We start from the raw sequence: 68142 nt of genomic DNA, 5'->3' as shown, positions 1-68142 counted from the left end.
ACTAAACAAAGGGACAGAGAGAGCAAAATTGTAAAATTTGCCTGGGGCACAATATGCATATCCTGCTTCCTTATGAACTCTTATCGATCTAAGGCTAATGCTTCACCAATTGCCCTTAAGTGGGGCAATTCATTAAGCAGTCAATGTCTGCTTTCCTGCCCCCTGGCTTGCAGCATTTCTCATTTCTACTTAAAGGTACATACAGCATTCTTTAATTCATTCTATTTCTTTAATATAATTCATTTCACTTTCACAAACCTTAATACATATTCTTCACAACTGGGCAGCTCAACACTCCCTTTGGGAAGTCTGGCCCCCGCTCAAGTCAAGCGGTGCAGCCCATCCCACACTTCGACTGCAACTCCAGATAGCGGTTCCAGCCCCGGCCAGCTTCAGGTGCCGTTGACACCCAAAACCCTTCAAGCGGCTCAGGAGATCCTAATGCTCTCAGTGCTGCCCACACTGGCTCCAGTGGTACCCCGGTCCCGGGGAAAACCACGTTGGGACTAGAGAGGCAGACTCAGGGGAGCCCTCTTCGGTCTCCACACAGGGAGCACCGATCGAGCGACTTGAGGCGTAACTCGCCGGTAGATTGGTGCAGACCCTCTGAACAGGGTAGATTGGATTTAAATCATGATTTAAATCACTAGTCAACTCGATTTAATCATGGATTTCTACATAAAAGTGCATTCTTATTGGTTGTTATAACCTTAATACATATTCTTCACAACTCAGAGATAGATGTAGGTTTCATTTTTAGAAGGTACACACTATTCATTTTTAAAGTGATTTATTTTGAAAACTTTTCAGATTAGTTTTACAGCTATATTGGAAAATGAATGATTGTTTGGTTATTTCATTTACCAAAGGTAATTGAAGCAGATATTTATGAAGTTCACCTCCCAATGACTGTCTCCAGTTCAACAGGTTAATCATTAATATTTGGAGGATTTTCTTGCCATGCTGTATTAGGAGGAGAACCTCACCAGACAGACATTTAAATTGTTTTGTTTTAACTAAAACAACAATGTTATGTATTCTGGATTTTTTCTTCAACAGCAAATATATAATATTTTAACAAAACAAGCATATGAATTTTTGAATTTAGTTCAAAACATTCAAGATTTTTTAAAATCAGGTTTATTTTTCTTAAAATTGTTTTTTACTAAAATAGTTAAATGAAATATTTTTTAAAAAATTAAAATTAAAATTGACTGCCAGATCAACATGAGAAACTTAAAATATTAGCTGCTAACTCAGCCGTCTTCACCTTCATTTTCCTGTTTGTTCATAATCTGGAAAAGAAAAACAAGCTTTCCTGCTTTTTCAGGTCCCAAACGATTTCTCAATTTGGAATGAATTAGTCCAAAGGAAGAAAATATTCTTTCTACACCGGCAGAAGAAGCTACTGCTGTTAAAAGTGAGATTAGCACTTCAACAGTCTCTGAATCCTAGTGGTTACGTGACTTTCACCAGTTCACTGGTGTGACTTTATTTAAAACATCATCAGCAAACATATATTTCTTGAATTGTTCTTATTCCCAAACTGGGTCTCTTTTATGGCCTGCTGCCATTATAGGTTTTCCCTTCTACTGAGAGAATGGTATGGTAGATCTCAAATCAATGTATTTATTTAAAAACAATTTTGCTGTTAACAAGCACGTTATCTCTGGAGACACAAATCCACAGTTTGAGAACTTCAAAACTAAGCATCTCTGATGGTATCTTCTAGACTGAGCACTGAGTCCCATTGGGTAGGTAGAAAGATTAACCTAAATAATCTATACAGAAGCCCCTGGAACTCCATAAAATTAGGTTCCTAATCCATGAACTATTGGAACTCATTTACAAAACTTTTCTTAAACAAGACATGAATATGTTTTCTCATACTATAGAATTAGAATTTATAATCCCAATTTCATGATGAGATATCTTTGCACTAAAATGTATCTTAATTAAAACTATCTTTAGAGATGGGCTTTTTCCTCAAAAAGCATTTTATAAAAAAATCCAATTTAAATTAAAAAAATCTGGTTTTTTTATTAATATTTTTTATATCATTGATTTTTATCCACCCTGCTTCTGAGGCATGCGCCACCCGGCAAGAACTCCTGGACTGTCTCCGACCATCTCCAAGGGCTTGGGACTGATCGAGGATCAGAGACCACAGATCACCGGGCCATCATCGCCCATCTCCAAGCAGTAGGTCACCCTACTCAGGAAGATCCTCCTGGCAACTGGCCCATATTAGCTCCCGGTTCCATTCGACGTACCAGTCTAGTAGCGTGAAGCATAGATCGCTGGGTGTCCGACGCAGATCCATCAAACACTGTCGGTCCCAGAGATCCTGACCAAGATGCCCGTCTTGTTCGGACACATCAGCTTCAGGACGCAGCCATCGGCACCGGTTGGACATTAGCCACCGCTCTGCCCGATCCTGGTCGCCCGGTACCGACCGTTCCGTTTATACATCTGGCATGGAGTGAGGTTCCCTGAAAGCGGGACAAGCTCCGGTACTTGTGGTGCCGGGCGTACATCATCGGCACCGAAACTTGTTCCATGGCCCCACGCACAGTGGCTGGCGCCATGGTACCCGTGGAACCCTTGAGGGTTCACCCAATCTTCCCAGGCTGCCTGGTCAGCATTGGGAGCCTCGGAGAGGCCAGCGGCGTTGGTATCCTGTCCCTCTTCAGTGCCTGAGGCTTCGGGGGGTAAGACCCCACAGGTCCAGGAGGACCCAGGGGAGCAAGCTGCTGGGCCACCAATGGACATGGAGGTTCCCATGGCACCAGCATCATCCTTGTCGTCACCAGACGAGGCTGTCACAGGGTCCCCTCACCCGTTCCTCAGGATGACACCGAAGCGCACCAGAAACTTGTGACAAGAGTCGCGTCCAACCTGGGGCTTCAGGCAGAGGAACTGGAAGAGCCCTCGGACTCTGTTTGATGTTCTCTGGTCCTTGGCCCCGCCAGGGTGGCTCTACCCCTTCATGAAGGGGTTTCCAAAGTCACTAATGCCCTGTGGCAGACCCCCTCTTCCCTGGCCCCTATCTCTAAGAGGGCTGAATGCAAGTACTTTGTGCCAACTAAGGAAATGCCACCGGTTTTGCTCTCAGCAAGGTCTGGGAAGGGTTCCCTCTCTGATGCCTTCCTCCTGCCAGGGTCAGGGAGTCTGATGTACGCGTTCCCTCCAATTCCACTCATCGGTGAGGTCCTGGCAAAGGTCAAGAGAGACAAGGTGCAGGTTATCATGATCGCCCTGGCATAGCCTCGCCAGCACTGGTTCGGCACACTCATGAACCTGTCAGCGGCCCCTCCCTGGCCCCTGCCCAACCGACCGGACCTGCTATCACAGGACCACAGTCAGCTCTTACACCCCAACCTCACGTCCCTCCACCTCTCAGCGTGGATGCTGCGTGGCTGAACCTGGAGGAGCGGACCTGTTCGGAAGGAGTCCAATAGGTTCTCCTGGGGAGTAGGAAGCCCTCAACTATACTGACTTACCTGGCCAAGTGGACGAGGTTTTCCCGCTGGGCGTCCGAACGTGGCATCTCTCCCTTGCATTCCTCCATACAGGCTGTCCTAGACTACCTGCTCCATTTGAGGAACCAGGGCCTGGCTCACTCTTCCATTAGAGTGCATCTTGTGGCCATCTCCACTTTCCACCTGCCAATCCAAGGGCACACGGTGTTTTCCCATGACATGATGGTCAGATTCTTGAGAGGGCTTGAGAGACTCTTCCCACAGGTATGGACTCCTGTCCTGCAGTGGGATCTTAACTTGGTCCTCTCTAGACTCACTGGTCCGCCCTTTGAACCACTGGGTTCCTGCTCCCTTTCCCACCTATGATGGATGATCACGTTCTTGATGGCGGTGACATTGGCAAGACGGGTCTCTGAAATTAAAGCCTTGACCTCAGAATCGCTGTACACAGTCTTCTACAAGGACAAGGTTCAGCTGCAGCCCCACCCGGCCTTCCTGCCGAAGGTGGTCTACATCTTCTTCCCAGTGTCTGTCCCAAACCGCACAAGACCAGTGAAGAGAGGTGTCTTCATGCCCTGGATGACCGGAGGGCCTTGGCTTTCTACTTAGAACATACCAAACCTTTCTGAAAATTGACTCAACTTTTCATCGCTGCAGTGGATAGGATGAAGGGTCACCCGATGTCCTCGCGGAGGATTTCCAATTGGATCATCTCGTGCATAAGGACCTGTTGCGACCTGGCGGGGGTTCCGTCACCGCCAATTGTCAGAGCTCACTCAACGAGAGCCCAGGCATCTTCGGCGGCCTTCCTGGCACACATCCCTATCCAGGATATATGTAGAGCCACAACGTGGTCCTCTGTTCTCACATTTACCTCTCATTATGCCATCACTCAGCAGGCCAGAGACGATGCAATCTACATGTTCGTGAACTCCTACCCGCCTCCATGGGGTACTGCTTTGGAGTCACCTAATATGGAATGGACGTGAGCAAGCACTCGAAGAAAAGACAGTTACCTTTCCGTACTGGTGCTCTTCGAGATGTGTTGCTCATGTCCATTCCACAACCCGCCCTCCTTCCCCATTGTCGGCAAGAAGGGGGGAGCCGGCGGCACCCCTTATACCGCGACTTGTGGGCACCACTCCAGAGGGTGCCAGAGCCAGTCCCTTACGGATACTGCTGAGGGGAAAACTTCCAGCACTGGTGCATCTGGCGTGCACACACACCTAATATGGAATGGACATGAGCAACACATCTCTAAGAACACCAGTTACAGAAAAGGTAACTTTAGTTTTCTTAAAAAATTTGAAGAAACACAAATTCATATCTATCTTAGAAATTTGTGATTTTTTTTAAATTAGAAAATCAAAATCTGCCAAAACCGTTTTTCTTCTCTTGTTTTTTTCCCCCCAACAAAGCAGATTTTTGGGGGTGCAGGTGGAAAGTCCTAAGTATATTATGTCTACAACCTTTATCATCCAACTTGTGATCTCATCAATAAATGTTATAATGCTTGTTTAACAAGACCTGTTTCCATCCTTTGTTTACCAGGATCAGTGTCAGACTAACCAGCCTAAAGCTTCCATTTACCCTTTAAAAATATTGGCACATTAGTTTTTTCAGTCCTCTGGAACTTACTTTAATTCTTTAAACAATTTTCTTTACAAATCTAAAATTGCTAAATATCATCAATGGTTCAGAGAGCTCCTTCACCAATTCTTTTAAAACTCTTGGGTATAATCTGTCTTGCTTATTTAAAAATGTTTATAGTAGTTGCTGTTTAACATCTGTGGGAATAGAAGCCATTGTATATCAGTGTAAACTGAATGTCATACAGCTTCCTTCCAAATACAGACCAGAAAGTTGTAGTGAACGCTTCAGCCTTTTCTGCATCATTCTTGACAATTTTACCATCCCTATATGGTAGGATATCTTTTATTCCTGATATATTATTAAAATTCCTCATTGTCTTTAACCCTGCTGGCCATGTGTGGTGTGGAGGTTTTTTTTTTTCTTTTTTTCTTTTTTCCCCACTGATAGCTTCCCTTTAGCTTTCCTTATCATTTGTGTACATTTCATAATCACTCATTTATAGCCATTACTGCCAATCTCGCCTGTTTTCCATTTGCCATATGCTTTATTTTTATCACAGCTTTCACTTCCCTTCTGAAGCAGTATTTTTTAACTGAGGAATCTCTTTCAGAGTTGAGGAATGGTTTGGACCATCTAGCAAAGTTTTGTCTTGTTTAAAATTTCCCACCAATTAATTTTCCACTATTCCATTCTCCGCCCTGTTTGTCAGGATGGGCCAGGCCTAGTGAATCCAAACCACCTCTCCTCACCCTCTGGTTATGCAAATCCACCCTCTCCCACCCCCTCCCCCAGCCTTTTGAAGCCATGCCCTGAGGAAGGGACCAGCATCTACTGATTATGAGGTTTATACCACTGCAATGTACCATGGCTTGAAACTCTCTTTAGGTTCCAATGGTCTATCACCCAGTGTCTTAATTTCTGCTCTAAACCTTTACTAGCAGTAACTAAAATGCTGATAGGAAGAGTAAAATGCTAACAGCAGATTCTGAAATGTGTTCCTTTCTTAATGAAACGTGAGGCACCTTTTCTCTCGCAAGTGTAAAGACATTTATTGTTGAAATAAGAAGAGCGGGAGTACTTGTGGCACCTTAGAGACTAACAAATTTATTAGAGCATAAGCTTTCGTGGACTACAGCCCAGACTAACACGGCTGCTTCTCTGAAACCTGTCATTGTTGAAATAGGCTTCTGGAGCAAAAATCCCCCCTAAAGCTGAATTGGGGGGTGAGGGGGAGGAGGGCTGGTGCCCCTTTGGTATGTGGCTGGAGTCCTTGAGCTGCGGGGATGGTGCCCCATTGTTGTGAGGCTGGAGCCCTCAGTAAGGAAGTCAGTTCCTGGATTACCAAACCGGGGTAGGGCTCGGTCCTGTTGAGGGAAGTATGTGGGCAGCCCTTGACCACAGCACGGAGTGTCTCTGGAGTAAAAGGGATTCCGCATGTGTGTGTGTGTGTGAAAGGGACATTGCTGCCTCCAGGAGGGACCACTGTGCTTTGCTGTGAACATGCTAATAGCTGTGTGACTGACACCTTCCAGGAGCTGGTGCATGCCCCAGCCTGCGGGATGTCTGCCTCTTTGTGCCTGTGTAGTTGTAGGAGTCATTAGTCACTTGGACCCAAGTTAAAGGAAGTCTTAAACTTCTGAAAGGATTTATCCGACAGCTGCCTCTTGCTGCAGAAAAAGATCAAGGGTAGAATTTCCCCAAACTATTATTATTTAGATGTTTAGGGTTTTTAGATACACAGAAGCCTAAGTTCCATTCCTAAGTCACTTAGGCACTATTCAGAAGGTTTCAAAGTAGCAGCCGTGTTAGCCTGTATCTGCAAAAAGAACAGGAGTACTTGTGGCACCTTAGAGACTAACAAATTTATTTCAGCATAAGCTTTCGTGGGCTACAGCCCACTTCTTCAGATGCATAGAGTGAAACACACAGACAGAAGATATTTATCCATACAGAGAACATGAAAAGGTGGAAGTACGTATACCAATTGTAAGAGGCCAATCAATTGAGATGAGCTATCAGTAGCAGCAGAAGAAAAAACTTTGAAGTGATAATCGAGATGACTCATAGAAGGTGTGAGGAGAACTTAACATGGGGGAAAAAAATTCAATTAGTGTAATGATCCAACCATTCCCAGTCTCTGTTTAGACCTAAGTTAATTGTGTCTAATTTGCATATTAATTCGAGTTCCGCAGTCTCTCTTTGGAGTCTGTTTTTGATGTTTTTTTGGTGCAATACTGACATCTTCAAGTCTCAGGGTAGCAGCCGTGTTAGTCTGTATCCGCAAAAAGAACAGAAGTACTTGTGGCACCTTAGAGACTAACAAATTTATTAGAGCATAAGCTTTCGTGGACTACAGCCGAAGAAGTGGGCTGTAGTCCACGAAAGCTTACCTTCAAGTCTGTCATTGAGTGATTAGAGAGGTTGAAGTGTTCTCCCACTGGTTTTTGAATGTTATGATTCCTGATGTCTGATTTGTGTCCATTTATTCTTTTGCGTAGAGACTGTCCGGTTTGGCCAATGTACATGGCAGAGGGGCATTGCTGGCACACGATGGCATATATCATGTTGGTAGATGTGCAGGTGAATGAGCCCCTGATGGTATGGCTGATGTGATTAGGTCCTATGATGGTGTCACTTGAATAGATATGTGGACAGAGCTGGCATTGGGCTTTGTTGCAAGGATAGGTTCCTGGGTTAGTGGTTTTGTTGTATGGTGTGCGGTTGCTGGTGAGTATTTGCTTACGGTTGGGAGGCTGTTGCCTCACATCAGCATTCAGAGAGAATTTCTCAGCCAGTGGGTCACGACCCCCAAGGGGATCACAAAAAGCAATTGGGGGAGTGGGAGGTGCTGAAAACTTTATTGCTGGCTGAAGCAAACAAACTCTCACTCCCTGCACCCCCTCCCTCTTTAAGGTCGAGTACTTTGTCTACCTCTCCAAGCACCCACTCCCCCTCAGTTCTATAGGCTGATCACTGTTGGCATTGATCCATTTTTACTCTTACTTTTCTACTCAATGTAAAGGGGTGGGGGGAGTTGTGACAATTGGAGGGAGGGGTCATCAGCCCTCACCGGCCTAAGACAGAGGCTCAGGTGTGTAGTGAACGAGGCAGCAGTGGGAGCCAGGTGGGTCTCCTGGTGCAGGTAACAGAGCTGGGCCGAGCGGAACCACTTCTAGCCTTGTCTCGGTCCTAGACTTTCTTTAACTCCCCCTCCTGTCTGTCCTTGGGGCAGTCACTGGCCTTCCTGGTTGGAAAGTGCCAAAACCAGTGGGAGAACACTTCAACCTCTCTAATCACTCAGTGACAGACTTGAATTGCCTAGGGAGGTTGTGGAATCTCCATCGCTGGAGATATTGAAGAGTAGGTTAGATAAATGTCTATCAGGGATGGTCTAGACAGTATTTGGTCCTGCCATGCAGGCAGGGGACTGGACTCGATGACCTCTCGAGGTCCCTTCCAGTCCTTGAATCTATGTTCCTCTCAAGCCGTGCTGTGAAGGGCGGATTCACACCCAGGGTTGCCCACAGGGTGACGACACAGCAAGTGTGAAAAATTGGGGTGGGGGTAATAGGAGCCGCTATAAGAAAAAGACCCCCAAAGCGGGACTGTCCCTATCAAATGGGGGCATCTGGTCAGCCTAGTTGCCCCAAGGGCCAGCGAGCGAGCGCAGCTCGAGGGCTCAGCGGGCCCCGGCTCAGCGGACGCCTTTGCAAGGTTGGCCTTTGTCTCCGAGTCCCCGGGGCTGGGGAAAGGCGCCTGCGTGCGAGGCGCTGAGACCGCGGGGACGGGCGCGCCGGGCAGAGACCCCGCCCTGGTCCAGGCGGGGGGCGGGTCGGGGCGCGGTCCCCGGGGGCAGCCGCAGCGAGGCTGCAGAACCAGCCCTGTGCGGAGCCGAGCCGAGCCGAGCCCGCGGCGCGATGCCCGGGCGCAGCCTGATCCGGGCCCTGCCGGCCGGCCGCCGGGCGGAGCGAGCACCGGGCGGAGGGCGGCGCGCAGGTAAATACGGCGGGGGCCGGCCGGGTCCTGCGCGGGGACAGGGGAGCGATGCCCGCGGCCCGCACCGCATCATCCCCTCCGCGGCCCGGCGCCGGGGCAGGTAAGCGCGGCCCGCCCCCCTGGCACCTGTGCAGCCCAGGGCCGGAGCCACCCCCCTGGGGTCGCGGCGAGCAGGAGGGGCCGGGGCGAGGGGCCCCCCCGGTCCCCGGCCTTGCACGCACTCCCCTCCCCCACTCCTGGCACCGGGCGCTGCGGGGGGTGCGGGCACTGCCGTCTGTCCCTTGCCCCCCCCCCCCCCGGCTCAGTCGTGGCAGGCTGGGTCTGGGAGAACTGCTCCACCCCGAGCCGGACAGGTGGCAAGAGATCTCCCAGCAGCAGTGAGCGGCCAGCTTCCCCCTTGCCTCCCCCAGCTGGCCAGGCCAGGAGGGGAACGGGGAGCCAGTCCCCTTGGGGGCAGGGACTGCCTGTGCCCCCCCAGTCCCTGGATCTGAGCACAACAGTCTCTGCCCAGCTGGCCTGTCTGCCTGGGCCGCAGCCGGGAGCAGGAGGGGCCGGCTTGTTCGCTGGCTGGGCTTTGCCCCGGTGCTGGGAGGAGGGTGCCGTCCGTTCCCCTGAATATTGGAGTTCCCAGAGGATTTGGGGCTAGCGGTCAAGCTCCACTGGTGGTGCCTTGGGATAGAGGGAGCTGGCTACCCCTAAAAGATGCAGAATGGGAGAGAAAAACCCCATTCCCCTTCCCCCAGAGGGCAGTGCAGCCAGTGAGGGCAGAGTAACTGGGGCCTGGGGCGGGGAGTGATTGGGGCAGATGAAAGAAAACTGGAGGATGGTGTTACTGATGGGCTGGAGCGAGTGGGGCAGTGGGTAATAGGGGGTGGTGGTGGGGAGGAGCTGAGGCCAGAGGAGCAGGAGGCCGGAATTAAGGGACCAATAGCTGGAGCCAGTGGGTCTATGAAGGTTGGGGCCTGGGTGAACTAGCACCCAGGTGGAACAAGTGGATTTAGGGTTGCAGCAGCTGGGATCAATGGGTGGAGAGGAGCCATGGTCAGGAAGCTACCAGGTCCAGGGCTCCTGGGAGGAGCTGGGGTCGCTCTGAGAGCCAGGGGAGGGGAGTTAGGCTGGGGGGAGCATGGAGGGTTGTTGGGAACTGAGACCCCTCTGGGGCAGAGAGCTTGGGGACAGGTAGTTTGGTCCTGGGAGGTTAAGGAGGCTTCAGGGAGCTGGGAGCCTGACAGGCAAGTGGGACAGCCTGGCCCTGTATAGAGGGAGAAGCTGGTCTCTGGTTGAAGAGTGGGCAGAAGATGTTACACGATTCCCTGAGTGGGTGGCCGACACTGCCGTTACTGGGGCTGTCTGGTTCTAAATGCAGGCACCGCTTCTGTCGGAGCTGAAAGAACCGGCTCTGTTCGCCAAAGCTGTAGCAGGCTCCTCGACCTGTGGATGTGGGCCAGCCGCTACTAGAGGGGGACGGAGCCCCATGGAGTGGGTGTGGGTTGCACACCAGAGGAGGGCACACAGCAGGAGCTGGGACAGTGAGGGGATGTTTATACTGCAATCACAGGGTACGAATGCAGTATAGACCTACCTCGAGTCTGGTCCTGCACTCACCACCTCAGCAGCATGGTGGAGAAAGGGGCAGCCCTGTCTCCAAGGCCTGGCCAGTGATGATCATCTAGGGAACGTGGCACAGGGCCCCTCCCTGCCTGACTGTACTTGTTTAGGTTTATACAGTCCCTCAGTACGAGGAGCCCACGCACTCCTGACGCTCTGGAAATGTGTGATAAAAGTGGACTAGTCCAGTAGCCACTATTGACCAGTTATTTGCATCAGTAACCCAATACCTGGGAGGTTTCAAAGTAGCAGCTGTGTTAATCTGTATCCGCAAAAAGAACAGGAGTACTTGTGGCACCTTAGAGACTAACACATTTATTTCAGCTACAGCCCACTTCTTCAGATGCATAGAGTGAAACACACAGACAGAAGGTATTTATCCATATAGAGGACATGAAAAGGTGGAAGTACGCATACCAATTGTAAGAGGCCAATCAATTGGGATGAGCTATCAGTAGCAGCAGAAGAAAAATCTTTGAAGTGATAATCGAGATGACCCATAGAAGGTGTGAGGAGAACTTAACACGGGGAAAAAAAATTCAATTAGTGTAATGATCCAACCATTCCCAGTCTCTGTTTAGACCTAAGTTAATTGTGTCTAATTTGCATATTAATTCGAGTTCAGCAGTCTCTCTTTGGAGTCTGTTTTTGAAGTTTTTTTGTTGCAAAACTGACACCTTCAAGTCTGTCACTGAGTGATTAGAGAGGCTGAGTGTTCTCCCACTGGTTTTTGAATGTTATGATTCCTGATGTCAGATTTGTGTCCATTTATTCTTTTGCGTAGAGACTGTCCGGTTTGGCCAATGTACATGGCAGAGGGGCATTGCTGGCACATGATGGCATATATCACGTTGGTAGATGTGCAGGTGAACGAGCCCCTGATGGTGTGGCTGATGTGGTTAGGTCCTATGATGGTGTCACTTGAATAGATATGTGGACAGAGCTGTCATCAGGCTTTGTTGCAAGGATAGGTTCCTGGGTTAGTGTTTTTGCTGTATGGTGTGTGGTTGCTGGTGAGTATTTGCTTCAGGTTTGGGGGCTGTCTGTAAGCGAGGACAGGTCTGTCTCCCAAGATCTGTGAGAGTGAGGGATTGTCTTTCAGGCTAGGTTGTAGATCTCTGATGATGCGCTGGAGAGGTTTGAGTGGGGGGCTGAAGGTGGCGGCTAGTGGTGTTCTGTTATTTTCTTTGTTGGGCCTGTCCTGTAGTAGGTGGCTTCTGGGTATTCTTCTGGCTCTGTCAATCTATTTTTTCACTTCAGCAGGTGGGTATTGTAGTGTAAGCAGAGTCAGGATAAGCTCTGCCCTGACATCTGGTGGTGAATTATGGTGAGGGTTGAAAAGAACTTCAGGGGCTGACCTTGTTTGCATAGGCACACCTACCCGCCTAGCCTGGGACAACAACTGAAAGTGGTTACTTTGGCTGGTGCGGGATCCCCAGTTTCTCTGTTGTTGGAGCAGGAAGAATAAAGTGTTGTTACCCTGATTCGGTGAAGCAAGGCCAGTGGAACTGTTGTATGACAGAAAGTCTCACCAGTAATTAAGTAGCACTTGCTAGACAAGGGGCATGGGTTACAAAACCCAGTGAATTGAGAGAGGATGGGGTTATTTGTACCTGATGGTATGGGCCCTCTTTGAGGGCTTGAAACACCAATTGCACTACCTCCTCTCTCCACTGTTGAATGTCAGAGCTAACTTTGATGCATTAGGAGTCTAGTTACATAGGGTGCTGAGCTGAATTCACTTTGGGCACTTAACACAGTACTCAGTGATCGCAGCTCTTAATAACGTTAGCACTTTTGTAATTTCAGCTCGTAGTAGAGGAGCCCCAGTGCTGGTGCACCATTGGCCCAAAGTGAATTCAGCTCAGCACCCTATTTAACTAGACCCCTAAATCTTGGGAGACAGACCTGTCCTCGCTTACAGACAGCCTCCCAACCAAATACTCACCAGCAACCGCACACCATACAACAAAAACACTAACCCAGGAACCTATCCTTGCAACAAAGCCCAATGCCAGCTCTGTCCACATATCTATTCAAGTGACACCATCATAGGACCTCTAAGGTGACACAAGGACTCCTTGTGGCACCTTAGAGACTAACAAATTTATTAGAGCATAAGCTTTCGTGGACTACAGCCCACTTCTTCGGATGCATTTCGTGGGCTGTAGTCCACGAAAGCTTATGCTCTAATAAATTTGTTAGTCTCTAAGGTGCCACAAGTCCTCCTGTTCTTCTTTTTGCGGATACAGACTAACACGGCTGCTACTCTGAAACAAGGACTCCTGTTCTTTTTCCAGTACCTGGGAATGACCCAAGATCTTTGTGACCTGCAGTTCCAAGCGGCTCAGGAACAATGGTCTTTGCAGCGTGCTCAGAAGGTCGATAGACTAGGGCTCTTTGCTGTGCTAGCCAATGCCCTGATTCTGGGCCATGTGCTAACTTCTTTACATAATGTGTTTAGCATCAAAGGGGGTGGAGCCCAGGCACAGGAATTCCCCTGGTGAAGGCGGGGGAGTCCACTGATGTTAAAGGGGGGCTTCTCATTGCCCTCAGGTTAGGGGCATGTTGGGAGAGGAGTGTTGGAGGAGGGAAGGGGAATTGCCAGAGCACTGCACTCTGGCTGTCCTGGTCTGCTGGATGGCTCCATAGGCAGTAACCATAAGTTAGGGCAGCCCCTGGACTGCTCTAGTTTGCAGCTGTAACAAACCGCGGCCCAAAGACACGCCCAGAATCACGAAGGTGCTAAAGCGGCACCTGGCCACCTTTGTGCTCCTCCCCTCCTTGCCAGTTCCAAACCACATCTGAGGTGGCAGAAACACTTTAAGAGCTTAATGTGCTCACGTTGGGGGGGACCCAGTAATTTCCATCCCAGAATACTGAAAGAGCTGGCACATGACATTTAAATCCAGTAGCAAGGATGTTAATAAAACGATCAAACTGGGGGTGGTACCATGTGACTGGCAAATCACTAATGTAATACTTAAGAAAGGGGGCAGGGGAGTGATCTGGGCAATGATAGACCTGTCAGGGTATGTCTACACAGCAAAAGAAACCCTGCAGCTGGCCTGTGCCAGCCGACTCGGGCTCACGGAGCTTGGGCTGCTTCATCGTTGTGTAGACTTCCAGGGCTCTGGGACCCTCCCTCCTTGCAGGATCCCAGAGCCTGAGCTCCAGCCTGAGGCTGGACATCTACGCTGCAGTGAAACCACCCCACAGCCTGAGCCCCGTGAACCCGAGTTGGCTGGCACGGGCCAGCTGCAGGTGTCCAGTTGTGGAGAAACACACTTAGTCTGACCTCAATAGGTACATAAGGCTTTAAAATAAACTGAGAAGGAAAGAATAATTAAATACATGGAAGTAAATGGGAAAAGGAAGGTAATGCAGCATGCGCTTACCAAAGGAAGACAGTGCCAAGCTAACCCAATGTCTTTCTGTGATAATTGATATTTTAGGTGAGGGAAATGCCATAGATCTACTATCAGTAAAGCATTTGATACAGTACTACATTATCAGGGAAGCAGGAGAAGATGGGAGTTGGTACAAGAATTGTAAGGTGGTAAGGAACTGGCTAAAGGAGAGGACCACGGGTTGTGCTGAAAAGTGAATGATGGACTGGCAGAAGGCTACTCAAGGATCAGTCTTGAATATTTTTATTAAGGACCTTGGCACAAGAAGTAGGACGAGTGCAAACGAAATTTGCTGATGACACAAAGTTGAGGGGCACCATCAGTACAGAGGGGGATCAGACTAGGTACACAAGAAGAACCGAATGACCTAGAGGACTGGGGTAAGGGCAGTGGGATGAAATTTCATAGTACAAGGTTCAAGATCATGCAGCTAGGGACTAATAACAAGAATTTCTGCTACAAGTTGGAGGCTCCTCAGTTGGAAGTGATGAAGAGGAAAGAGACCTGGGTACGTGGGTTGATCGTAGGATGACTATAAGCCGCCAATGTGACGTGACTGTGAAAAAGCAAATGTGACCCTTGGATGGATCAGGTGAGGCATTTCCTGTAAAGCTATTGAAGTATTAATGCCATTGTACAAGGCACTGGTAAGACCTCCTCTGGAATACTGCATACGCTTCTGGTCACCCATGTTAAAACCCAACCCCCCCCCCCCCCCCACACACACACACACCAACTGGAACAGATGCAGAGAAGGGCTACTAGGTTAATCAGGGGAATGGAGAGCCTGTCTTAGTAGAAAGAAGAACAGGAGGACTTGTGGCACCTTAGAGACTAACAAATTTATTAGAGCATAAGCTTTCGTGGACTACAGCCCACTTCTTCGGATGCAGTCCACGAAAGCTTATGCTCTAATAAATTTGTTAGTCTCTAAGGTGCCACAAGTCCTCCTGTTCTTCTTTTTGCGGATACAGACTAACACGGCTGCTACTCTGAAACCTGTCTTAGTAGAGGAAATTAAGAGCTTGGCTTTTTTAGCCTTGCAAAAAGAAGGCTGAGAGGGATCTGAATGCGCTCTATAATTACATCGGGGAGGAAGAGGGGAGTGGAAGTGGGTAAACTTTATGGAGGGTGAAGAGCTATTTAAGCTAAAGCACAATGTTGGCACAAGAACAAATGGGGATAAACTGGCTATGAACCAATTTAGGTCTGAAATTAGAAGAAGCTATGTGGGCAAAAAAACCTAACTAGTTTTAAGATAGAGCTTGACAAATTTATGAGTGGGATTGTATGATGGGGTTACGTGTGGTATGGGGGCAGGACTCAGCAGCCATGGAGGTCTCTTCCAGTTCATGTCTTATGTTCCTAAAATCTTGTGCGTCAGGACTTCAGCTGGTCACCTGTAGGGACCAGAAAGGAATGTACTTCCGGTGTTTTGGGTGGGAAAGATCCTTCCTCTGAAGCATCAGAGATGGCCAAAGCTGGAGATGGGACCCTAGATGGGATGGGCCAGTGCTCTCAGGTGGTTCTGTAAATCCTCTCTCAGGACTTGGCTATTGAGTCTTGCTCACATGCTAAGGGTCTAACTGATCACCATATTTGGGATCGGGAAGGAATTTCCCCCAGGTCAGATTAGCAGTGACCTTGGGGCATTTTCATCTTCCTCAGCAGCATTGGGTGTGGGTCAGTTGCTAGAGTGATCTCAGCATATCTCACTAAATTGATTCTCTGCCCTTGCCTGGGGCATTGGTTCACCCTTGGTCCCTCCTCTTCTCTGCCTGTGGCATGTCACAGTCTAGTCTTCTGGGGTCTGTATTATGTTGGTCTAATTCTGGTTGTTGGGTTTGGTGTGGGGGTGGCTGGAAGGGTTGGTGGCCCGTGCTATACAGGTGGTCAGATGAGATGATCTGGGGGTCCATTCTAACCTTAAACCTGTGATTCTGTCTACCTGGAATGTTGATACATTTTCTGCTTAGACACAGCGGGGCCTAATTCATCCCTTATCCGTTCTCCCTGCACCCAGCCACCATCTGTAGATTGTCTTCTCCTTTCCTGAATTGTGCTTTGCCCAGGAAGATCTCTGAGATCCTTGTGTAACAGAGCCCAGTTGTCGGCAGGTGGGATCGAACTGGGGTTTCTGGAGCTTAGTGCATAAGCCTCTACTGCGAGAGCTAAAAGCCATATGGCTGTCGAGCAGACTCATTAATCTCTCTCTGTGGTCTCTGTGCCACTCGATGGGACAGACCCCACCCCCAGGAGGTGTGTGGGTTACACACGTCAAAGCACATAGCACAACTCCTCCCCTAGGACCCGGCTAGCCAGAGGCCCTCAGCATCTGTTCGGGAGCTGATCCTGCTCGTTGCTGTAAATCACCGATTCCAAGGCTGGTTGTTTTACTCAGCTGCAGTTTTAAAAAAATGGAGGAACAAACATACACTAAACATTCAGCACGGGAGAAACTGCCTGACCCCGTATATTGAAACAGCATTTTTTAAAATGTAATTTCATAATTTTTTAAAAAGCCACAATAACATTTCTGTTTGTTCCTTTTGGACCATATGTCTCTGCACGTGGGTCCCCAGCAGAGGTGGAACCTTTAGATGCACAGCACAGACCTCTGAGCATGAACAGACTTCGCTTCTGGGGGACCAGCCACTAACAAGGGATGAGGCAGACACTTTGCCAGTGGGTTTCACAGCTGCTGGCTAACAGCAGAGGAATGAAATCCTGGGTTCAGTTACAGGTTCTGGGGGGGAGTGTCCTGTAATGATTGAGGCCCTTTCTGCCCCATCCCCTCTGCTCCTCCTCTTCCCCTCCAGCCCCTGCCCCTCTGCTCCTCCTCTTCCCCTCCAGCCCCTGCCCCTTTGCTCCTCCACCCTTTGTATTGGAGCCAGGCTGCTGCCCTGTCCTGAGCCTGTCCCCACAGCAGCTGGGAGGAGGGATTAGAGGGAAAGTCCTCCTGAGCCCCCACTGTCCTGGGATGGAGCATGCTCTATGGGATCAGAATATGATCAGTCTGGTCAGCACGTAGGAGGCGGGAGGGAACGGTGCATGCTCAGTGCAGTTGGTCTCTGATACTAATGCTGCCAGTCTCTACTGAGCATTGTTGTGTGAACCGAAATCTTAAAGGCTTAAAATGGGACCAAATTTGGGCAGGTTTTCAAGGGGACGCCAAAAGGCACATCCCTGACTATAGGGTAACCTCCCTGCCAAATGTCAGGCCCTGCTTCAGAGCCTGGAGGGGCTAGAGTTTCGCAGTGAAATAGTTGTAGGGGTTTTTGTGCACATAGGCAAAACAGTGTATTTTTTTTGCCTTTTAACCTTGTGCTCAGAAACAGCTGAACAGGTTCTGATAACCTCTAAAAAGAGTCAGGCTGAGGTAGACATCCAGCACTGGGAATTTCAGCCCAAGCCCTTAATGTTTGGCAAAGTGATATGCAACTGAAAATGGTCTTATCATTGAAAGGGTCAGTCAGCCTTCACTAGAGGTGATCCTACCAGCTCTGCCTAAAATACCCATTTCAAAGAAGTGATGGGCTCCCGTGTAAATGCTTTGTGGGTACACATATGGACTCAATTCTGTGGCCTGTTAACAAAGGACAGGTGCACTCCTGGGTGAGCAGGAATCCTCCTGGGAAGGGACTTTCTGATGGAACACCGGTACATCTTAATAGATCATTGCTTCTTCCCTACTTCTCCTGGATTCCCTGGCTGCAGTGTGCAGCCGTAACACACAATTCCCCATAACCGGTGAGGTTCCTCCAGGAACAGCCAAGGCGGGCCTGAGTCTGGGAACGTAGGGGCTCGGCTGGAAACCTTCTTGAGCCCTTGCCACCCGCCTGCCCCCTGCTGGTAATTGTTGGGAGTTTGGAGAGAAGTATCCTTGGTCATGTGATGTGTGTGTTACGCAATTGAGAGCCAGGCTAGTGCTTGCTAGACCTGAGTTAGTTAAAGTGTGGCCGTGGGGAGCAGGGAGGGAGAGGGGCTGCCTCGTGTTTGGGCCACGTGTGTGGGGGAGAGAGGAGCTGGTTCATGCTTTCTTTATTCCTCGCTAGGTTTTTGACGTGGAGACTTCTGCGCGACACGCTGCTCTGACCCTCCCTGTCCTTCTGCCGTCCCTGCTGCGGGCGGGGCTGTCTGTCTGAGATGGCGGGCCGGCTGCCTCGCTCTGCGGACCTAACCCGCTTCTGCCAGAAACTCAACCGGGTGAAAACTCTGGAGGATGACATGATGGAGACGACCTTCAACAGATGCCTCTCCACCGTTGACCTGACGCTGCTGGGCATAGGGGGAATGGTTGGCTCTGGCCTGTATGTCCTCACGGGCACAGTAGCCAAGGAGATCGCTGGCCCTGCTGTCGTCGTCTCTTTCATCATTGCTGGCTTTGCCTCTCTGCTGGCAGCTCTCTGTTATGCCGAGTTTGGTGCCCGGGTGCCTAAGACAGGCTCCGCGTACATGTTCACCTACGTCTCCATGGGCGAGATCTGGGCCTTCCTGATTGGCTGGAATGTGCTCCTGGAGTACATGATCGGGGGCGCTGCGGTGGCAAGGGCATGGAGTGCCTATCTGGATTCCATATTTAGTCATAAAATAAAAAATTTCACCGAGACCCACGTTGGCACATGGCAGGTACCGTTCCTGGCACATTACCCAGACTTCCTGGCAGCAGGTGTTCTGCTGATAGCCACAGCATTCATCTCCTTTGGGGCCAAAGTATCTTCCTGGCTTAACCACGTGTTTTCGGCCATCAGCTTGGGTGTGATCCTCTTCATCCTCGTTATGGGATTCATTCTCGCAGAACCCAAGAACTGGAGTGCCCAGGAAGGCGGCTTTGCTCCGTATGGACTGTCGGGCATCATGGCAGGCACGGCCACCTGCTTCTATGCCTTTGTAGGCTTTGACGTCATAGCAGCCTCCAGTGAAGAAGCCAGAAACCCCCAGAAGGCGGTTCCCAGAGCAATAGCCATCTCCTTGGGCCTGGCCGCGGGGGCCTATATACTGGTGTCCATGGTGCTGACGCTGATGGTGCCCTGGCACACTCTGGATCCCGACTCCGCCTTGGCAGATGCGTTTTACAGAAGAGGTTACTCGTGGGCAGGGTTTATAGTAGCTGCTGGTTCCATTTGTGGTAAGTATGGACAGGCTGAAACCTCAGGTCCAGACTCCCAGTGCCCCAGTGGGCTAACAGCTAGGCCTGCGTCCTCTGGCAGGGTACGTGAAAGAAATGACCTCTCGGGTTATGCACTGCATGTTTCCAGGGCCTGAGTCATAGCTGCCAGGCTACTGTTAGTGCTCAGAGTCCTGGGTCCATTTCCAGGTTTGCCACTGACTCGCAGCATGACCTTGGCCAAGTCACTTAACTGCTCTGCTCCGTTTCCCCGGCTGTACTATGGGGATAGTAAATGCTGGGTGCTAACTCCATCTCCTTGGAGGCTGCCTCCCCTCTGAGTTGCTCCCATTGTCTGGGGTGCCTGTTGGTCTGTCCCGGGGCTGAGGGACCCTGGGAATGAAGCAGAGTCCTGGATGGAGTTCCTACTCCCAGGCACTCTCTCCCGATGGCAAAGTATTCTCTTGGGCTGCAGGGTCCTGGATCTACCATGTGCCTGCTCCCTGGAAATCCACTGAGGAGCGATGGCCTCCACTGGAGTGAGCAGATGAGCCTGATCGTGGCCTCCTCATGGGAGAGATCCCCACACTCACTGGCAGGTGCACATGAGCTCAGGAACTGCACTGCTGCCTTGTCTCTGAGCCAGCTCTGGTCCCTGGGGTGGTGTGGGCAGGTTCGGGTGCGTGACTCTGACCCTGTGGCCTCTCTCTCTTTCTTTATCCTTCCCTCCCCCCCCCAGCGATGAACACGGTTCTGCTGAGCAACCTCTTCTCCCTCCCCAGAATTGTTTACGCCATGGCGGAGGATGGGCTTTTTTTCCGGGTGTTCTCCAGAGTGCACCCCCGCACGCAGGTGCCCGTGATCGGGATTGTGGTGTTTGGGGTGCTCATGGCTCTGATGGCCCTCATCTTCGACCTGGAGGCCCTGGTGCAGTTCCTGTCCATTGGCACTCTGCAAGCTTACACCTTCGTTGCAGCTAGCATCATTGTGCTGCGCTTTCAGCAGGAGAAGTCGGCCGCTCCCCCGCAGCCTGCCGGGAGCCAGCCCAGTCCTGGGCCCAACGAGGGGGCTGGCCCCAGCGAGCTAAAGGAATACGAATCCTTCTCGGACAAGCTGCAGCTGGTGGGCACAGACACAGCCAAAGTGCACCGGGAGCCAGGGCAGCTGAAGGCAACTTTCGAGCCCTACCTGGAGTTCCTCAGCGACTTCTACCCTGGGGAGGTGGTCACCATTGCCGTGGTTACCTTGATGGTGTCTGCCATATGCCTGTGCTCCATCTTGGTATTTGGCAACACCCATCTTCACCTGCCCACCTGGAGCTACTCCCTGCTGCTGCTGCTCTTCAGCCTGGGATTTCTGCTCAGCTTGCTTCTCATTTGGGTCCATGAGCAACAGGAGAGCACCAAGACCTTTCAGGTAGCCACCTGCCCCCTTCATTCTCATGGGTTGCTGTGGCCTGGGGGAGGTTGGAATGGCCCTGGCACAATAATGTCTGCAGTAGAGGAAGGCTGGGCTTGTGGCTAAAGTGCAGGCTTTTCTTTTATTGGACCAACTTCTACTGGCGAGAGAGACCAGCTTTTGAGTTACACAGATCTCTTCATCATCTATGACACCTTCGTCTCCATCTGTGGCACTCTGAATGTCCAAAATTAATATTATGTAGTTAACTCAAGCGATTAACTCAAAACAAATTAACTCGATTAAAAAAATTAATCGTGATTAATCACACCAGTAAACAATAATAGAATACCAATTTAAATTGTTTGATGCTTTTCTACATTGTCAAATATATTGATTTCAATGACAAGTCAGAACACAAAGTGTACAATCCTCACTTTGTATTTTTATTAAATATTTGCATTGTAAAAAAAGATAAACACAAGATAGTATTTTTCAATTCACCTCCTACAAGTACAGTAGTGCAATCTCTTTATCATGAAAGTGCAACTTACAAATGTAGATTTTTTTTAATAACTGCACTCAAAAATAAAACAACGTAAAACTTTAGAGCCCACAAGTCCACTCAGTCCTACTTCTTGTTCAGCCAATTGCTCAGACAAATGAGCTTGTTTACATTTACAGGAGATAATGCTGCACAATTCTTATTTACGTCACCTGAAAGTAAGAACAGGCATTCGTGTGGCACAATTGTAGCCAATGTTGCAAGGTATTTACGTGCCAGATATGCTAAACATTTGCATGCCCCTTAGTGCAATCTACAAGTTGAAGCAAGATCTTTTGTTTATCTCTTTCCAGTGCAAATATTTGTAATAAAAAATAACAAAGTGAGCAGAGTACAGTTTGTATTCTGTGTAATTGAAATCAATATATTTGAAAACGTAGAAAAACATTCAAAATGTTTATAATACATTTAAATTGGTATTCTGTTGTTTCACAGTGTGATTAAAACTGCAATTGCAATTAATATTTTTAATCATTTGACAGCCCTAATATTAACCATTTGCATCAATCCTCTCTGTTATTTCCTAATGATTCCTATGCATCAGTGTGGTCTAACTACCTACCTAGTGCCTGGTAACCTAAAGACCAAACCCACCCTGAACTCCCTTCTTCAGAAGTCTTGCCCTGTCCCTTTCATGGTCTCCTGCTTACCCTCTCTGAATAAGAGTGCAAAATTATGACCGAAAGTTATATTCCTCTAGGCCTGTACTATCATAAATAAAACCCGGCCTTTAGCATAACTACTACTATTAGGCCTCCTACAACAAATCCTTAATATAGCAAATCTGGTAACCCAATTGCTTATGTTCACCTGCTTGCCCCCCAGGTCTGTTTCAACCTAGTAAGCAAAACATCAAGACAACGAGGCATTAAGTATCAATGTTTTGATACTCAAAACATTAAGGTCAATCATATACCCCTATATCATTATACTCACTGCAAGCAGGGGAAAGGTCATAGGTCAATATCATTTGAAGAATTGTTCTCAGCAGTTGTCCACCCTTCCCTGGCCTTTGAATGTGTGAGCTCAGCCTTAGTGGTGACTGTCGTAGGCATGTTCTCTCCTTATCACTGGCTGCTCTTCCTTGCAGATACCACTTGTGCCGCTCACTCCTGCGCTGAGTATTCTCCTGAACATCTATCTCATGCTGAAGCTGAGCTACATGACGTGGCTTCGATTCTCCGTCTGGCTGATCCTAGGTGAGTTCAGGCGGGGGCCAATCAGTGATGTTACCTCCCCTGAGAAGCAGGCCCATTCTAAGCTGAGGAGCTGGTGCCATCCATGGTGATGCTGGGCTGGGTCGTACAGTCCCTCTAACAAAGCCTGGAGAACGATGTTTGAATGACTAGGGAGTCGGACGCAGTCAAAGATATCCTTGGGGGAAAGCTGAGCAGTTGATATGCCCCCGATGCTGCCAAGCCGCTCGCTAAAGAACTTCTCCGACAACTGGCAGCTCTCACCAACTAGCCAAAGGCTGTTGAGGAGATGAGGAAGGGACAAAAGCAAGTGCAGAGCTGATCTCCCAAAAGAAATGTATGACCCTGGCAATCGCCAAACCACCAGCCTAACTTGCTTCGCTCAGAACAGAGCGGCACAAAGGGTAAGAGAGCATCAGTAGCTGCCCAGGGGACGTCGGAGCCAAGGGAGCGATCGGCTGTTAGAGCAGAGAATCCAGAATCTACTGCTGTTTATTATAAAAAGCCTTGGCGGAGTGGAATGCAGCTTGGCTAGGGAGTTGTAGGCCAAGGGTTTGATAAAATGCATCTCGCTGTCAGTGGGAAAATGAATTAAAATTGTCTTGGGTTAAAAAAATAAAAATCAGTGAAATGGCCCTGGCTGGTCTGGGGAAGTAAGGAGGGAAATCGGGCCAGCGGCCTGTTGAGGCTTTGGTTTTAACTCTCCGGCAGGGGGTGTGGATACTACGATGGTCACGGCCGTGATAAAGAGATGGGAAGTGATACTGTCACATGGTCTGAAACTGGTGGAAGGCTCATAGACCATGGGCCATGGCGAATGCCAGCTGGTTGAGTGGGCGGGTGGGAGCTGGTGGGGGGCCTGCTTTCATTTCCCTCCCTTTCCTAGTCAGAGCCTCCATCGCATGGGTGTCTCCCTCCCACCCTGGCTGAGTAGACACTGCTCAGTTCTGCTCCTCTCCTCCAAGCTCCTTTGCCTTGCTGCTAAAGCAAACTCTCTCTCTCTCTCTCTCTCTCTGCTGCAACAGGCCTCCTGGTGTACTTCGGTTACGGCATCTGGCACAGCAAAGAGAACCTGCGTGAGCCCATGTCCCGCAATGTGAGCGCCCGCTACGTGGTGTTCCCTAGCAGCAGCCTGGAGGAGACGGTGCAGGCGGTTCAACCCAACCCCCAGCCCTTGACGGAGCTGCCGGACATGGTGACTGAGGAAGCCAAGCGATGATGCGGCAATGGCGTAGCAGCCTCCCTGCGTGAAAAAGGACACCCCCCACCCCCACTTTCCTCTGCCGAAACAGCTGCCAGGGCTGGGTCTTCCCTGAGCAAACTCTGGGCTCTGGAGACAGGACGGTGATACACACGCTTCCCCATCCGCACTCACAGCAAAAGCACTAGGGAGGTGATGGCTGCCTCCTTTCCCATACCCTGGCACACAGGGATCTGGCTTTTATCTCCCTACCTCTAGCTCGTAGTAACGTGTAAGCCGTGTCTTCCCCAACTGCTCCACCCGAATCCCCTGCCAAACCCAGCACAACCCTCATAGCAACAGAGGAAAAAGAACGAGGAGTACCTGTGGCACCCTAGAGACTAACAAATTTATTTGAGCATAAGCTTTTGTGGGCTAAAACTCACTTTGTCGGATGCATGCAGTGAAAAATACAGTAAGAAGATAGATATACACACACACAGAGAACATGAAAAAATGGGTGTTTCCATACCAACTATAATGAGACTAATCAATTAAGATGGGCTATTATCAGCAGGAGAAAAAAAACTTTTGTAGTGATAATCAGGATGGCCCATTTCCAACAGTTGACAAGAAGGTGTGAGTAACAGTAGGGGAAAAAATTAGCATGGGGAAATAGGTTTTACTTTGTGTAATGACCCATCCACTCCCAGTCTTTATTCAGGCCTAATTTAATGGTGTCCAGTTTGCAAATTAATTCCAATTCAGCGGTTTCTTGTTGGAGTCTGTTTTTGAAACTTTTTTTTGAAGAATTGCCACTTTTAGGTCTGTAATTGAGTGATCAGAGAGGTTGAAATGTTCTCCCACTGGCTTTTGAATGTTGTAATTCTTGACGTCTGATTTGTGTCCATTTATTCTTTTGCGTAGAGACTGTCCGGTTTGGCCACTATACATGGCAGAGGGGCATTGCTGGCACATGATGGCATATATCACATTGGTAGATGTGCAGGTGAATGAGCCCCTGATGGTGTGGCTGATGTGATTAGGTTCTATGATGGTGTCACTTGAATAGATATGTGGACAGAGCTGTCATCGGGCTTTGTTGCAAGGATACGTTCCTGGGTTAATGTTTTTGTTGTGTGGTGTGTGGTTGCTGGTGAGTATTTGTTTCAGGCTAGGGGACTGTCTGTAAGCAAGGACTGGCCTGTCTCCCAAGATCTGTGAGAGTGAGGGATCATCCTTCAGGACAGGTTGTAGATCCTTGATGATGCGCTGGAAAGGTTTCAGTTGGGGGCTGAAGGTGACGGCTAGTGGTGTTCTGTTATTTTCTTTGTTGGGTCTGTCCTGAAGTAGGTGACTTCCTGGGTATTCTTCTGGTTCTGTCAATCTGTTTCTTCACTTCAGCAGGTGGGTATTGTAGTTTTAAGAACGCTTGATAGAGATCCTGTAGGTGTTTGTTTCTGTCTGAGGGATTGGAGCAAATGCGGTTGTATCTTAGGGCTTGGCTGTAGACAATGGATCGTGTGATGTGGTCTGGATGAAAGATGGAGGCATGTAGGTATGTATAGCGGTCAGTAGGTTTTAGCCCACGAAAGCTTATGCCCAAATAAATGTGTTAGTCTCTAAGGTGCCACAAGTACTCCTGTTCTTTTTGCTGATACAGACTAACACGGCTACCCCTCTGAAACATAGCAACAGAGTGATCACGTTTCTTTTCTACAGCTCCACTGCTCTGTGCCCTGCCTGTCCTGAAATGTTAGGGGGCAGCAGAGCCAATGTGGCCATTCCCACCAGAGCCCACTGTCTTTTCCCATGGCCCAGGGTGTATGATGAAGGGTCTCTGGCAAACAGGTGAGAGGTGCCACCCAGGTCGTGCAGGGCTGGGAGTCAGGACTTTATCCTGGCTCTCACATGGACTCCTGGCCTCGGCTGAGTCCCTTTTCCCTAAACCTCATCCCCACCAGTAACATGAGGGTGATGGTTAATTAGATGATGTGTGTAAAGCACTTGGAATGTGCAAAGCGCTGTAAGTGCCCAGTGTCAAGGCATTTCTACGCTAGCTTTCCTGGCGTTCTTGGCACAGACCATCGGGTGCTGATCAGGCAGCTGCTGGCATTCCCTGCCCTGGCCCTGGTCAGCAAGAAGCTGCATGTTCAAGAACCCAGTTCAGTGGGGTCACCCCCAGGGCACATTCGTGTGGTTCCATTATTCTAAAAGGCACAGAAATGAGTGTGGGGCTGGGGGGCGGCCCAGGCCTTTGTACTGAGTGGGGCTGGCAAAGGTGAGGCGCTCGGGTTGTAAATCCATGGCCGCAGAGGGAGTAGAAATCCCCCCGCCCTTCGTTAGCTATTCCCATGCGAATGGTTTCTAGACAATCAATCACTTTCCTAGTGCAGTGAAATAGTGCATTACCCTGGCTGGGCCCCCGCTCACTCCTCCCAAGCGGCTGGGCTGCCTGACCACCAGCCTGACCCTCATGTCCCCCCAGCCTCCCAGGCGTGTCATTTTGCAGCGCTCATCCCTGTACGACACACAGGACAGCGAGGCCCGGCAGCTAGCGCACTCTGACAGTGAGAGGCAGGACCGGTGCAAGCTGTGCTGAACTAGGCCCCCTCTATGTGACCGCTGCCTGTTCAAACCTACAGCAGCCCTCCTGAGGCTGCCTCTCAATCCCATCCCACCGCTGAGACCAGGCCCCACCAGGGGCTCAGGCTCTTGTGCCCCTAGCCCTTCGCAGTTTCCTTGTGGCCCTACAGGCTGCTCTCATGGCACACCGGGATGGGGGCAGGCCCTCGCGTCCCCTATGCCCTGGCAGGCTCTAGCCTCTAGGCTGTCCCTGCTCTGTTGCCAGCTTTCCTGGAAATCGGGCTGCGGCCTCCCCTCGCAAAGCCAGCTTTTGGGCCCCCCTCTGCCTGGTGTCAGGGTGAGGCCTTGCCCTGCAGATCAGTTCATCTCTGAGGCGCCTTTGCCCATTTTCTCCTCTTGGCTTTGAGCTACTGCGCCCAGCTCTGACGTTAGGCCAGGGCCCCGGGGGAGCGTGAAAGTGGCTGTTGTTTACTGTACATCTCCCCCACCCTCCGCAGCTGCATACCGGGAGTGGGCCTGTCAGCTGTCCCCCGCCCTCCAGGCTCTGCTGTGGCCCCCGTGAGGTGCAGGTAGGCCTTGGGCCAGCTGTGAGTACGGCATCGGTACTGGGTGAGCTGCCGGCTCAGGCCTAGTTACTGGTATTTATTAGGAGGAAATGTGCAGAGACAACGCGAGCACCACGGAAAGCACAATGGCCAGGCCCTGCAGCAAAGACCCCCCAGCCTTGTGGAGCACTGGGAGGGGTTTGTATAAGCAGGGACTCTGGGCTTACGGTCTGACAGCCTGGCTGTTTGCCCGCTGCAGCTGAGGGCTGCGCCTGGAGCCCACCGGAGGCAGCTGTGCAGGTTGGGCAGGAGATTGTGAATTGGCTGCGACTGCCTGAGGTGATGTATTTAGCACACGTTGTTCTGGGTCCTGACTGCTCTATGCTGTTGGTGCCGTCTTGCCCTGCACTGGCACTTGTGTTGTGTGAAATGTACCACCCGGGGGGCTGCTATTGCCCATGGAGTTGTGTGTCCCTGCTGTGCTGTGCTCGGTGCCGCTGTGTAACAGCTTGTAATAAAGGTGCTGACACTAGCCCTACTTATAAATTATGGTCTTGCAATTGCTCTGCCTGGGCGGGAGTCTGTCCACGCTGCTCTGTAGTCCGTCTATCTGAAAGTGGAGTCAGCCTGGTGCAAGTCGGAGGCCAGCCCTGCTGGCCCTACAGAAAAGCCCCTTCTGAGGCACCCCTACTGCGCCAGCAGGGATTAGGGTACAGCTCTTCCAAATCTCCAACAGCTTTGCTGCATTGTCCCCAAGTCCTGCAAAGCCTGCACCCAGGCAGAAGCACCAGGGCTGGAAGGCTGGCTGCTGGCTCTGGGTGTTGGCCAACTCCATATGGAGATGAGTTTGAGACTTCCCTTTGAGGAGCAAGTCTACACAGCAGCAGGGGTATAGTGTCTGCGCTCCTGTGTCACCAGCCCCAGCCTTTAATAGGCCCCAGGGCTGGATTAACACACAGGCACTATAGATCCATGCCTAGGGCCCCAGCTGCTGGAGTCATGTGATGAGGTCAGAACCCTTAAAAATGGTCAGTCTCTGGCTGTAGTGGTTGCATAGAAAAGGTGGAAGACCCAAACTCAATGTAATCAGTGCACTGACCCCTCCTGAGGAGTTACCCTGATTCACTGCCTTGCACTGCCCCATCTGCCCCAGGCCACCAAGGGACTCTGGGAGTAGCTGGAGGAAAGAAGGGGGCTGGCCCGCCCACACACACAGATACTCCCCAGCTGCTGGGGCACGCACTGGAGGGGTCCCTGCTGCCACAGCTGCCTGTCTGAAAAGGGGAGGGGGGGACCATGCCACTGCCACTTCAGGCAGTGAAGGCATGATGGGGAGCAGTTGTGTTGGACCAGGCCTAAGGCTCTGCTACGCCTCAGCCCATCCCTCCAGCTTTCTTTGCCATAGCTCTCTCCCCTCCCCCTTGTTCTCCTGCCTGTCACGTTGTCAGGGTACCCCCCCTCCCCCATAGTCCACGCCCGGAGTGCCCAGGCAGGTCTCAGAGCTCCAGCTGTCACATGTCTCTGGGCAATGACCCTTGGTCCCCCTCCCTCCCTCCCTTACAGTGGGATGTCCCCAGCAAGCCAGCGTGCACTTGTGCGTTGTCCGGTCTCCGAGGGCTCTGCACCGTGTATTGCCAGTAGTTATAAGTTACAGCGCAGCTCTTTCTAAGTAGACACTTCTATTTTTAAGGTAAAAACAATAAAAGTTCCTATGCAGATGCTTAAAGATTACAAGAGGACCCCCCATTTGGAGGGTTGCAGTCTGTCATAGGGCAGTCTTACCTGGGGAGTCCTCCAACATCAGAGTGTGGCCCAATTAGTGCACCGGCCTCAGTTTCCCTCCTTCAGAGTCCCCAGTAACTCCACCAGAGCTCTCTTGCCTCAGTTAATATCCCTCGTTGGGACTGGTTTATTACAGTCAGTTCAAATAATCCACAACGTAAGTCCCCAAATATAGCCCAGTGCACGTAGTACTTAAAATACCACATCTAGTCCCTCAGTGCCCCACATACGAGACCCTGACATCTGCCACAGCCAGGCTCTTCAATCCTTTCCTGTCCTTTTGCCAGGACAGCTACCACAGCCCTTCCAACAGGTGTGCAACTCTGGTCTTCCCAGCAGGAACCTCCACAACCTCTGCTGGGAGATCCTCCTCACCTGGGGAGCAACCCTCATTCACCATGACCCTCTGGCTCCAGCTCTCCAGTTTGACATCAACTGGCAGGCCCTGCCACTGCTCTCCTGCCTTCAGCCCTCTCTGGCCCTTGGCTTTGGCCTCCCGGGCTTACAAGTCTGGCTTAGGAAGGTCAACGAGCATTCCTCCCTGCTGCTTTCCGGCCTTCAGCCTTTCCCCAGAATCACCTACAGCTCCCACCTGCCCCTTTTCTTCTCTTAAAATCCAAGTTGGAGGCAGCTGATCAGTCACCGGAGCACTGGCTCTTTTTCTCTTAAATGGCCAGTGCCATCTTTTGACAATACCAAAAGATGGGAACGTCTGTTAGAGGCGTCGGGTAGCAGGAAATGAAAGCCAAGAGCCAGACATGAATTGCAGATGAATTATTTATTTCTAAACATTCCGAGGCTGGCATTTTAAAGTAGGATGCAGTAACGTAACCCTTAGCATCCCCCTGCCAGGCTCCTCTCAGACAAAGTGCACATCTGCCTTCAAAGCCCCAGAGTAGGCTGAAGGGAAACCTGTGTTGTCATCTGCCCAGAGACTGCTTGGGGAAGGAGAGCGAACTCCAGCCAGATGTCTGCTTTTAAAAAGGCCAGTTCCTGCCTTTGGTACCAGAAGCTGTTAAACGCCGGCCCGTCATTTGCAGTTCTTTACCTGCGACACATGCCCCCCCCTCAGAGGAGCAAGGCAAGGCTGCATTTGAGATGGAGCAGCAAATACTGCTCACTAAGCCGGACTGATCCACTCAGACATACGCCTGCCTGCAGCCAGCCCCGCACCCCCTGCCCTGCCCACGCCAGGCCTGCCTACAGCCAGCCCTGCACGCACCAGCCCCTGTCTCCAGCCAATCCCGCATCCGCTGCCCCCGACAGCCCCTGCCTGCAGCCAGCCCCGCACCCCCTACCCCCACCAACCCCTGTCTCCAGCCAGCCCCTGCCTGCAGCCAGCCCCTGCTGCACCCCCTGCCCTGCCTCCAGTCCCGCACCCCCTCTCCTGCCCGCAGCCGGCCCCTGTCTCCAGCCAGCCCTACACCCCCTAGCCTGCCCTCAGCCAGCCTTGCACCCCTTGCCCTACCCGCAGCCAGCCCCACACCCCCTGCCCTGCCCGCACCAGCCCCTGCCTGCAGCCAGCCCCGCATGCTCTGCCCTACCTGCAGCCAGCCCCTGCTGCACCCCCTACCCTTCCTCCAGCCCCGCACCCCCTCTCCTGCCTGCACCAGCCCCTGACTGCAGCCAGCCCCGCACCCCCTGCCCCCACCAGCCCCTGTCTCCAGCCAGCCCCACACCCTCTGCTCTGCCCGCACCAGCCCCTGCCTACAGCCAGCCCTGCACCTCCTGCACCCACCAGCCCCTGTCTCCAGCCAGCCCTGCACCCCCTGCCCTGCCCATGCCAGGCCTGCCTACAGCCAGCCCTGCACGCACCAGCCCCTGTCTCCAGCCAATCCCGCACCCGCTGCCCCCGACAGCCCCTGCCTGCAGCCAGCCCCGCACCCTCTACCCCCACCAACCCCTGTCTCCAGCCAGCCCCTGCTGCACCCCCTGCCCTGCCTCCAGTCCCGCACCCCCTCTCCTGCCCGCAGCCGGCCCCTGTCTCCAGCCAGCCCTGCACCCCCTAGCCTGCCCTCAGCCAGCCTTGCACCCCTTGCCCTACCCGCAGCCAGCCCCACACCCCCTGTCCTGCCTGCACCAGCCCCTGCCTGCAGCCAGCCCCTGCTGCACCCCCTGCCCTTCCTCCAGCCCCGCACCCCTCTCCTGCCCGCAGCCAGCCCCTGCCTGCAGCCAGCCCCGCAGCCCCTGCCGGCAGCCAGCCCCTGCTGCACCCCCTGCCCTGCTTCCAGCCCCACACCCCGTCTCCTGCCCGCAGCCAGCCCTGCACCACTTGCCATACCCGCAGCCAGGCCCACACTCCTTGCCCTGCGTCCAGGCAGACCCTACCTCCAGTCAGCCCCTGCCCTGCCCCTGCCCTGCCTCCAGCAAGCAATATATGTAATATATAATTTTGATTTTATTTATATAGTTATGGAAAGTAAATAATACATGGAAGAAATGAAAGGGGTTTTTTATGTGGTTTTTTTTTTTTACTCATCCCTATCGGGGCCCCGCCTAAAATGTTCAAATTGGGCCCCACACTTCCTAAAGCCAGCCCTGCATACAGCAATGGCGAAGTTCTTGGTTCAGGCTTGTAGCAGTGATAGAATAAACTGCAGGTTCAAATCAAGTCTCTGGAGTACATCCACAGCTGGGATGGGTCATTCAGTCCTTTGTATAGAGCTTCCTTTTATAGCAAAGTCCCTCCAGAGCTATGAAGCAGGATTGAAGACAAGATGGAGACGAGGCATCAGCCTTTTATAGTCTCTTGCCGTGTGGTCTTTGCTTTCTTTGTCCCAAGAACACTCTATCCAGCATGTGGCATAGAAAAACCTTAGAGTTCTGTCCGTAAGCAGGTCCCTGCATGCGTTGCTGAGTCACAAGGTGTATCCACCTTCTCTCAATGGGTCAATTGTATAGCTCATGGTCCTTAGTGGGCCATCAAGCAGGCTAGGCAGAACTAACACCAACTTGTCTGGGGTGTTCCCCGGAAGCATAGCACAAGTTTGAAATACAGACAGTACAGAGCCAATATTCAGAACGTCAACTATAAAACTGATACACATATACAGAGAGCATAATTATAATCAGCCAATCAGAACCTCTCCATAGACCCGTTCCACGACAACCTTTATACAATATTGGCTGCAAATATATAACAGTGGTCGCAACGGTGATCTATACAGTTAGAGATTATGTCAATAGCGTCACAGAAGGTGACACGGCACCAGTGAGACCGATTTTGGAATACTGCATCCAGTTTTGGTGTCCACCTTTGAAAAAGATGTTGTGAAATTGGGGCTGGGGCAGCAAAGAGCCACCAAATGTTCTGAGGGCTGGAGAAAAATGCCTTCTAGTAAGCGATTGAAAGAGCTCAACCCCTTTAGTTTATCAAAAGAAGATTGAAAGGTGACTTCATTGAAGTGTTGAAGTGCCTTAATGGAGAGAAAAGATTGGGTATTAAAAGGCTCTTTAATTGAGCAGAGAAAGGCAGAACAAGACCCAGTGGCTGGAAGGTGAAAAGAGACAAATTCATATTACAAATAAAGCACAAATATTCAACGGCGAGAATGATTCACCACAGGAACAAACTACCAAGGAAAGTGGTGGATTCTCCATCTCTTGATGTCATTGAATGAAGACTAGATGCCTTTCTGGAACGTCTTTACCCCAAAAGTAGCTATGGTGTCATACAGGAGGCCAGTGACATGCAGGGGGTCAGATTAGATGCTCTAATGGTCTCTTCTGGCCATCAAGTCTACTAATTTCTGAAAAACGGAGTGTGGCATTGGGAGCAGCGTCTGAGGTTTTACTGTCTAGTCGGCTTGCTTCCTAAAATGAACACGCCTTGAGTGGCGTGATCCACAGGGAGTAGCTCAAAACTCCCAAGTGCCTGGCCAAGGGCAGGACATTAGCACAGCAAGGGTGGGGCGTGGCAGTGACATCACAAAGGCCTTTTGCAGGACCTCAGACTATTGGTCAAAGGTGGTGACCTCACAGAGAGATGCTGACATCAGCCAGGCAGGACAGAGGCGAGTGGCCCGGGAAAGCTCAGAGACCCCTGGGGCTTTGCTTCAGCAAGTCTCTGTCTCGAGGTCTCTCTTTGAGGACTGAGAGAACATTCGGGTTCACATACGTGAGCGGCAGGAGGAACCTCTGTTGAGTTTTCTCCTTTCCTTTTCGTGATTGTACTAGAAAGCAGACGTCGCTGTGTAGAAGGTAAGAGCCTCCTCCAGGTGTGAAACCTGTTCAGTCTGATCCATCGGGTGGGAGTTGAATTCTAGGCATGGAAAACACGAGCTTGAGGAGGCAGAATTTTATTCCGCACCCGGGATTTTGTCCCTTAGAATCACTGGGGACATTGGGGTTTGTCCGTTTTGTTTCATCTTTTCCTCCAACCCTCCCTCCTTTCTTTTCTTCTCTTGCTTCTTTTGTCCTTTCCCCTGTTCCCCTCCCAACACCAGGGTGTGTGTGTTTGTGTGTCGCGGGGGAGTGCTCTGCAGCTCCCACTGTGGGAGGTCCACCCAAAAATGTGGGGCTGAAATAGTGCCCCGGCAGTGATCCCCACCAGTAGCGTAGCTAGGAGCGGTGCAGGGGAAGCAGCCACTTCCCCTCAGCACATTTTCCAAAAGGGGCGCCTTAGTCAGGGGTTTCCATGGCGCCGGCGGGCGGGGCCCACGCTCCGCTCTGAAGCTTGGCCTGCCCTGACCTCCTGCACGCAAATGGGGGGGCAGCACGGCCGGAGGAGCCATGGGAGGGGGGGCCGCGGGGGCGGAAAGGCATGGCCGGAGGAGCCATGAGGTGGGGGCTGGCACGGTGCTGGGCGGGGGCCGGCGCGGTGCTGGGCCGGGGGCCGGGCCAGGGGCCGGCGTGGTGCTCGGCCAGGGGCCGGCGCGGTGCTGGTCCGGGGGCCGGTCTGGTGCTCAGCCGGGGGCCGGGGCCAGCACGGTGCTGGGCGGGGGCCGGCGCGGTGCTGGGCCAGGGGCCGGGCTGGGGGCCGGCACGGTGCTGGGCGGGGACCGGCGCGGTGCTGGGCCAGGGGCCGGTGTGGTGCTCAGCCGGGGGCCGCGGCCAGCACGGTGCTGGGCGGGGACCGGCGCGGTGCTGGGCCAGGGGCCGGTGTGGTGCTCAGCCGGGGGCCGGGGCCAGCACGGTGCTGGGCGGGGGCCGGCGCGGTGCTGGGCCAGGGGCCAGGCTGGGGGCCGGCACAGTGCTCGGCCGGGTGCCGGCGCGGTGCTGGGCCGGGTGCCGGGGCCGGTGCGGTGCTGAGCCAGGGTTCGGGGCCGACGCGGTGCTGGGCCGGGGGCTGGGGCCGGTGTGGTGCTGGGCCGGGGGCCGGGGCCGGTGCGGTGCTGAGCCGGAGTTCGGGGCCGATGCGGTGCTCGGCCGGGGGCCGGCGCGGTGCTGGGCCGGGGGCTGGGGCCGGTGTGGTGCTGGGCCGGGGGCCGGTGCCGGTGCGGTGCTGAGCCGGGGTTCGGGGCCGACGCGGTGCTCGGCCGGGGGCCGGCGCGGTGCTGGGCCGGGGGCCGGTGCGGTGCTCGGCCAGGTGCTGGGCCAGGGGCCGGTACGGTGCTCGGCCGGGGGCTGGTGCGGTGCTGGGCCGGGGGCCAGTGCGGTGCTCGGCTGGGGGCCGGGCTGGGGGCCGCCGCGGGCACTTGGCCGGGGGCCGGCGCGGTGCTGGGCGGGGGACCGGTGGGGTGCTCGGCCAGGGGCGGGAGCACTTGGCCGGGGGGCCGGCATGGTGCTCGGCTGGGGGCCGGGGGCGCGGGCTCTTGGCCGAGGGCCAGTGCCCCAGGGCCCGAGCCGGGCGGGAGACGCCGGGGCCAGAGCCTCTTGGCCTGGGCCGGTCGGCCGCCAGAGGGAGCCGCTCGGCCAGGGGGGCCGGACTGAGCTGCGCCGCACCCGCCCCAGCCTATCTGCTGCCTCCCTGTTTCAGGCTTCCCGCGAACATTTGATTCGCGGGAACCAGAGGAGGGGGAGGAGCAGGGGGCGGAGCGTTCAGGGGAGGGGGCAGAGTTGGGGCGGGGCTGGGGGCGGGGAAGGGGCGGAGTTGGGGCAGGGCCCCCTGGAGTGTCCTCCTTTTTAAAAATTAAAATATGGTAACCCTACTAGTGAGCATGGACTTGTCAAGAACAGATCATTCCAAACCAATCCTAGCTCCTTCTTTGGCAGGGTTATAGGCCTAGTGGAGATGGGTAAACAGTAGATGTGATCTCTCTTGGTGTTTCTACGGCTTTTGACACAGTCCCATGGGACATTCTCACAAGCGAACGAGGGAAATGTGGTCTAGATGTAATCAGTGAAATGGGAGTGCAGAGCTGGTTGAAAGCCCAGACTCCAAGAGCCCTTCTCCATGTCTGGCTGTCCAACGGAGAGGGTGTACCTAGCGGGTCCGGCAGGGATCAGTCCGGGGGCCGGTAGTATTCAGTATTTTCCTTCAGGATTTGGAAAATGGAGTGGAGAGCATGCTTCTACAATTTGCAAATGACACCAAGCACTTTGGAGCACAGGATTGGAATTCAAAACGCCCTTAACAAATTGGAGACTTGGTCTTCTTGAGCCAAAGTCCATGGCTGGGCCCCTCTCTCTAGACTGGGCTGAAGTGAAACCCCAGAGCCAACCCCTCCTCCTCCTGGGCAGTGCGCTCCCACCTTCAATGGCCAGGAAGGTGTGTAAAGTGCTGGGATGTCGGGATCCCGGACACGCTGTCACCCCTGCACTAGGGCGGTGTTCTGCACCCCCTGCTGCTGGCCGAGTTTCTCCGTCCCTTGACAATAAGACAGACTCTTGTTTTCACAGCCAGCCGATCGCCCCGTGCCATCACCCTGCCTGCTTCCTGGGCAGGGGAACTCCTCAGCTCACCACCACCCTCTCCAGCCTGCCTTGGGCTTGGAGAGTGAGGAGAAGGGCGAGGGACGACCCTGAACATCCTCCATCCATCGCTCCGTCACCAGAGCAAGTGAGTGGCATTAGGGTTCCTCGGGGGCATCCCCTGTCTGTCTGGGGAGAGGCAGAAAGAGGGGAAGAGAATCTCTCCCAAAGGAGATTGGATTTGCAAACAGCCCCCAGGACCTCCTTGCTCTCAGACCGGGAAGGGGCTTCTCCAGAGCCGTCTCCAGTGTGTTTGGCAAGGTCCCAGCAATGGGGCTCCCAGCCCTTCCCTTGTGGGAGACTGTTCCCCAGGCTGAGAGTCTGTGAGCTGGGCCAGACCCGGTGAGCTGCTGAGCATGGAAATCAATGGGAACCGAGGGGGCCCTGGCCTTGCTATGCCTAGGGACTTTGAAGTGGGGAATGGTTTCCCAGGAGAAGTCCGGGGGGGAGCAGGAGCTGCTCTGGCTGGGGCAGGGATGGGGAGGGACCAAACAGGCTGGTTAGTGAGCGGCTGCCGACCCCAGACTCACGCCTGCTCCCCGCTCGGTTCCAGGATGGCCAGGCTCCTGAGGATGTTCAGGAAGAAGGCTCTGCGGGTGGCCCCAGAGCCTGAGGGAAGCAGCCACCATCTTCCCCAGGAGCGAAGCGGCCCCTCCGTCCCCACTGGAGGGGAAGCAGATCCCGGCCGCGCCAGGAGGTGGAAGCGCCCAGCCTTCTGGCGGAGGAAACCCACTCCCGGCACAGGCGCCGAGGTGGGAGCATCACCTCCCAGGCCAAAATGGAGCTGGGCCAGGCTGCGGCTGGGCAGGCAGGACCCAGCCCAGGGGCGGAACCGGGCAGGGTGGCTCTGGGGCTTGTTGTTGTGTGGGCAGCAGCGGCCCCAGGCGCCCAGCCCCAACTTCCAACAGGAGGCATCACCCTGCTCGGTCAGTGAGGACCTTCCAGCCTCCCCAGGGCAGGAGGTGGAGGATCCCTCTGCCAGCCCCAGCAGCTCGGGCCGCTCCCCATCCGACAGCAGCAGCGCCTGCGACTCGGACAGCAGCCTGGCCGACGGACGCGTCTGCTTTGTTCCAGGTGAGGAGCCAGGCTGGGCTCGGGGAGGGGTGAGGAGGGGGCTGTGAACACTCTGGGCCCAGGCCCTCGAGCAGTGCTATGGGGGTGGGTCTCCAGCCCAGGTGTCTGGCCTGAGCCATGTGAACCCCACGGACACTAGCTGCTGCCACTTTGGTCCTTGGTGCTCCATTGGGCGGGGGTGGGGGGAGGCACCTCCAAGGGAGTCCAGGACAGTGGGGAGGGTCTCTTTGCTATGGGCTCCTGAAGGAGTTGGGGGCTGATGCCATCACTGAGAGGGGGGAGTGTGGGGCCCAATCTGCCCTATGTCCCGGAGGTGGGAAGGGGACACATTGTCCCACCATGCCCCTGTCCTTCCCCCGCGTGGCAGCAGGACTCACCTTGTCCCCTTCTCTCCCTGATGCAGCGTCCGCCAGGGACTCCGAGGACGACGAGGAGAAAGAACAACGGGTAGACTTGGTAACAGAGGAGGCTGCTCTCATGAACATCCGAGAGCAGCTCCATGCCCGAGAAAAGGTACAAACGTTCCCCAGCTGTGCTGGAACTGAGATTGTCCTGCTCCTTCCCAGCATCCTGACCCCCTGCAGAAGGTCTTGGCCCTAATCGGGACCCTTCTCCTTCATGATCTGGGACCCCCAAGATGGGGGTGTTTGTCATACACCAGCCGGGGTCTCCTCCCCCCACAGGCACTGTCCCAGTTCCTGACCCTGATTGTGGAGGAGTCGTGGGTGATTTGGACAATAGGCAGGTCCCCACTATCCCCCATTCAGGCCTAAGTCCTGCAGCTGGTGTGGCTGGGGCAGGGAGGTCCCTGGCTAACTGGCTCTCTCTCCCCAAACCCCACTCCTGGTGGGCGCAGGATGAGGCGCAGCAGCTCGAGTTCCTGCACGCCATCTACCCCGCGTGCCTCGCTGCCCAGCAGAGAGGGGAGGACACATTGGAGCCACACTGCTCGAAGGCGGCTGTGGCGGAGAGGATTGTGGTGAGTGAGACACAGCGCCCGGCAGCTGGAGGGTGGATAGAGACATGGGAGGGGCAGGGGTCTCCCCGGGCCGAGGGTTGGGGGATGGCTGGTGCTGGAGGGCAGCTGAGGGCAGGGATTGCTGGGGCTGAAGACTGGGGAGAGGAGACGGGAGAACTAGTGGCCAGGAATCGGAGGAGTGGGAGGCAGCTGGGGGGATCCTGCTGGCTGTGTAATCTCCTCCTTGGGGAGTGTCCGTGAGGCCCGAATCTCACACGCTCCTTTGTCTCCTTTGCGTCTCACAGGAGATCATCGAGGAGCTTCCTCCTAACTCTCCACCCGGCGCCGTCCTGGCCAACTCTCTCGTTGCTGTGGCCAACCTCAGGTACCGAGACCCTCCTGCCCGGTTCCGTTAACCCCGGTGCTGCTCAGGCCCGTGGCTGGGAGTCACTGCCCCTCCCACTCCCAGCTCACCTCCCAAGGGGGGCTCCTCTGGCAGAGGTGGCAGGAAGGTTCACTCCCTCTCCTGGCTGCTCTGTTCTTTTCACTCCAGTCACATTGCAATGGCTTTGGGGAGAGGCTGACTCCCAGGATCAGACACAGGAGGGGCAGCAGGGTCCAGGGAACAGGCGCCATTCCTGCCCTGCCACTGTCGGTCTGGGAAACCTCGGCCTTATCATTCCCTGGCTCGGTGCCTCAGTTTCCATTCTCGCCAGCCTCTGCCTATTTCCCTGCAGTTTCACGTCCGTGTTGGTGCCAGTCCCACCCCCGCACTGCACAGTCTAATACCGGCTCCTCTCTCTTGCCAGCACCATGACACCTGCCCTGGAGCCGGAGCTGGAGACCCACCTCCTCCGAGCCACGCTGCACGCCGTGTTCACCCTGGGCACGCAGACGGACACCAACCAAGTCCAGGTAGATCAGCCAGCTGTTATCCTGCCCGAATCCTTGCTAATTGCCTGCAGTGGGATGTGAATGAGAGAGGCCAGGATATGTGTTTGGGGGTCTCACCAGTGCTTCCCAGAGACTCCTCTTCCCATCCTGTGGCAGGTGTAGCCCCAGTTTCCCTAACTCTGACCCATGGCTCTCCCTTGCTTTGCAGGATCTGCATAGGGTCATACCAGACCTCCTGGACGCCATGCTGGGGAACCTGCTGGAAAAGACCCCAGACACGGACAAGCTCCACTACATCTTGGAGGTGAGCCCGATGAGGGGGTGGGGGCAATTTGACCTTAACTCTTAGATCCATTTTCCAGTCTGTCCTCCTAGCTGGGCCCCCAGTGGCCATCCTTGGTCAGGGCAGTCAGTGCAATGCAGGGTCAGGCCCTTCCCCCTTGAAGGACAGAGGAAGGAGCTGGGACTTCAAGCCAGAGCTCTGCCTGGTTGTGTCAAGCACTAACCACAGGGCCCCCGGCTGGTTTGGGGAGTGAGAGTCTGAACCCCTCCTGGGAGATCCAGAAGATGGTCCTCAGAGAAGAGCCACAGCCTCATTCCTAGAGAAACAGGAGGGCCCCAGAGAATCAGCCCTTGTCTCTGACGGGCCCCGAGATTCCTGGGGGGATTGTGCTCACACTCAATCCCTTCACCCAGCCAAGGACTTGAGAGCCAGGGAGGGGGGAGGGGTCTGTCTCCTTCCTGGGGAGCTGTTCAGGAATCAGCAGTTCAGGGAGGATGGGACCAGCCCCGACACCGAGCATTGTCCCAATCTAGAGAGACAATGACAAGCTGTGACCTGCAGGATACAAGCATTGTCCTGGGGGCAAGAATCCCCTTTTAAAGCTCTGCGGTCAATGAATCAGATATTCCACCCCCACCGCATGCAATGTCTCAGCCCCCTTGGGATGGGGGGGGGGGCATTAGCACTACACATGCACCCCCTGATCAATCCTGAGCTGCCTCCTTTCCCCACAGCACATTAATTACTGGACCGTGTCCAGGGTGCCACGAGAGAGAGCCAGGGCCATCAGGAGCAGCGCGGCCCTGCTCACGTCCGTCATCTCCCTCCCTGACTTTGACGTAAGTGGCCTCTGAGCCCAGCTTCCTGACTCCAGGCGTAGGGGGGCCGGCTCCAACGGGCTGGAGGATCTGCTGCTGCAGGGGCTGTGGGCTAGGAGTGATCCTCTTGGGGAGGCAGAGTCAGAGCAGAGAATGAGCCTGGCTTGAGTCAAGTTCTTCTTGTCCTGGTTAAGTGGCGACTCTCGCTTGGAAAGGGAGCAGTCTCCAGGTTCTTGCCTTCTTGTCATCCTGGAGCAGCTGGGGAAGCAAATCCTCCTGGAGGGCCCTGCCCACATCTCTGTCCTCCGGGCTCCCTTGCGGGCAGAGATAACTAAGGATTCAGCTCTAGCTCCTATCCTCTAGCATCTCCTGCAGAGGGGCTGAGGGGAAGGAGAGTCCTGGCCCAGGCAGGGACTGGGAGCTGACAGGAAAATGCTGATGGAGTCCCCTCTCCCTCTCCCTTCCATTAGAACTCAGCCGAATTCCCCAGGATGGGCCACCACGTGGCCCAGCTGGCTCTGTCCATCAGTGACCCAGACGAGGACATCAGCCGGCAGGCCAGGGAGGGGGTTTACCGGCTCTACCAGCTCCTGCTGCGCCAGAGGGGTAAGGAACCCGGCTAGACGAGTGAGACTGGGACCCCAGCCAATTTCTCTCCGAGTGACCCCGGCTGGCGGATCAGTCTCTCTCTCTCTCTTTCTGTGTTCTCCACCACCCCCGCAGTTCTGTTGGGCTCTGCCCACCGTGCAGCCACCAATGGGATTGGAAGGACACAAGCCCTGCAACCAGAATGACCAATGTGTATGTGTCTCTCTCTTTCCCAGAGCTGACCATCCGTGAGGTCGAAGACCTTTGGTGCTGGGACTGGCACCAGGACAGCCGGCTCCTCGGCTACAAGAACACCGCCAGGGTTGGGGAGGTAAGGACACTCTGCCAGGGCATGGCACAGCTCTGCAGGCAGGTGGCTGCCTCCTGGAGCCACGCGACGGAGTTGCCGTTCTAGGCCAGGATTTGGAGCCTGGTTCGGGGCAATCTGCTGAAGCCTCACATCTGGTTGGTTTCAGGTTTTTGCCAAATTCTTCTCGGAGGGGCAGAGAAGATTCTTCCTGCAGACAGCAGTGCTGGCCATGCACGACCCCCTGCTGCGTGTCAGCCAGGCTGGGCTGCTCCTTACTTACTCCCTCCTGGGGCAAACCGAGCAGCTGATGGGGAGCAAGGTGAGCAGCTGCATTTGACTCAGGAGATTGGGGCGGGGCCCAGGCCTCATTCCCATCCTCTGGCCATTCGCCAGCCTGGCAGCAAGGCGACTGGTGGGGAATGAGAGTGAGAGCAGGTGCTCCTGGGAAGGGAGATGAATTCACCTCCATGAGCAGGAGGGAGGAGGTTGTCCCCGGAGCAGTTCCAGCCCAGCTCGTTAGCAAGGCTAATGAATGACAAGCATTGCCTCAGCACGGACTTCTGTTCTTGGGAAGGGCAGCAGAGTCCTCTACGTGCCCTCTGCGAGCCTCTCCTGTCACCCGCACCACCACCCAGAGTTGTTCCCGTCACTGGCAGCCTGGGAGGCCAAGGACTGAGGGGTGATGGCGACTGACCGGGCAGGTCTGAGGCACATGGGCGGGGGAAGCTCGTCCTGCTGCCGGCAGGGCTGGACTCGCTCTAGAGAGAACGGGAGGATTCACTCAGCAGGGGCTGCTGATCTGCCCCATTCACCAGGGCTGCCATCCTGCGGCTTCAGCCTCAGTGGCTGGGATGACTTGGGGAAAGGTCTCAAGCTCCCCACATCCCACTTCACTGCTGCCAGAATCCCTCCGCCCCCCGCCCCGCTAGAGCCCCCTCCCTGCCCAACCTGGGTGGGGGTGGAGGAGAGGGGTCAGAGAACTTGAGCTGTGGATTGGAGGTGGAACAGCTGTCAGGGGCACTGGGTGGGAGGTGGCAGGAGCTCCCCCTACAAGGAGGTTGTTGGCACTGGAGGTCCCTTGAAAGGAAAACAAGACTCCATTCTGGGGGTCAGGAGGGGGACTCCATCGCTCAGAGGTGCGCGGGTGCTGGGTGGAATTGCTGCTGGTCCCAGGGGCCCTTAATTCCCCCTGATTCCACGGGGGCATCTGAGTCTCTGACAGGTCCTCGTTCCCTTGCAGCACGAGGTCGTCACGGCCAAAATAATGAACGAACTTCACATCATCCGGCACTTGCGCCAAGTGCCGGAGGCGCTGCAGGAATTTTGCCTCCAAGGCCACCAGCAACTCCTGCTCCCTCTAAACGGGGAGTGTAGTGAGACTGAGTGGCCTCCCTCCGAGCAGGAGAGCGAGGGCCCCTCTACACGCCCCTTGGAGGGCAGAGCCTATATCGCCCCACCCCCCTTGCCTGTTGGCTGGCCACCGGGGCCTCTGGTAGACTCTGTTTCAACTGACCGGCCTCCCTCCGAGCAGGAGAACGAGGGCCCCTCTACACACCCCTTGGACGGCAGAGCCTATATCGCCCCACCCCCCTCACCTGTTGGCTGGCCACCGGGGCCTCTGGTAGACTCTGTTGCAACTGAGCGGCCTCCCTCCGAGCGGGAGAGCGAGGGCCCCCCTACACGCCCCTTGGAGGGCGGAGCCTATATCGCCCCGCCCCACTCGCCATAAGGACCGGGGCGTGGGGTCGGAAATATAAAAGGCCGGCCCTTCACCACAGTTGGGGGACAGCCTGCAACAGATGAGGACACTTGGCCTGTTCTCCAGAGGCCCCTAACCCTAACCCCAGACATGGACGAGGACTGGCCTGGAGTACCCACTGTGGTTTACCCCAAGGAGCCGGAAGAGGCCTGGAGGCCGCGGGTACCAAACCCCGGGGAGGCAGGAAGTAGCCCAGGGGCAGCCCGGGAGATGCTGGCTGCAGAGGCCGGCGCGGCTCAGTCGGCGTGTTGCGGCTGGATCCCCGCCGACGCAGGGGCAACCAATCCTGCCCCTGCCAGCGCCTTGGGCTGGGACGCGGGGGAGGAGGGTGGGACCGCGTCCCCCTGCCACCCCACCCCGGGTGGCTGACCCCCTACACGGTGCAAGGAGGCTCTAGCCCAGGACAGGAACTGTTTGTTGGCTGGCCACCGGGGCCCCGCCCAGAATAGAGCCAGCCCTTTCAAGTCTGTCTGTTTGCTGGCTGCCAGGGTTCCACCCAGGCCAGGGCCCGCCCTTGAAGTCTGGTTGTTTGTGGGGTGCTTGGGCCCCGCCCAGGCCTGAGCCACCCCCGATACAGTGTGTTGAGGGGCTGACCACTTGAGCGACCTCAGCCCAGCAGCGCCGGCTCTACCATTTTTGCTGCCCCAAGCAAAAAAAAAAAAATGCAACAACGCTCGGACTGCCAAAGCGAGCAAAAAGAAAACCAAAAAAACCCACAACCACTTGGACTGCCGCCACCCGAACTGCCGAAGCAGAAAAAAAGCCAACAACAACGCTCGGACTGCCGCCGCCCGAACTGCTGAAGTGCAAAAAAACAAAAAAGTCGCCCGGCCTGTGCTGCCCCAAGAATGGACGGAATGCCGCCCCAGGCATGTGCTTCCTCCGCTGGTGCCTGGAGCCCGCCCCGCAGCCCAGGCCACAGCCTGGTTGCGACAGCTGATCGCTGAGGTGGGGCAGCTGCTCCACCCCCATGCAAGAGGGCGCTAGAGTAGGCCAGAGCGGCTGCAGAGGCTGGCAGCCAATTAGAGAAGGGCCAACTGAGAGCCAATCAGGGACAAGATTAGAGCCAGCCAATCCGGGCTAAGCTAGGCCCTATATAAAGGCTGCCCAGGCAAGCAGCAGGCAGTATCCCCCAAACCTTGATGGGAGAAGGTCTGTCCTCAGAGCAGGAGACCAGCATCTCCGAAAGAGCAGTGCTGGGCTGGCTCAAGGGAGCATACTACAGCTCCGGCCCAAGACCTGCCACACTGCGGGCCCTGATAGAAAGGGCCCAGAGGGCCTGGAGGGGAAGTGGCCCAGGGACAGTTGGACAAGGGGAGAGCAGGGAGACTGCCACTAGAGGATCCCTGGGTGGGGACCCAGGGTAGTTGGTGGGCCTGGGTCCCCCCGTTCTCTCTTGTACTGCAGCTGGCCCTGCGATGGCTGAGTCAAACTGCAACCGGCCCTTGAGACAAGGGGCTAGACTTCGGGGGTTTTGGTTGGCCACTGAGGCATGTGCAAGGACTGTTGCTAACCTGCTTCCCCCCTCCCCGCCGGAAGGAGATGAGGATGGATTAGGGGGCACTGCTGGAGGGAAGTGGCCTGAAGAAGGACACCGTCAAGCGGACTAGGCAGATTGTGCCACATGGAGAGACCAAAATGGTGGAGAAAAGAGACTTCTATTGGAGGGCCTGGGTGGCTGGGCTTGCCGAACAGCAGAGGGAGTTGTTCTGGCTGCTGTGGAGGTCGGCACCCAGACCAAACAAGAGATCCGGCACCGAGGGCGAGAGGCCAGGAACGCTGAACTGCTTCGCCTGTAGGTGACAGGGACACTAAAGGAGGGAGCCTCCCTCCTGGGAGGGGGCAGAGAGGCCCCACCCAGAAAAGGCACCTCCTGTGAGAGTAACAGGGGGGCCCCCAGCTTGTTGGGTCTGTGGGGAGCCAGGGCACCTGAAGAGAGAGTGCCCCTACAGGACTCCCAAGGCCCGGGCCAGCCCAGAAGGAAGGGCTAGGGCCCAAACAAGCAGGAGTAGGGATGTGTAGGGGGAAGACCCAGAAAGTGCTTCAACTGCCACCAAGTGGGACATTTAAAGAGGCACTGCCCCTTGAGGCAGAAAGGGGGAGTGTCCGAGACAAGGGCTCGGTCAGAGACCAGCCACAGAGAAGAGGTGGTGAAGACGGAGGCCCCTAGAGAGAAAGGGGCTGGGGCAGAGAGGCCCCACCGAAATGAGGGAACCCACATAGGAGCCAGGAGGGCCCATGTGGGAACCCAAAGAGAAGTAAGAACCCACGTAGGACCAGGGCGTTCTACAGTGGGAACCCAGACCCTACAGCTGGGAAGCAGCTGGCTCCAGACTCTGGAGGGCCTGCGAGAGGAAAGGGATGCCCTGCAGGCCCCACTACGAAGGAAGCTGGGGTGACAAGGACCCCTTTCCTCCCCTCCCCCGTGAGCATTTTTTAAGGGGGAGGGTTTGTGGTGGGGACGGCTGCCCCACCCCCATGTGAGAGGGAACTAGAGTAGGCCAGAATGGCTGTGCAAGCCGTCAGCCAATCAGGGAAGGGCCTACTGAGAGCCAATCAGGGCCGAGATTAGAGCCAGCCAATCAGGGCTAGGCTAGGCCCTATATAATGGCTGCCCAGAAGAGCAGCAGGTAGTCTCCCCCAGAATTTCATGGGGGAAGGTCTGTCTCCAGAACAGGAGACCAGCATCTCGGGCTGGGCAGTACTGCATCTGGCCATCCGGTGGCCGAGACAAATTGTAACCGGCCCTTGAGACAAGGGGCTAGACTTTGGGGGTTGCGGTTGGCCACCAAGGCAGGTGCAAGGACTGTTGCTAACCCCCGCCCCTGGAATGGGGTGAGGATGGACTAGTGGGCACTGCTGGAGGGGCAGTGGCCTGCAGGGCAGTGTCAAGTGATGAGCAACGTGGCTCCAGATGCCAACGGAGGACAAGAGACGGATGGGACGCTGCCAGCAGAGGGCGTTCCCCATGGACTGAACTAATTGCCAGAGCGACCAGCGGGAGGCGCCATGCTGGTGAGTCCCAACCCTGTCAAAACCGCCCAGCCCTATTGTGGGCCCACTGCTACCCTGCAGACTCTGGTCAGGACCAGACTGGGCCAGCTGGAGTGGCCTCCCTCTGAGTGGGAGAGCGAGAAGGGGAAATGGAGCCCCCTGGCACTCACAGAAACTCTCTCCCCACTCTGTGGAGCAGGGTTCTTCCCTCTGACCCCCAAATTCCTTCATATGGGGCAGGAGCTCTTTCCTTTGCACTCACTCCCCTCTGTCTACCCCCCCTCATTCCCGCTGCGCCCAGGCACAGCTCTCCCTGCCCCATATGGTGCAGAAAAGCCCTTGTGTCAGGGCCACAGCCCCACTGGAGCTCGGAAAGCTCCACTTTTGAGGAGGTAGGGGTGGGACAGAGGCTCAGGGCTAGCTTCATCTCCTGCCCTTTATTCTCCCCTTGGCCCTTCTATGGGGTCTCTGGGTGTGACAGGAATAGGAGCCTCCTTCCAGCTGACTTCCAGGCCCTGGGATCTGGCACAGCCTCCCAGACGGGCGCTTCCTGTAGCTGAGCCACGTCAGGGAGCAGTGGGGACAGGTCACCTCGTCCCAGCAATGCCGGCTCTCAAAGAGGCTTAGATGGAAGACCCCAGTCCCTCATGGAGGTAAGAGCCATTTACTGCTTGGGGCATGTGGGTCTCTTGGGGGAGAAATGGCATCCCCGATGCATAGCCTGGCTGGGAGCTTTCCCGGCCCCTGGATCCCAGCCCTGGTACAGAGCCCTATTTCTCATCATGCTATCCTCATTTTATTCTCAGAGGCGGTGTCCAGGATCCTGGAGACTGTTTCCTGCTGCAGGAGGTTTGAGCGGGGAGAGATCACTCACTGTCACGACCCAGGGGTCTCCAACCCGGGTCTACAGGGTTCATGGGAGCAGCCACTCCAACCCTCCACCTGGAAGCCTGCCGAAAATTGTTTACCTCGGACCCATGAAGTTCAGCCCCAGTTTGAGGCTCCCCTCCTGAGGTCCTATTGGAGGAGTCCCAGGAAAGCTCCCTGGCCCCTTGGCCCTGCGTAAGACAGCAGCAGGAACACGAAGCTGACTGAACACCAGGCCTGCTCCTGGTTCTGGACCGTGTGCTGCCTGGTTCTGCTGCCGCTCCCCTGGCTTGATTTCCTGGCATCTGAGTTGTGGTGGTGATCGCACGTTTGTCTTTTGCTGCTGATCTTCCAGTATCCTGACCCGGCTGACTCTGCACTCCTGTCATGTGAGTGTGGACTCTGGCTCTGACCAGTAGGTCTGGCTGCCCTTGACCCAGCCGTGACATGGACTTTGGTACAATTTCTCCATTGCCCCTTTCTGATCTCCATGAAGATACACGAGTCCCTTGGCTCCCAAAGTCCCAGTTGCCTGCTATTCAAGGGCTGAGGGGTAGTGCTTGTATCGCCCCACCCCAGCTGCTTTTCCTAGGGGAATCTCCCTAGAGCAGAGGAGAAATCTGCTCTTCTCTTAGGATCAGTCCCACCCTGGCCTCAGCTCGGCTACTTTGTTTACCTGGGGTCAGGCACCCCTTTTGAAGCCCTTAGCGTGGGGGTGGAGGTGGGAGCAGAGGCTGAAGCTCCAGCAGTTTCCACCAAAGAACACCCCCCCTGTCTTTCTATGGTCCGGCTAGGGCTCCCCATCCATCCTGGAGCTGAACACCAGATGGGAGCTGATGGATTGTCCTTGGTGGGCCATGTTCTTGTGTGTGATGAGAGGGCCAGGAGCAGATGCACCACGCCTGGCCAGGACCGGGCTAAGCAACCTGTAATGCTAGGTGAGTCAAACCATGGCCACAATACAGCCACCCTGGGCATCCATGGGGACTGAATCTGGACCCTTCACTACGAATAGCACAACTCGTTCCAACTTGAGTCATGACGCTGGTGACCCCTGCCAGCCCCTCTGAGGTGGGTCAGTATTATCCCTGTTCACTGGGGCATAGGGATAGAAAGCAACTGGCTGCAAGGTCACACACGACGTCCCTGACAGAGGCAGGAAGGAAGCGTGGGACTGATACCAGTCCAGCTCCAACCACTAGACTCCACCCATTTCCAAAGTCAGAGAACCCAGGAGCCCTGCCTCTGACACTAGGCCTTAAATGACAAGACCAACCTCCCTCCCACTCAGGAAGCCATAGAAGGGACCATCTGCTGAGCTCCCCTTGGCAATGCCGCTGTCAGAGACCATGGCTAGTGGGTGCCAAGTGCCTGAGCAGGGAACTGCTTGAGAGCCTCCTAGAGACTCGCAGGTGTTTGACTGTGACCCTCAGGGAGCCGTGGCAAGAGCCTCTCCGGCTCTAACAAAGGGTTTCTGTTCTCCTAGACAGTCAGCCCGTGAGGCCAGTTTGCAGAATGTGGAAGAGCCCTTTGGCGAGGCTTTGGAGGATTCACCATGAAGGTGGCAGCAGCCGCAGTGCCTGGGTCCCCATGGGCCAAGCCTCAACTCCTGACACTCCAGGCTAATCTCCCCCTGCTCTCAGTGGGGCTTGGCTTTAGCTGCTGGGCCTGTGAGCCTAGCCCAGGGGTCTCAAACTCCAATGACCACGAGGGCTGCATGAGGACTAGCTCATTGGCCCGAGGGCCACATCACTGACACCCCTCCCCCCTCGCTGCCCGAGGGCCTGCCCCCAGAGGGGGCAGGAGGGGTGTGGCAGGGGCTCAGGGCGGGAGTTGAGGTGCAGGGGGCTCAGGGCAGGGAGTTGGAGGGGTGAGGCAGGGGGTGCAGGGTGCAGTAGGGGGCTCTGGGCAGGGGGTTGGGGTGTGGGGTGCAGTAGGGGTGAGGGCTGCAGCAGGGGGTGCAGGAGGGAATGTGGGGTGTGGTAGAAGGTTGGGGTTCAGACGGGGCTCAGGGCAGGAGGTTGGGGTGCAGGCAGGATGTGGGATGCAGGAGGAGGCTGAGGGCAGGGAGTTGGCGTGCAGCAGGGGGTTGAGGTGCAGGCAGGGGGCTCAGGGCAGAGGGTTGGGATGTGGGGTGCAGGAGGGAGTGGGAGGTGTGGCAGAGGGTTGGGGTGCAGGCAGGGGGCTCAGGGCAGGGGGTTGGGGTGCAGGATGGCATTGGGCTGTGGCCTGGAGCCGCTTACCTAGAGAAATAGCCCCGCAGGCCGCGTGTTGGAGACCCCTGGCCTAGGCCGAGCACTCAGGGATTCCCATCCGCCTGCTCAATGGCGAATGCAGCCCCCCAAAGAAGGGAAGAAGAACGGAAGTGAAGGAGTAAAGCTGGACCATCCGCTGAGCTGCTGCACTCAAGTGAGCAGAGCCGGGGCGAGAAGAGGGAGAACTCGAAGGTGGCTGGCGGCAGTAGGGAGGAGAAGCAGTTTGGGAGCCAGGAGAGGAGAAATAAATAGTTAATGACAAATGCTGCCGGCTCTCTCTTGTGTGCTGAAGGGTTGAAAAGGGGTCTCTTTACTATCAGGCTAAACTTTCAAATAGCTGTGTATGGGGGTGGGGGGGAGGGTCAATAAAGGTAAGAGGTCGCTCTAGGGGCTTGAAATCCCAGATTCTGGGGCTATTGCCTCCTTCTACCAGCTGATCTCAACCCAGCAACTCCCTCAGCTGGTAGCAGTAGTGAGCTCTTGTCCTCCTTTTCTGGACTAGCCACCAGAAAAAGGACACGATCCATGTGGCCAAGGAAAGAGAGAGGCAGTGTTGCCTGTTACCATGGCTCTTGTGAGGGAACATGGCAGGTTACGCTGGACTAGGTAGGCGCCACATGTCTCCAGACCTGCACCTCCCGAGGCTCCAGAGACTTCGCTCCCGATCCCAGAGCGTCCTCAGAGTCCTAAAGCACCAGATGGATTCTGGCCTCTCCCCCCACCTCAGCAGTCCAGAAAAAGTTTTGTAGACATGTTGTGTCCTCGCCTGCCACACTCCCCTGTTGGCGACTAATGCAGTCACAGAGTCCAGGCTCGGTGACAGGCATTGCTCTGGGCTGGGACAAGCAGGAGGACGTGAGCTGCAATGGATCCCCCTGTGCGTGGGCTGAATGGGCAACCTCTCTCCTGCCATCTCTGCTTTCCAGCCCACAGGCACTAAGGAGAAGGTGATGCACTTACCCCAAAGGTGGGGGTGGGAAGAAGCAGAGTGAAGAGGAGATCAGAGCGCCATCCCATAGCATTCCTCCTAGAGTCTCTCCAACCACCACCTGGCTCCTTCCTGCCGTAGGCCGCGGCCCCTAGGTTCCACAGGGACTTTCTGAATTAACCCTCTAGAAAGCTGCCTCTGGCTTCCTACAAGCTCTCCCACGGCCCTGTCACAGGAGGTAAGGAATAAGGTCCTGCCTCCCCCAACTGCTCGGGGGAATCCTCTCCGAGAATCAGTGGAGGGCTTTATGCAGCTCAACAAACAGATCCCTTTGTGTGGTGTTGTCAAGAAGCTGCACCCCCCTTGGCAGCTCATTTTAGAGCAACATTAACTCCCCCAGGGATTTCTGCTCTAAATGCTCCAGGCCTGAGGGAAGGATTCTGTGGAAAACAGGCCTTTCCCTTGCTCCAATCCAGGTGTGACAATGTGGTTCTAGCGGAACCCAACTGAGAGTGCCAACTCAGGACAAATTGCTCAAATAGGGCAGTTACAGCCCAAGGCTGGGGTTTTTTCCACCTCTAAGGCAAACCAAACCAGCCAGACTAGGAGGCCTTCGGTCTCACCCCACTGGCTAACCGCAAGTCTCACAAGCAATCTCCTTAGACACTCCAGTTTCCCAGTACTCCCACCAGTGCCACTCGTTATGGGGACAAATGGTTATGAAAACCAATACCCCAGTAAAAGAAAAAAGGTTCTCCTGATCCCAAAGGACCAAGCCCCAGACCCAGGTCAATATACAAATCAGGTATTACCCACAAATCACGCTGCTGCCGATCCTTTAGAATCTAAAATCTAAAGGTTTATTCGTAAAAGGAAAAAGATAGAGATGAGAGTTAGGATTGGTTAAATGGAATCAGTTACATACAGTAATGGCACAGTTCTTGGTTCAGGCTTGCAGCAGCGATGGAATAAACTGCAGGTTCAAATCAAGTCTCTGGAACATCCCCAGCTGGGATGGGTCCTCAGTCCTTTGTTCAAAGCTTCAGCTTGTAGCAAAGTTCCTCCAGAGGTATGAAGCAGGATTGAAGACCAGATGGAGATGAGGCATCAGCCTTATATAGTCTTTTCCAGGTGTAAGAACCTCTTTGTTCTTACTGTGGAAAATTACAGCAAAATGGAGTCTGGAGTCCCATGGGCCAGTCCCTGCATACTTTGCTGCGTTACAAGGCTTATCTGCCTTCTCTCAATGGGTCCATTGTATAGCTGATGGTCCTTAATGGGCCATCAAGCAGGCTAGGCAGAGCTAATCTCAGCTTGTCTGGGATGTCACCCAGAAGCATAGCATAAGTTTGCCATACAGACAGTATAGAGCCAATATTCATAACTTCAACTACAAAACTGATACACACATATAGACAGCATAATCATAACCAGTAAACCATAACCTTGTCCTAGACACCCTATTTGACCCCCTTTATACAAGATTTGGGTGCCACTACAGGACCTTGGTTGCAACAATGATCTATACGGTCCCAGTTTATGTCAATAACGTCACCCCCCCAACGCAAAATTGATGCAGGAAGGGATGACACAAACATCACTGACTGCATCCCAAGAGCTCCCCATCCTGGGTTCTGTCTCACTACAGCTAGTATTGGGTTAGAAGCCATACCAGTGTATAACAGAAATGGTTTATCAAAATCATGTTCAACCACATGATTGAACCTCTTTACAACCTCAAGGTAAAACTTAGTCAGAACAATAGTGGATTGGATCTGCTCTGGCAGCATGGTTCCTGTATGTCTCATGTGATCTTGCCAAGAGCTAAAGAAAACAGCTACTTTATCCATACCAGCTCGGGCAAATGTTTGGAACCCAATTAACATTGAATAAATGCAGATATTAATGTTCTTCATAGTACAGGAATCTTAGCATTTAGCCATGAAAGCAATATGGTAGTGTGCCTCAGTCTTCCTCTTCATACAGCACATTAGGTCTGGAATGTCTTTTCCCCTGTGAAAAGTTCCCATATTGTTTATAGGCATTACCAGTGAAACCCCAGTGTAACAAGGCCTTTTAACATAACGTGTGTTCTCATGTACTCCTTTTAACATGTTCAAGGGATTCTCCAAAAGATTAGACACATTGTACATTTTTACAGTTTGTGGCAATAGCAACACATTCATTACAAAATTTAGCAATAACAACAAGTTCATTGCAAGTGTCCATCTGCAATCATGGTTGTCATGCCACCCCTTTGGCCCAATACCATTGGAGTTTGGGCATTTTAGGGTTAACCTGTGGCTTCCCTTTGCAAAATTCAGTGTTCTCTGTCCTCCTTGTCCTGCCGAATCAAACCCTGATTTCTCTTGCTTAACAGAATTCACTGGCTGATGGGGTGGGCCCTCTGTGCTAACAGCTATTAGCAAGTCCTCCCTTTCCCAGCCAGGCAAGTAATTTGCACTACCCCAGACCAGAGCCAGTCCACCAGTTTTCATATCCTTAACTGCTATAATTTCCAAGGCTGGACTCTGCCTTAAAGAGATACCACACAAATCCAAAGAGTCTGCGGGTGAGAGTTTGCTTGCTCTCCCCCGCATCCTCAAGCATTCAGCCATAAAACTGCTCTGCTCTGACACATCAGTAACCAAATCTGTCCTCAAACCCTGAAGCACAAACTGCTCGTTTAAAGAATCAGAAAGGAGACATTCCTGTTCCAACACCATTGTCTCCCCAACAAGTTGGCCCCACACAGCCACTTGGTTATAGGGCTGCCTCAATTCCTTAACAACTTTTACTTCCTCTGAGACCTTCTCAAAGCTACCCACACTGGATCTTTTAAAAGGAAAGTCAGTGAATCCATTCACAACAGACAATTTCTGGGGGCTAGGAACTGAAACTTCCTTGATTAAATCACTCTCACACCCTTCAGTTGCAGGGAACTGCTTGCACCGAGTACCATGAGGATTCCTTTCTCCAGGAGCTTTTCTAAGCAGCAAATCGCCCCTCACAGAAATTCTGCCCTTACCCTCTTCACCTAGGGCTTGCTCTAAAGGAACACTTTCCTGAGCAACAACAGACTCTGTCTGGGTTTTACTTGCATTCAGGATCACCTTTGGCCCATCAGGCAGATCTCTACACAATCCCCTTTCAGGCAAACCCATAGACTTCCTAGATAAAAGGTTAGAAATACTTCCCTTCTCTTTGCCACACACAAGCTTAGGAATTTTTTCCTTTTTGCTACAAGTTGTTAAACTGTCCGTAGGTACCACAACCAAATTACCTTTCTGCTCTCCTTGTGCCCTGGCTAGGGTATCACCCTGATCAGACAGAGTTGTTACACCCTTCTCCAACCACACATGAGCAACAGGCAAAATACAAGCACCAGAATTTTCTGGTCTCTGGGATTTTGCTAAGACACTAACTGGATGCAACCTAGTTACGGTGCCATTCTCCCCAGCAGATGCAAACTTAGGACCATTCCCTTCCTGGGCTTTAGTTGAATCCAGAACCAACTCTGAGACAACTAAATTACTCTCAACCATCACAGGCCGAAAGGCACCTTCTGTCTGCTCCACAGACAAAAAAGAGTTGGAGATGCATTTTCCTTTACTAGACATATAGTTTGGGATTTCATTTCCCTTGTCCCAGCAAACCGGGCTGTTCACAGACAACTGCTTGGAGACTGGGGTAGCTTCCTCCATAGGCAAGTCAATACCCCTGACAGACACAGGCACATTTCCTTCACTGTCGCTATTCTTCGCCCAGGAAACAGATAAGGTATAGGGACACTCATCTTCCACTCTCCTTGCCTTCCCAAACTGCTGACTAGATAGAGCCATCAGTTCACAAGACTGCCTAGACTCATCCAAAATCTCCTTGTTCTCCTCTCCCTTCGCTTGATCTAATTCCAGATTTACTTCTGAGACATTAGATAGATATTCAGAAACTTCATTCACAGCCAAACAGCTACTCTCCAAGGACAAACTTTTGGAGAAACCCTCCATAGGCACAACCTTAGGATCAATCCTCTCTTGTGCTTGGTTTGTATTAACTTGACTGACCATAGCTTTAATATCATTTCCAATCATAATATCCTTAGGGATTATGTCTTTTACTCCCACAACCATGGTGCCCTCCAAACCCTTCCATTTCAGGTGGATTTTAGCCAAAGGCACCCTGACAAAATACTTAGATAAGGCTACAACAGTTACATCTTCACCTGGCAAATAATCTTCCTTCCTGACAAGACTTGCTTTAACCAGAGTAATATCTGCTGCGGTGTCCCTCCATGCCATACACCTTACTCCATTCACTTCTGCACTGCTAATAAACTCTGCGTTATTTCCCCCATATTTAGCTTTAATGTGAGTTTTAAGGTCAAATTCTTCAGAGACCACAGAAACAGCATTTGCACACAGGGCACCAATGCTGGGCTCTGTGTGGCTTGCCTGTGAGTTTACAACAACAGGGTTAGCATTTGCCGTGGCATTTGGGGTTGCTGGTTTTGGACTGCCCTTCAGTGTCGGGCAGTCTGGTCTCATGTGGCCCAGGATACCACAGTGATAGCATGTAACCTGTTCCGTCCTGGGATGTGAGTTCCTACCCTCCAGGCCCCCTTGAACTCCTTTAGAAGAGTCAGGTTTATTTTTAAATCCTTCCCTCCTCTTGAACTGGGGAGAATGGTGATTACTTTTCCCCGGGGTTTTACACCCTTCTCGAGCCCTGTTTTGGGTATGGGCATCCGCAATCTCTGCTGCCCGTAGGACTGACTCAGGGTCCCTGTCACACACAGCTGCTCTCACATTGTCAGGCACAATGTCTAAGAACTGTTCCAAAGTTATTAAATCCAGCAGTTTTTCAAAACTCCCATGCGCCTTGGCTCCCACAACCCACTTTTTAACAAAACCCATCAGCTTATGAGCACATTCTACAAAAGTACAATCCTTAGACATTTTAAACTCTCTAAACTTAACTCTGTAAGATTCAGGAGTAACCTTGAACCGCCTTAACACAGAATCCTTAAACCGCTCATAATCTAAGGCTTCTTGTTCCCCCAAGTCATTGAATACCTCCCTGGCTTTTCCAGTCAGTCTGGTCAGCAGGACAGGCATTCGCTGACCCTCGGGGATCTGGTACAGATTGCAGAGGCGTTCAAAGGTAGACAAAAACTCCTCTATATCCTCAGTATCGTTGTAAATGGGACACATCCTTTCCCAGTTTTTCTCATGGCGGGGGGGAAGTGGAGTACCAGGTGGGGACGACTTTCTCCGCTCTTCCATTACTTGGAGCTGAAGTCTGGCCGTCTCCTGTTCAGCAACGAGCAGCTCTAGACGCCCCTTACGAGCTCTCTCTTCTCTCTCATCAGCCTCCTTCTTTCTTTGATCGGCTTCTTTCTCTCTCTCAGCAGCCTCCTTCTCTAATTCTGCTATTTTTTGCTTCTCCAGCAATCGAAGATCTGCTAGCTTCTGTTCATGCTCAAATTGCAGTTTACTTGTCACCCTTTGCATCCTAATGTTTTCTGCATCTTCTGCAGCCTCAGGTAAGGGCTGTGCTCTTGCCCCCTGATCACTGGCTATTAACAGATTTCTCAGTTCTTCCTTTGTAGCTTTCTTTCTAAAGCTTATCCTCTTTTCTGAACACAAATTTTCCAGGGCTTTTTTGCCAAGTCCCTCATATGCTCTTTGCTCAGCCATTGCAGCAGCTCTTTAACCAACAAAACTCTCAATCCCAAAATTCAAATTTGGATAGCGTGGGGTTCTGACCCAAAGCTTAATTGACCTGGTTCTGTGGATCCAAGCACGACTACACCACTGTGACAATGTGGTAATGGCGGAACCCAACTGAGAGTGCCAACTCAGGACAAATTGCTCAAATAGGGCAGTTACAGCCCAAGGCTGGGGTTTTTTCCACCTCTAAGGCAAACCAAACCAGCCAGACTAGGAGGCCTTCGGTCTCACCCCACTGGCTAACCGCAAGTCTCACAAGCAATCTCCTTAGACACTCCAGTTTCCCAGTACTCCCACCAGTGCCACTCGTTATGGGGACAAATGGTTATGAAAACCAATACCCCAGTAAAAGAAAAAAGGTTCTCCTGATCCCAAAGGACCAAGCCCCAGACCCAGGTCAATATACAAATCAGGTATTACCCACAAATCACGCTGCTGCCGATCCTTTAGAATCTAAAATCTAAAGGTTTATTCGTAAAAGGAAAAAGATAGAGATGAGAGTTAGGATTGGTTAAATGGAATCAATTACATACAGTAATGGCACAGTTCTTGGTTCAGGCTTGCAGCAGCGATGGAATAAACTGCAGGTTCAAATCAAGTCTCTGGAACATCCCCAGCTGGGATGGGTCCTCAGTCCTTTGTTCAAAGCTTCAGCTTGTAGCAAAGTTCCTCCAGAGGTATGAAGCAGGATTGAAGACCAGATGGAGATGAGGCATCAGCCTTATATAGTCTTTTCCAGGTGTAAGAACCTCTTTGTTCTTACTGTGGAAAATTACAGCAAAATGGAGTCTGGAGTCCCATGGGCCAGTCCCTGCATACTTTGCTGCGTTACAAGGCTTATCTGCCTTCTCTCAATGGGTCCATTGTATAGCTGATGGTCCTTAATGGGCCATCAAGCAGGCTAGGCAGAGCTAATCTCAGCTTGTCTGGGATGTCACCCAGAAGCATAGCATAAGTTTGCCATACAGACAGTATAGAGCCAATATTCGCCATACAGACAGTATAGAGCCAATATTCATAACTTCAACTACAAAACTGATACACACATATAGACAGCATAATCATAACCAGTAAACCATATCCTTGTCTTAGACACCCTATTTGACCCCCTTTATACAAGATTTGGGTGCCACTACAGGACCTTGGTTGCAACAATGATCTATACGGTCCCAGTTTATGTCAATAACGTCACACCAGGCTCTGCTGTTCTGATGCTGCAGAGACTTGAGGGTTCCTGGAGAGCATGCTGCAACGCCAGCAATCCCATGGGGCCTCAGCCCTCAGGACATGTTCTCCTTCTCCCCCAGCACCGTGCAATGGAGGGAAGAAAGGGACACGGGAGATGGAGTCTCTCACTGCAGGATGGGTTATCTGTAAGCCAGGAACACCAGTGTGGACGCAGGGGAATGCTGTGCTGTGGTGTATGTGCCCTGAAGGATATCACTCGTGAAGGGAAGCAACACCGCCCTTGGCAGCGGAATCTGGGCAATAAGGAAGAGGAGATGGAAATTCTCCCTGGGGAGGGGAAATGGGGAAACCCGGGGGGACGATGGGTATGTCGCTGGTTACAGCCCACTGAGGTAGGGGAGAGAGGGTACAAAAAGTGGTGGGCAGGGAGGTGGTTCTCAAACTGTGGGTCAGGACCCCAAAGTGAGTTACAACCCCATTGTAATGGGGTCACCAGGGCTGGGGTCTGGGGCCAAAGCTGAAGTCCGAGCCCCCCTGACTGAGGGGGAAGCCAAAGCCTGAGGGCCTCAGCCCTAGGCAGTCAAGCTCGGGTTGCAAGCCCCTTGTCTGGGGCTGAAGCCCTTGGGCTTCGATTTTGGCCTCCCCATGCAGGGTGGGGGGATTTGGGCTTTAGCTTTCTCCCCAACCCAGGGTTCAGGAGGGCTCAGGCTTCGGTCCCCCCTCCTGGGGTCGTGTAGTAATTTTTGTTGTCGGAAGGGGGTCGGAGTGCAATGAAGTTTGAGAGCCCCTGCATTAGACACATCATTACCTGTTTTACGTTCTTGGTTATGGAGAACCCCGGACCTCGAATGGACAGGGATCAAGCTGCTACTGACACAGCCCAGCAGATGAACCGGTGGGGGGCTGGCACCATTCACTGAATCCAAACCAGAGAGCAGGAAATGTTTCTCCTTTTGCACCTGTCTATGACTTGTGGGAAGAAATTAGGTTAGCCCGGGGGACTTCCTACTGGGAGACAGACAGGGGCGGTCTCACGTAGCCAGGAGTAAATCGTCCTTGGCCATTTAAAAAAATTATAGATACTTTTCTAATGCAAAGTTTTGTGCCCAACTAGGAGTGACTCTATTGTGGGCCTCCTTGTGTTGGATAAAGATGAACTGATCACTGGACTGGATGTCCGTGGTTGCTCTGGGGCCAGTGATCATGACTTGACTATTCAGTAAGGACCAGTATCCTTACTGGTTTTGGAACAAATTGATAAATTAAACAGCAATAAGTCACCTGTCCTTCAAATCAGCTTCCACACCAGATGCCTGGAGGAGAGCTAATATGACACCAATGCATAAAAAAGGCTCCAGAGATGCTCCTGGCAATTACAGGCAACTAAGGCTAACTTCAGTACCAGGCAAATTGGGTGAAATTATAAAGAGCACAATTATTAGACACATAGATAAACATAATTTGTTGGGGAAGAGTGAACATGGTTTTTGTAAAGGGAAATCATGCCTCACGAATTTACTAGAATTCTTTGAGGGAGTCAACAAGCATGTAGATAAAGGTGATCCCGTGGATATAGTGTACTTAGATTTTCAGAAAACATTTGAGAAGGGCCCTCCCTTGGCTCTGAAGCAAAATGGGATAAGATGGAAGGTCCTCTCTGGGATATGTAACTGGTTCAAAGGCAAGAAAGAAAGGGTCTGACTAAGTGGTCAGTTTTCAGAATGGAGAGAGGTAAATAGTGGTGTCCCCCGGGGCTCTGTACTGGGACCAGTTCTGTTCAACATACTCCTAAGTGATCTGGAAAAAGGGGTAAAAAGTGAGGTGGCAACATTTGCAGCTGATACAAACCAACTCAAGTTAGTTAAGTCCAAAAGAGAGTGCAAAGTGTGACAAAGGGATCTCACCAAACTGAGTGACTGGGCAACAAAAAGGCAGATGAAATTCAATGTTGATAAATGCAAAGTAATCAATTACAACATGTCAGGGAAGATTCTAGGCATCAATGATCTGATCTTTGGGTTGATGGCGGTAAACAGATTCCCATAAGGCTCCCTCTCTCCCTCTTCCCAAGAGCCACCCTCATCTTCTCTCCCCTTTCTGCTCCCGCATCCTCTGCAAACTTTCGAAGATGGATGCCTCGTGATGGCCTTCTCTCATGGGGATGTGGCCTAGTGGTCAGGGTTTCGGCCCTTTTGGGGGGAAGGGCGCAGCAGATGGTGGGGGAGCCCAGGGCCTCCCACTGGGCTCTGACCCAGGCTACTCTGGGGCAACACGAGGGGGTGACCCTTCCTAGCACCCCGCTATTGTCCAAAGTTCGCAGTTTATCACAGGAAGCTCTGAAGGGTGCTTGGCAAAGGGGAGTCATGCCATGGGGCGGGGGGTTGCAGAGGAGCAAGGGGGAGTCATGTCATGGTGTCAGGGGTTGCAATGGGGGAAGGGGGAGTCATGCCATGGGGCGAGGGGTAGCAATGGGGCCGGTCCCCCCCACTCACCTGGAGGTGAAGACCTTGGAGCAGCTGACGGAGGGGCTCAGGTCGCACATGGCCCGGTACCCGGGGTCCCGCTCCCGCGAGCTCTCCACGTACAGCGCGTACACGGAGAGCGCCAGCCCCAGCGCACACAGCACGAGCCGCAGCGCCCGCTCCCAGCCCGGCGCCGCCATCTCCTACTGCCACCACGCGCAGTGCATGGGTTCACCCCCACTGGCCCGCGCACCTGCCAATCAGCAAACGGCTCCGGCCCATTGGCTGCCCCTTCAGGAGGTGGGATGGCAGAAGCAAGGGATTCTGGGACTTGTAGTTTTATGTACCAGTGGAGGAGAAGGGGGAGCTATGGTGCTTATGGGGAGGAGTCTAGTGCTTGGACCAGAGCCCTGGGGTAGCAGGGGGCTCCGGGGGCTATTTAAAGTGCCGGGGCTCCAGCTACCTCTGCTGCCTCGGTCCTCTAAATAGCCACGAGAGCCCCACAGCTTCCCCAGGGCTCCGGCAGCTATTTAAAGGGCCAAGGTGGTAGAAGCATGGGGGCCCCTGCCCTGCCTGCAGCCAGCCCCTGCTGCACCCCCTGCCCTCCTCCAGCCCCGCACACCCTGCCCCCACCAGCCCGTCTCCAGCCAGCCCCTGCCTGCAGCCAGCCCCTGCTGCACCCCCTGCCCGCACCAGCCCCGCACTCCCTACCCTGCCTGCAGCCAGCCCCTGTCTCCAGCCAGACCCGCACCCCCTACCCCGACCAGCCCCTGTCTCCAGCCAGACCCGCACCCCCTACCCCGACCAGCCCCTGTCTCCACCCAGACCCGCACCCCCTGCCCACAAACAGCCCCTGTCTCCAACCAGACCCGCACCCCCTGCCCACAGCAAGCCCCTGCTGCACCCCCTGCCCCAGCCAGCCCCTGCCCGCAGCCAGCCCCACACGCCTTGCCCTGCCTCCAGGCAGACCCTACCTCCAGTCAGCCCCTGCCCTGCCTCCGGCTAGCAATGTATGTAATATATAATTTTAATTTTATTTATATAGTTATGGAAAGTAAATAATACATGGAAGAAATGAAGGGGGGGGGGTTACGTGTTTTTTTTTAATCATCCCTATCGGGGCCCCGCCTAAAATGTTCAAATTGGGCCCCTCACTTCCTAAAGCCAGCCCTGCATACAGTAATGGCAAAGTTCTTGGTTCAGGCTTGTAGCAGTGATAGAATAAACTGCAGGTTCAAATCAAGTCTCTGGAGTACATCCACAGCTGGGATGGGTCATTCAGTCCTTTGTATAGAGCTTCCTTTTATAGCAAAGTCCCTCCAGAGCTATGAAGCAGGATTGAAGACAAGATGGAGACGAGGCATCAGCCTTTTATAGTCTCTTGCCGTGTGGTCTTTGCTTTCTTTGTCCCAAGAACACTCTATCCAGCATGTGGCATAGAAAAACCTTAGAGTTCTGTCCATAGGCAGGTCCCTGCATGCCTTGCTGGGTCACAAGGTGTATCCACCTTCTCTCAATGGGTCAATTGTATAGCTCATGGTCCTCAGTGGGCCATCAAGCAGGCTAGGCAGAACTAACACCAACTTGTCTGGGGTGTTCCCCGGAAGCATAGCACAAGCTTGAAATACAGACAGTATAGAGCCAATATTCAGAACGTCAACTACAAAACTGATACACATATACAAATAGCATAATTATAATCAGCCAATCAGAACCTCTCCATAGACCCCTTCCACGACAACCTTTATACAATATTGGCTGTAAATATATAACAGTGGTCACAACGGTGATCCATACAGTTACAGATTATGTCAATAGCGTCACAGGAGGTGACACGGCATCAGTGAGACCGATATTGGAATACTGCATCCAGTTTTGGTGTCCTCCTTTGAAAAAGATGTTGTGAAATTGGAGCTGGGGCGGCAAAGAGCCACCAAATGTTCTGAGGGCTGGAGAAAAATGCCTTCTAGTGAGCGATTGAAAGAGCTCAACCTGTTTAGCTTATCAAAAGAAGATTGAAAGGTGACTTCATTGAAGTGTTGAAGTGCCTTAATGGAGAGAAAAGATTGGGTATTAAAGGGCTCTTTAATCGAGCAGAGAAAGGCAGAACAAGACCCAGTGGCTGGAAGGTGAAAAGAGACAAATTCATATTACAAATAAAGCACAAATATTCAACAGCGAGAATGATTCACCACAGGAACAAGCTACCAAGGAAAGTGGTGGATTCGCCCTCTCTTGCTGTCATTGAATGAAGACTAGATGCCTTTCTGGAATGTGTTTGCCCCCAAAATAGCTATTGTGTCATACAGGAGGCCTGTGACATGCTGGGGGTCAGATTAGATGCTCTAATGGTCTCTTCTGGCCATCAAGTCTACTAATTTCTGAAAAACGGAGTGTAGCATTGGGAGCAGCGTCTGAGGTTTTACTGTCTAGTCGGCTTGCTTCCTAAAATGAACACGCCTTGAGTGGGGTGATCCACAGGGAGTAGCTCAAAGCTCCCAAGTGCCTGGCCAGGGGCAGGACATTAGCACCGCAAGGGAGGGGCGTGGCAGTGACATCACAAAGGCCTTTTGCAGGACCTCAGACTATTGGTCAAAGGTGGTGACCTCACAGAGAGATGCTGACATCAGCCAGGCAGGACAGAGGCGAGTGGCCCGGGAAAGCTCAGAGACCCCTGGGGCTTTGCTTCAGCACGTCTCTGTCTCGAGGTCTCTCTTTGAGGACTGAGAGAACATTCGGGTTCACGTACGTGAGCGGCAGGAGGAACCTCTGTCGAGTTTTCTCCTTTCCTTTTCGTGATTGTACTAGAAAGCAGACGTCCCTGTGTAGAAGGTAAGAGCCTCCTCCAGGTGTGAAACCTGTTCAGTCTGATCCATCGGGTGAGAGTTGAATTCTAGGCATGGAAAACACGAGCTTGAGGAGGCAGCATTTTATTCCGCACCCGGGATTTTGTCCCTTAGAATCACTGGGGACATTGGGGTTTGTCCGTTTTGTTCCATCTTTTCCTCCAACCCTCCCTCCTTTCTTTTCTTCTCTTGCTTCTTTTGTCCTTTCCCCAGTTCCCCTCCCAACACCAGGGTGTGTGTGTTTGTGTGTCGCGGGGGAGTGCTCTGCAGCTCCCACGGTGGGAGGTCCACCCAAAAATGTGGGGCTGAAATAGTGCCCCGGCAGTGATCCCCACCAGTAGCGTAGCTAGGAGCGGTGCAGGGGAATCAGCCACTTCCCCTCAGCACATTTTCCAAAAGTGGCGCCTTAGTCAGGGGTTTCCATGGCGCCAGCGGGCGGGGCCCACGCTCCGCTCTGAAGCTTGGCCTGCCCTGACCTCCTGCACGCAAAGGGGGGGGGGGGGGCAGCACGGCCGGAGGAGCCAAGGGGGGGGGCTGCGGGGGCGGAAAGGCATGGCCGGAGGAGCCATGAGGTGGGGGCCGGCACGGTGCTGGGTGGGGGCCGGCGCGGTGCTGGGCCGGGGGCCGGGCCAGGGGCCGGCGTGGTGCTCGGCCAGGGGCCGGCGCGATGCTGGGCCGGCAGTGCGGGCACTTCGCCGGGGACCGGCGCGGTGCTGGGCTGGGGGCCAGGCCAGGGGCCGGTGTGGTGCTCAGCCGGGGGCCGGGGCCAGCACGGTGCTGGGCCAGGGGCCGGGCTGGGGGCCGGCACAGTGCTCGGCCGGGGGCCGGCGCGGTGCTGGGCCGTGGGCTGGGGCCGGTGTGGTGCTGGGCCAGAGACCAGGGTCGGCACAGTGCTGGGCCAGGGCCGGCGCGGTGCTGGGCCAGGGGCCGGGGTCGGCGCGGTGCTGGGCGGGGGCCGGCGCGGTGCTGGGCCGGGGGCCGGTGCGGTGCTGGGCCGGGGGCTGGTGCGGTGCTCGGCCGGGGGCCGGCGCGGGCACTTGGCCGGGGGTCGGCGCGGTGCTGCTCTGGGGGCTGGCGCGGTGCTGGGCCGGGGGACGGTGCGGTGCTCGGCCGGGGGCTGGGGCCGGGGCCGGCGCGGTGCAGGGCGGGGGCTGGCGCGGTGCTGGGCCGGGGGCCAGGGCCGGCGCGGTGGTGGGCCGGCGGTGCGGGCACTTCGCCGGGGACCGGCGCGGTGCTGGGCCGGGGGCCAGGCCAGGGGCCGGTGTGGTGCTCAGCCGGGGGCCGGGGCCGGCGCGGTGCTGGGCCGGGGGCCGGGCCAGGGGCCAGCGTGGTGCTGGGCCGGGGGCCGTGCCAGGGGCGCGGGGCTGGGGGCCGGCGCGATGCTGGGCCGGCGGTGCGGGCACTTCGCCGGGCACCGGCGCGGTGCTGGGCCAGGGGCTGGGCTGGGGGCCGGCACAGTGCTCGGCTGGGGGCCGGCGCGGTGCTGGGCCGGGGGCCGGGGCCGGTGCGGTGCTGAGCCGGGGTTCAGGGCCGACGCGGTGCTCAGCCGGGGGCCGGCACGGTGCTGGGCCGGGGGCAGGGGCCAGCGCGGTGCTGGGCCGAGGGCCGGGGCCGGCACGGTGCTGGGCCAGGGACCAGGGCCGGCGCGGTGCTGGGCCAGCGGCCGGGGCCGGCAAGGTGCTGGGCGGTTGCCGGCGCGGTGCTGGGCCGGGGGCCATGCCGGGGGCTGGTGCGGTGCTGGGCTGGGGGCCGGTGCGGTGCTCGGCTGGGGGCTGGTGCGGTGCTCGGCCTGGGGCCGGTGCGGTGCTCGGCCGGGGGCTGGGGCCGGGGCCGGCGCGGTGCTGGGCCGGGGGCAGGGGCCAGCGCGGTGCTGGGCCGAGGGCCGGGGCCGGCACGGTGTTGGGCCAGGGACCAGGGCCGGCGCGGTGCTGGGCCAGCGGTCGGGGCCGGCACGGTGCTGGGCGGTGGCCGGCGCGGTGCTGGGCCGGGGGTCATGCCGGGGGCTGGTGCGGTGCTGGGCCGGGGGCCGTTGCGGTGCTCGGCCGGGGGCTGGTGCGGTGCTCGGCCTGGGGCCGGTGCGGTGCTCGGCCGGGTGCGGGGCCGGGGCCCGGCACGGTGTTCGGCCAAGGGCTGGGGCCGGGGCCGGCGCGGTGCTGGGCGGGGGCTGGCGCGGTGCTGGGCCGGGGGCCGGGGGCACGGGCACTTGGCCGTGGGCCGGTGCGGTTCTCGGCCAGGGGCCAGGCCGGGGGCCGGCGCGGGCACTTTGCCGGGGGCCGGCGCGGTGCTCGGACCAGGGGCTGGCACGGTGCTGCTCCGGGGGCTGGTGCGGTGCTCGGCCGGGTGCTGGGCCGGGGGCCGGCGCGGTGCTGGGCCGGGGGCGCGGGCACTTGGCTGTGGGCCGGTGCGGTGCTCAGCTGGGGCCCGAGCCGGGGGCCGGGCCAGGGGCCGGTGCGGGCACTTGGCCAGGGACCGGTGCGGTGCTCGGCCGGGGGCGGGAGCACTTGGCCGGGGGGCCGGCATGGTGCTCGGCTGGGGGCCGGGGGCGCGGGCTCTTGGCCGAGGGCCAGCGCCCCAGGGCCCGAGCCGGGCGGGAGACGCCGGGGCCAGAGCCTCTTGGCCTGGGCCGGTCGGCCGCCAGAGGGAGCCGCTCGGCCAGGGGGGCCGGACTGAGCTGCGCCGCACCCCGCCCCAGCCTATCTGCTGCCTCCCTGTTTCAGGCTTCCCGCGAACATTTGATTCGCGGGAAGCAGGGGAGGGGGAGGAGCAGGGGGTGGAGCGTTCAGGGGAGGGGGCAGAGTTGGGGCGGGGCTGGGGGCGGGGAAGGGGCGGAGTTGGGGCAGGGCTCCATGGAGTGTCCTCCTTTTTAAAAATTAAAATATGGTAACCCTACTAGTGAGCATGGACTTGTCAAGAACAGATCATTCCAAACCAATCCTAGCTCCTTCTTTGGCAGGGTTATAGGCCTAGTGGAGATGGGTAAACAGTAGATGTGATCTCTCTTGGTGTTTCTACGGCTCTTGACACAGTCCCATGGGACATTCTCACAAGCGAACGAGGGAAATGTGGTCTAGATGTAATCAGTGAAATGGGAGTGCAGAGCTGGTTGAAAGCCCAGACTCCAAGAGCCCTTCTCCATGTCTGGCTGTCCAAGGGAGAGGGTGTACCTAGTGGGTCCGGCAGGGATCAGTCCGGGGGCCGGTAGTATTCAGTATTTTCCTTCAGGATTTGGAAAATGGAGTGGAGAGCATGCTTCTACAATTTGGAAATGACACCAAGCACTGTGGAGCACAGGATTGGAATTCAAAACGCCCTTAACAAATTGGAGACTTGGTCTTCTGGAGCCAAAGCCCATGGCTGGGCCCCTCTCTCTAGACTGGGCTGAAGTGAAACCCCAGAGCCAAACCCTCCTCCTGGGCAGTGCGCTCCCACCTTCAATGGCCAGGAAGGTGTGGAAAGTGCTGGGATGTCGGGATCCCGGACACGCTGTCACCCCTGTACTAGGGCGGTGTTCTGCACCCCCTGCTGCTGGCCGAGTTTCTCCGTCCCTTGACAATAAGACAGACTCTTGTTTTCACAGCCAGCCGATCGCCCCGTGCCATCACCCTGCCTGCTTCCTGGGCAGGGGAACTCCTCAGCTCACCACCACCCTCTCCAGCCTGCCTTGGGCTTGGAGAGTGAGGAGAAGGGCGAGGGACGACCCTGAACATCCTCCATCCATCGCTCCGTCACCAGAGCAAGTGAGTGGCATTAGGGTTCCTCGGGGGCATCCCCTGTCTGTCTGGGGAGAGGCAGAAAGAGGGGAAGAGAATCTCTCCCAAAGGAGATTGGATTTGCAAACAGCCCCCAGGACCCCCTCGCTCTCAGACCGGGAAGGGGCTTCTCCAGAGCCGTCTCCAGTGTGTTTGGCAAGGTCCCAGCAATGGGGCTCCCAGCCCTTCCCTTGTGGGAGACTGTTTCCCAGGCTGAGAGTCTGTGAGCTGGGCCAGACCCGGTGAGCTGCTGAGCATGGAAATCAATGGGAACCGAGGGGGCCCTGGCCTTGCTATGCCTAGGGACTTTGAAGTGGGGAATGGTTTCCCAGGAGAAGTCCGGACTCCTGGGTTCAGGGCCGGCTTTAGAAAGTGCGGGGCTCGATTCCTGGGGCGGCACTTCGGATTGCCAGCTGGGGGAGGTGGCCCCGCGGGGCTGCCGCACTCTGGACGGCACTCTGGCCAGGAATGCAGGGCCATGGGGCTTGCCGCGGTCCGGCCGACGGTCCGGCAGGGGTCGTGGAGCTGCAGGGCTGCTGCGGTCCGGCTGGGGCTGCGGGGCCGCGGGCCTGGCCGGAGCTGCAGCCAGGGTCGCAGGGCCGTGGGGCAGCCATGTTCTGGCCGGAGCTGCAGCCGGGGTCGCGGAGCTGCCATGGTCCGGCCGGAGCTCCAGCCAGGAGAGCGGGACTGCAGGGCTGGCCGCGCTCCGCCGGAGCTCCAGCTGGGGTCACGGGGTCACAAGGCTGCCGCGCTCCGGCCTGGTAGCCTGGGCGGGAGGTGGGGGGGTGTGAGTGTGGTCTGGTGTGGCAGGAGGGAGCTGCTTGTCCAAAGTGACCAGTTTCTTTGTGACTGACCCCAGTGTTCAAAAAGGACGAGACTCCCCAGTTCTTGCAGCCCCAGCGATGACGAGGGGGAGCGATGAGGGGGAGCAGAGCATGCAATGAACTCCTGCCAGTGGGGGTAGCTTGCCCTCCCTGCACCCCTGTGGGGGGAGCAGGAGCTGCTCTGGCTGGGGCAGGGATGGGGAGGGACCAAACAGGCTGGTTAGTGAGCGGCTGCCTTGACCCCAGACTCACGCCTGCTCCCCGCTGGGTTCCAGGATGGCCAGGCTCCTGAGGATGTTCAGGAAGAAGGCTCTGCGGGTGGCCCCAGAGCCTGAGGGAAGCAGCCACCATCTTCCCCAGGAGCGAAGCGGCCCCTCCGTCCCCACTGGAGGGGAAGCAGATCCCGGCCGCGCCAGGAGGTGGAAGCGCCCAGCCTTCTGGCGGAGGAAACCCACTCCCGGCACAGGCGCCGAGGTGGGAGCATCACCTCCCAGGCCAAACTGGAGCTGGGCCAGGCTGCGGCTGGGCAGGCAGGACCCAGCCCAGGGGCGGAACCGGGCAGGGTGGCTCTGGGGCTTGTTGTTGTGTGGGCAGCAGCGGCCCCAGGCGCCCAGCCCCAACTTCCAACGGGAGGCATCGCCCTGCTCGGTCAGTGAGGACCTTCCAGCCTCCCCAGGGCAGGAGGTGGAGGATCCCTCTGCCAGCCCCAGCAGCTCGGGCCGCTCCCCATCCGACAGCAGCAGCGCCTGCGACTCGGACAGCAGCCTGGCCGACGGACGCGTCTGCTTTGTTCCAGGTGAGGAGCCAGGCTGGGCTCGGGGAGGGGTGAGGAGAGGGCTGTGAACACCCTGGGCCCAGGCCCTCGAGCAGTGCTATGGGGGTGGGTCTCCAGCCCAGGTGTCTGGCCTGAGCCATGTGAACCCCACGGACACTAGATGCTGCCACTTTGGTCCTTGGTGCTCCATTGGGCGGGGGTGGGGGGAGGCACCTCCAAGGGAGTCCAGGACAGTGGGGAGGGTCTCTTTGCTATGGGCTCCTGAAGGAGTTGGGGGCTAATGTCATCACTGAGAGGGGGGAGTGTGGGGCCCAATCTGCCCTATGTCCCGGAGGTGGGAAGGGGACACATTGTCCCACCATGCCCCTGTCCTTCCCCTGCGTGGCAGCAGGAGTCACCTTGTCCCCTTCTCTCCCTGGTGCAGCGTCCGCCAGGGACTCCGAGGACGACGAGGAGAAAGAACAACGGGTAGACTTGGTAACAGAGGAGGCTGCTCTCATGAACATCCGAGAGCAGCTCCATGCCCGAGAAAAGGTACAAACGTTCCCCAGCTGTGCTGGAACTGAGATTGTCCTGCTCCTTCCCAGCATCCTGACCCCCTGCAGAAGGTCTTGGCCCTAATCGGGACCCTTCTCCTTCATGATCTGGGACCCCCAAGATGGGAGTGTTTGTCACACACCAGCCGGGGTCTCCTCCCCGCACAGGCACTGTCCCAGTTCCTGACCCTGATTGTGGAGGAGTCGTGGGTGATTTGGACAATAGGCAGGTCCCCACTATCCCCCATTCAGGCCTAAGTCCTGCAGCTGGTGTGGCTGGGGTAGGGAGGTCCCTGGCTAACTGGCTCTCTCTCCCCTAACCCCACTCCTGGTGGGCGCAGGACGAGGCGCAGCAGCTCGAGTTCCTGCACGCCATCTACCCCGCGTGCCTCGCTGCCCAGCAGAGAGGGGAGGACACATTGGAGCCACACTGCTCAAAGGCGGCTGTGGTGGAGAGGATTGTGGTGAGTGAGACACGGCGCCCGGCAGCTGGAGGGTGGATAGAGACATGGGAGGGGCAGGGGTCTCCCCGGGCCGAGGGTTGGGGGATGGCTGGTGCTGGAGGGCAGCTGAGGGCAGGGATTGCTGGGGCTGAAGATTGGGGAGAGGAGACGGGAGAACTAGTGGGCAGGAATCGGAGGAGTGGGAGGCAGCTGGGGGGATCCTGCTGGCTGTGTAATCTCCTCCTTGGGGAGTGTCCGTGAGGCCCGAATCTCACACGCTCCTTTGTCTCCTTTGCGTCTCACAGGAGATCATTGAGGAGCTTCCTCCTAACTCTCCACCCGACGCCGTCCTGGCCAACTCTCTCGTTGCTGTGGCCAACCTCAGGTACCGAGACCCTCCTGCCCGGTTCCCCTAACCCCGGTGCTGCTCAGGCCCGTGGCTGGGAGTCACTGCCCCTCCCACTCCCAGCTCACCTCCCAAGGGGGGCTCCTCTGGCAGAGGTGGCAGGAAGGGTCACTCCCTCTCCTGGCTGCTCTGTTCTTTTCACTCGTCACATTGCAA

The 68142-nt window shown here is 55.0% G+C and overlaps 3 protein-coding genes across 9 annotated transcripts; 2 read left to right on the top strand and 1 right to left on the bottom strand.

Moving 5' to 3' along the window:
- Positions 1–8826: 8826 nt before the first annotated feature.
- SLC7A4 (solute carrier family 7 member 4) lies at positions 8827–27212 on the top strand. 3 transcript variants are annotated; one of them, XM_042847963.2, is made up of 6 exons: positions 8827–9071; positions 14553–14681; positions 18145–19217; positions 19936–20612; positions 22250–22358; positions 23381–27212. In XM_042847963.2, exons 3-6 carry the CDS (start codon positions 18236–18238, stop codon positions 23572–23574), a joined length of 1962 nt encoding a protein of 653 aa, XP_042703897.2. In that variant the 5' UTR covers positions 8827–9071; positions 14553–14681; positions 18145–18235; the 3' UTR covers positions 23575–27212. The 3 variants fall into 3 exon arrangements, with proteins under 3 accessions (XP_042703897.2, XP_023969976.2, XP_042703896.2); XM_024114208.3 differs by lacking the exon at positions 14553–14681; XM_042847962.2 differs by lacking the exon at positions 14553–14681 and having other exon boundaries at positions 8827–9171.
- A 12350-nt stretch (positions 27213–39562) lies between these two features.
- LOC135975792 (protein diaphanous homolog 1-like) lies at positions 39563–47988 on the top strand. 4 transcript variants are annotated; one of them, XM_065568282.1, is made up of 6 exons: positions 39563–39933; positions 40152–40246; positions 40392–40544; positions 41466–45631; positions 45785–46783; positions 47332–47988. In XM_065568282.1, the coding sequence occupies exons 1-4, from the start codon at positions 39819–39821 to the stop codon at positions 41952–41954; spliced, it is 852 nt and encodes a 283-aa protein (XP_065424354.1). In that variant the 5' UTR covers positions 39563–39818; the 3' UTR covers positions 41955–45631; positions 45785–46783; positions 47332–47988. The 4 variants fall into 4 exon arrangements, with proteins under 4 accessions (XP_065424354.1, XP_065424356.1, XP_065424357.1 ...); XM_065568284.1 differs by having other exon boundaries at positions 41466–46234; positions 46640–46783; XM_065568285.1 differs by having other exon boundaries at positions 41466–46783; positions 47336–47988.
- A 1877-nt stretch (positions 47989–49865) lies between these two features.
- Positions 49866–58630, bottom strand: LOC135975793 (vitamin K epoxide reductase complex subunit 1-like). Of its 2 annotated transcripts, none has more exons than XM_065568286.1 (3): positions 58438–58630; positions 56754–56914; positions 49866–56128 (listed from the first exon to the last, which is right to left on the bottom strand). In XM_065568286.1, the coding sequence occupies exons 1-3, from the start codon at positions 58605–58607 to the stop codon at positions 56031–56033; spliced, it is 429 nt and encodes a 142-aa protein (XP_065424358.1). In that variant the 5' UTR covers positions 58608–58630; the 3' UTR covers positions 49866–56030. The 2 variants fall into 2 exon arrangements, with proteins under 2 accessions (XP_065424358.1, XP_065424359.1); XM_065568287.1 differs by having other exon boundaries at positions 49866–51041; positions 58438–58612.
- Between the last annotated feature and the right edge of the window lie 9512 nt (positions 58631–68142).

The sequence above is a fragment of the Chrysemys picta genome, chromosome 15, assembly GCF_011386835.1.
Source record: "Chrysemys picta bellii isolate R12L10 chromosome 15, ASM1138683v2, whole genome shotgun sequence".
Taxonomy (NCBI): domain Eukaryota; kingdom Metazoa; phylum Chordata; order Testudines; family Emydidae; genus Chrysemys; species Chrysemys picta.
This window is presented reverse-complemented; position numbering and strand designations above follow the sequence as displayed.

What these genes read in the sequence shown, in the direction of transcription:
- SLC7A4 (XM_024114208.3), top strand. Translation starts at nt 18,236, where the DNA reads ATGGCGGGCCGGCTGCCTCGCTCTGCGGACCTAACCCGCTTCTGCCAG. An exon ending in AGAGCACCAAGACCTTTCAG is followed by an intron (nt 20,613 to 22,249) that starts GTAGCCACCTGC and finishes TCTTCCTTGCAG; the next exon opens with ATACCACTTGTGCCGCTCAC. An exon ending in CTCCGTCTGGCTGATCCTAG is followed by an intron (nt 22,359 to 23,380) that starts GTGAGTTCAGGC and finishes CTGCTGCAACAG; the next exon opens with GCCTCCTGGTGTACTTCGGT.
- LOC135975792 (XM_065568282.1), top strand. Translation starts at nt 39,819, where the DNA reads ATGGGCCACCACGTGGCCCAGCTGGCTCTGTCCATCAGTGACCCAGAC. An exon ending in GCTCCTGCTGCGCCAGAGGG is followed by an intron (nt 39,934 to 40,151) that starts GTAAGGAACCCG and finishes TCTCTTTCCCAG; the next exon opens with AGCTGACCATCCGTGAGGTC. An exon ending in AGCAGCTGATGGGGAGCAAG is followed by an intron (nt 40,545 to 41,465) that starts GTGAGCAGCTGC and finishes GTTCCCTTGCAG; the next exon opens with CACGAGGTCGTCACGGCCAA.
- LOC135975793 (XM_065568286.1), bottom strand. Translation starts at nt 58,607, where the DNA reads ATGGCGGCGCCGGGCTGGGAGCGGGCGCTGCGGCTCGTGCTGTGTGCG. An exon ending in TCCAAGGTCTTCACCTCCAG is followed by an intron (nt 56,915 to 58,437) that starts GTGAGTGGGGGG and finishes TCTTCCCACAAG; the next exon opens with TCATAGACAGGTGCAAAAGG. An exon ending in TAACCAAGAACGTAAAACAG is followed by an intron (nt 56,129 to 56,753) that starts GTAATGATGTGT and finishes CCTGGCTTACAG; the next exon opens with ATAACCCATCCTGCAGTGAG.